This window comes from Phyllobates terribilis, unplaced genomic scaffold (genome assembly GCF_046119375.1).
Source record: "Phyllobates terribilis strain yellow unplaced genomic scaffold, ASM4611937v1 Scaffold_184__1_contigs__length_3730660, whole genome shotgun sequence".
Taxonomy (NCBI): Eukaryota; Metazoa; Chordata; class Amphibia; order Anura; family Dendrobatidae; genus Phyllobates; species Phyllobates terribilis.
This window is the reverse complement of record NW_027362944.1, coordinates 3202040-3274128: the sequence shown is the minus strand read 5'-3', so window position 1 is coordinate 3274128 and position 72089 is coordinate 3202040.

The following is a 72089-nucleotide window of genomic DNA, read 5'->3' as shown; positions in this document are numbered from 1 at the left end:
AACATATTATATAGTGAATAACACAGACACTATTCAATACAGCAGGGTTGAGGTGTATTTTGTGGTACAAAATTACAGTATTTTTGAATGACACCATTCACTTTACTGTGCAAGATATAGAAAAAAGGGTAATGAACTCCAAATAAAGTGAAATGGTGCAGAAGAGAAAAAAACAAAAACATTTCACTGCTTTTAAAAAATTCTAAACTTTGCAAACAAATTGTTTGGCTCATGTTTCAATTTTCTAAGACCGTTTTTAATACTTACCATTTTGGGGTACAACTTTTTGATTGCTCCATCAAATGAATAGTCATAAGTTACTTACCGGTAACGGGATTTTTCAGAGACCATGACAGCACCACGAGAGAGGGGATCCGCCCACCAAGGAGAGGAAATCTACAGGCTTAAAAGGGCGCCGCCTCCCGCCTCAGTTTGGATTACAGAGCACTGAGAGGACCGCCAGGTTAATGAACACAGCAAACAACCACAAAGTTGCCATACCACACGACACCTATTGAGTGTGAGATTATAATTTATAAAAGGGGAGTGCTCCCACAAACGTGAAGGGAGGGAATGTAAGGGTGCTGTCATGGTCTCCGAAAAATCCCAGTACCGGTAAGTAACTTAAGATTTTATCGGTCGACCATGACAGCACCACGAGAGAATTACAGGGATGAAGTAATCTATTGAAGGACCACAGCCTGGAACACTCTTCTCCCAAAGGTGAGGTCAGCCGATACTATATAGGTTAGATATGGGGGTGTCTATGGAATGTAGAGGGACAGGACTAGGTAGCAGCCTTACATATGTCTTCTAATCAAGACACCTGTCTTCTCAGCCCAGGAGGTCACCACAGCCCGGGTGGACTGAGCCTTCAACCCTCCTGGCACTTCCTTGCCGCTAGATGTATATGCTAGAGAAATGGCCTCCCTATTCCATCTAGCTATGGTGGACTTTGTGACATTAGACCGTTTTCTAGCCCCTTGGTAGGATATAAACAACGAGTTATCTTTCCTAAAGCTTCTGGTAACTGAAAGGTACCTAACCACACATCTCCTCACGTCTAACGTATGTAACTCCGCCTCTTTCTGGTTACTAGGATTTGGACAAAAGGAGGGTAGGAGGACTTCCTGAAGTCTGTGGAAACGAGTGGCTACCTTAGGGAGAGAGAGAGTGATTTTTAGACTAGATCCTGCCTATCATCCAGAATTTGAGTAAACGGCGAGGCCATAGACAGGGCCTGGTTGTCACTAATGCTCCTGGCTGAGGTTAAAGCTATTAACAAAGCGGTCTTAAGGGAGAGGGAGTTAAGGGTTGCTGACTATTAGCTCAAACGGCGAGCTAGTCAAGGCCTTTAGAACCAAATTTAAATCCCAGGGAACCAAGCTGCTTTTAATAATAGGTCTAGATCTAAAAGCTGCCTTAATGAACCGAGAAACCCAGTAGTTACCCGCTAGATCACAGCTATATAGGGAACCCAAGGCAGAAACCTGAACTTTAAGGGTGCTGGTGGATAACCCTAGTTCAAGACCTTTTTGTAAAAACGCCAAGATTTTTCCTATTGGCGCCTTCCCCTCCCCCATCAACCCCAGGTTTTCAGCTGTGCATCAGGATGGTTACTAGACCTTGGGAAAAACGTTTCCGATTTAGCAGTGTCTTTTCAAGTTCCACACCGTCAAGTGGAGGCCAGTTGCTTGAGGAAATACGGAATCTCTGGAAGAACCCAAGGATCGGAGATGGACATGCTCCTCAGGCATGAGAACCAGGGCCTCCTGGGCCAAAAGGCTGCGATCAGCAGAACCCTGGCCTTGTCCTCCCTGATCTTTCTTATGACTATGAGAAGAAGAGCCAACCAGGGGGAGGCATACGCCAGGCTGAAATCCCAACGTATCAGGAGAGCATCCACAGCTAGGGGATTTAGGGAACACAAGATCTTTGTCTTCCGATTTAGTTTTGTGGCAAACAGATCTACCTGACCGGAGGGCCCCCCACCCCCCCATCTTCGGCTATTTGGGTAAAAATTCCTTGATTTAGTTCCCATTCCCCTTGCATCAGAGGATAGCAGCTTAGGAAATCTGTTCTGGTGTTTTCTTTTTCCCTTATATGGAGGGCCATCAGGGAAAGGAGGTGACTTTCTGTAATCTGGAAGAGATGATCTGTCACTCATCAGCAATCTTGACCATGTGTCCCCCTGGTGGTTCACATATGCTATCGCAACTAGATTTTCCAAGAGGATCTTTACATTCTGGCCCTGAAGGAAAGGTAAGAAATTATTCACCGCCTTGTCTACCGCCAGAAGTTCTTTTGCATTGGAGGAGAGACCCTTTTCGATATCTGACCAGGTCCCCTGGGCTCCCCACCCTCTGGGACTCGCATCTGTGGTAATTGTGCTAGTGACCCCAAGTACCCAGGGAACCCCTCGAGATTGGTGGCAGGATGAGCCTAACCTCTATAAAGATTTTACTGACCGGGGTGATAAGGACTAGAGATGAGCGGTGTTCGACTAGAACTGTTCGCCAATCTCAAATTCGAGCTGTTTTGGGCGGTGTTCGAGTCGTTCAAAGAACGCGAACGATTTGCAAAAAATTCGGCTGTTCGAGGTTATGTTCGATAACTGTTCATGCACCAAAAGCGTGTCCTGCATGTCTGGTGCTATTTAGAGCACCAATCATGCAGGGATTGTCTGCCACTCACTGTAATGCCACAGCCATGGTGGTTGTGGCATTACAGTGGTTGCCCAAATTGATGGGAACAGTGCCAACAGTGAAACATGAAAAGCCGGCAATTCAGCAGCGGCATACACCGGTACCCGACAATTTAGAACCGAAAGAATAAAGCATCACACATAGATTAGATAGAAACATGTCAGTCACATATATAAGAAGTACAGTGACAGTGTTGGTTACTGTACTTGTCATTTAGTGTTAAAGGATTTATTAAAAAAAATATTGGTGTTTTCATGCACCGTCTCTTTAAAAAAGCCGGCCGGCAATTCAGCAGCGGTACCCGACAATTTATAACAGAAAGAATAGAGCATCACACATAGATTAGATAGATAGAAACATGTCAGTCACATATATATGAAGAACAGTGACAGTGTTGAGTACTGTACTTGTCATTTAGTGTCAAAATAAAGGATTTATTAAAAAAAAAATTGGCGTGGAGTTCCCCATAATTTTAGTCACTAGCGGTGGTTAAGCAGACGGCTGGGGCAGATGTTTGAAGCCTGGGAAGGGGGTAATACCCATGGAGCTTCCCAGGCTACTAATATCAGCCCCCAGCTGAATACCTAGCCTTTACTAGCTATTAAAATGGGGGACCCCCTAAAAAATGACGTGGGGTCCCCCCTATTTTAATAGCTAGCAAAGGCTAGGCAGACAGCTGGGGGCTGATATTAATAGCCCAGGAAGGGTGCCATGAATATTGGCCCCCTCCCAGGCTAGAGACAACAGCCGTCAGCCTCCCCAGAAATGGCGCATCCATAGGATGCGCCAATCCTGGCACTTAGCCTCGCTCTTCCCACTGCCCTGTAGCGGTAGCAGTGGGGTAATAGGGTTGGGGTTGATGTCAGCTTATAATGCCAGCTGACATCAAGCCCAGGTTAGTAATGGAGAGGCGTCTATAAGACACCCCCATTACTAACCCCATAGTCAAAGTTACAAAAAGACACAAACACCCAGAATAAAGTCCTTTAATTGAAATAAACACACAATTCTTTATTGTTCTAAATGAAACCATACTTACCATCATGCCCATTCCAGCTGAAGCCAACGATCTCCTGCAATAAAAGTAAAATAATAAAGCAACATCATCCTTACCTTTCCATGGTTCCCACGACAGCTTCAGCTCTGCTACATTCACATGATAGGCTGGACCGCAGTAGAACGCTGCCATCCAGCTTGCCATGCGGCAGACACTAAGAAGCGCAGGCATGCTTGCGCTCCTCAGTGTCTGGCTGTGACGGCATCCAGATGAGCCCAGTTCATGTCCAATGAACTCAGCTCACCTCATGCACGTCACTGACAGCGTGGGAAAATTCTCCTGCGCATGCGGTGAGTGCAGGAGTATTTTCCCACGCTGTCAGTGACGTGCATGAGGTGAGCTCATGTCCAAAGAACTCAGCTCACCTCATGCACGTCACTGACAGCGTGGGAAAAGTCTCAGCGCTCAGCGCTTGAGCAGGAGAATTCTCCCACGCTGGGATGGCATTGAGGTGACAGGCTGGATCACAGGTGAGTGCTGCCATCCAGCATGCCATCCTTCATAGACACTGCAGAGCGCAGGCATGCTTGCGCTCTGCAGTGTCTCTGAAGTACAGTAACCAACACTATCACTGTACTTATATATGTGACTGACATGTTTCTATCTATCTAATCTATGTGTGATGCTCTATTCTTTCTGTTATAAATTGTCGGGTACCGCTGTTGAATTGTCGGCCGGCTTTTTTAAAGAGACGGTGCATGAAAACACTAATATTTTTTTTTAATAAATCCTTTAACACTAAATGACAAGTACAGTAACCAACACTGTCACTGTACTTCTTATATATGTGACTGACATGTTTCTATCTATCTAATCTATGTGTGATGCTCTATTCCTTCTTGTCTAAATTGTTGGGTACCGGTGTATGCCGCTGCTGAATAGCCGGCCGGCTTTTTTTTTTTTAAAAGAGAGTGTCTTCTGAGCAGTTTGTCAGCTTTTGGACACCTTTGAAGGTGTTTTCTATGTGTTTCTATGTGTTTTTGTTTGCCTGCCATTGGTTTTAACGGTGTTCGACGAACAGTTCCACGAACATCCCGGTGTTCGACGAACCGAACCCAAACACTACGGGGTTGGCTCAACACTAATAAGGACATCTTCCCTTCCAAGCGCCCCTTAAGAGAAACTACATTATGTAGCAGATCCCACTGTAAAACCCTGGAATGGTATTGTGCTCACAGAACCCACGATATCAGGGTACCCAACAGGTACATTGCACCTCCAAGGGACATGACCGAATTTGCTATGGCTTTCTTCACCGGGCCCCTCATTTATCGTATTTTAGCTTCCGGGAGGTAGCATTCTTGAGATTCGCAATCCCCAAAAACTGCTGAACTGTCGAGTAATCTGGATCGTGTGCTCGCGATTCTGGACGAAATCCGTGACACAGTGACGGCAGGGTGAGATATTGCGTGATCACCACGGTGCCGTCTCTGAGGAATCCCTGACGCTGCGCATTAAAAAGAATATTGCACAGTGACAAGATCCTGCTGAGCCACTGAGAGTTAGAATTGACAACCGAAACATGCGCAGAGTAGCAGGGACTAGCCCAGCCCCTGAAACAGGCATCACTGATGACGCTTCATTCAGGGTGGGGAAAGAGGCAGCAGCAGTGACCGCAGCCTCTGCTCCCTGATCACGTCCGTCTTCATATCCCAGGATGCACTGGGGATTTTCAAACTAAATGTTATCAAACAGGAAGTTGGTAAAAAAAAAACAAAATATATACACACATACAAACACACCCCAGTTAGATAAATTTAGATTAACTTCTAATTAAAGTATATTAGAAAAGCAATTACCATATTTTTTGGACTATAAGACGCACCGGACCATAAGACGCACCTAGGTTTTAGAGGAGGAAAATAAAAAAAAAATTAAGCAAAAAATTGTTCATGATGCACTTTTAAGGGGGAGGGGGGTCTTCTGCTGACACTGGTAAAGGAGTAATACCCAATTCTGACAAAATCCCCCATTCCGGTACGCACGGCACCCCTCATCCCCCATCCCGGTAAGTACGGCACCCCTCATCCCCCATCCCGGTACGCACGGCACCCCTCATCCCCCATCCCCGTACGCACGGCACCCCTCATCCCCCATCCCCGGTACGCACGGCACCCCTCATCCCCGATACGCACGGCACCCCTCATCCCCCATCCACGGTACGCACGGCACCCCTCATCCCCCATCCCCGGTACGCACGGCACCCCTCATCCCCCATCCCGGTACGCACGGCACCCCTCATCCCCCATCCTAGTATGCATGGCACTCCTCATCCCCGTCCCGGTATGCATGGCACCCCCCCCTCATCCCCGTCCCGGTATGCATGGCACCCCTCATCCCCGTCCCGGTATGCATGGCACCCCTCATCCCAGTCCTGGTATGCATGGCACCCCTAATCTCCATCCTGGAATGCATGGCACCCCTAATCCCTATCCTAATATGCATGGCACCCCTAATCCCTATCCTAGTATGCATGGCACCCCTAATCCCCATCCTAGTATGCATGGCACCCCTAATCCCTATCCTAGTATGCATGGACCCCCCTAATCCCTATCCTGTTATGTATGGCCCCCTTATCTTTATCCTGTTATGTAAGGACCCCCTCAGCCTTACCCTGGTATGTATGGTCCCCTCATCCTTACCCTGGTATGTATGGCCCCCTCATCCTTACCCTGGTATGCATGGTCCCCCTAATCCCCATCAGGCTGCACATAAAAAAAAATAAACACTCATACTCACCTTTCTTCTCTCTCCTCCAGCGCTGCATCCTGTCTGCCCGCACTGATCTCTCCATGTGAGCCGCGCATGACGTCACTGCCATGCGCGGCTCACATGGAGAGATCAGCTGCTGGAAGTCACTGCTTCCCATGCCGGGTCTGTGTGCGCGGGGAGCAGTGACTTCACTCTCCTTCATAGCCGGCACACAGCTTAGCCGCGCTGCGGCTCCTGCTGCTGCCGGGCTATAGCGTGTGCCCGCTTATTAAAGGGCATGAATATTCACCCCCTCCCCACGCCCATGGGCGTGGAGAGAGGTTGAATATTCATGCCCTTAAACAGCGGGCACAGGCGATTCCGGCAGCAGCAGGAGTCGCAGCGCAGTGAATATTCATTTTATTTAGCAGCGGGGACAGTGTAGGCTGCAGCGGGCGGCCGCTGCCTCCTGTGCCCCGCTACCCACACACACACACACACACATATATATATATATACCCACCCCCCCAACATTCGGACTATAAGACGCACCCCCCATTTTCCTCCAAAATTTTGGAAGAAAAAAGTGCGTCTTATAGTCCGAAAAATACGGTAGATTATTAAATTAAATAGAGATTTAGGATTAAATCAGTGTTGGTTTCGGACAAGCCCTTTAAATTGTTAATTGAAATAAAAACAGTTCCCCGTTGTATTAATAAGGCAGTGATTCCAACTGTATTACCACTGGGAGACCCCCAACTCACACTCCTATTTCCCGAGTGCCTTCCACGCCAAGCTTGGTTATGGAGGCTTTGGATTACCATCCATACTGTTCAGCACAGATCATGCTTCTTATGTCTTCATCGATCCCCCAGAACACAGCCCTGCATTACAGCGTCCTTCAGGCTTTGTCCAATTATTTTCTCCAAATTTGTTTGCCGATCAGTGGCAAGAGGCTGTTGAGCTACTCAATCTCCTTGTTCCTTTGGAAAATTGGCACACTCTTGCATATAACAGTAGAGAATGGCCAAATCTTACGGAGACACTGGTAGATCGCAACGAAACATGGAGAGAGCAGATGTTCAGCAGTGAACTTGGAGTCTCCCTCCTCTATGAAGCTTTGCCGTACACATCTGACTTACTCGGGAGGACTTCTCATAATTCACATGTGCAAAAATAGTTCAATCCACAACTAAAATGCTTGAACCAACTCGTGGAAAACTGGATAAAGATAGATAAAAGGCACATTACCTGTGGGTAGCCCAAGTGTGAAGTAATTGTCAGGTCCAGGATTGAACTGGGCGATGCGATTACTTAGGTATTTTGCTGCCCATTCGCTGGCCAGGGCATAGTCATCAAGAATCACCAGCCGCATGAGGCTAACAAACTGAAGAGAGAAGCGATACACAAGATAAGAGGTGACACAATAATATACATAAGAGGTAACACAATAATACACAGTCGGCAAGTTTGGAGACTGAAACACATTCTGGCTTTCATAAAGTTTGCTGCTTTAGTTTTTATAGTGTCAATTTGCATTAACTGCAGATTGTTATGAAGAATGATCAGATGAATTGTTAAAAAAAAAAAAATGCATATTAATTTTTTCCCAAGGAAATTACTTAACCACAAAACCCCCATTTCGACAGTCATGCTTACTGAATTACAAGAGCAGGCTGGTGCTTCAAATCATTGTCTTCTGATTACCTTCAAGGAAACATGTGCAGTCATCATTGCTTTGCAGGCAAGGCCATTGCTGCTTGTAAGATTGCCCCTAGATCAACCATTTATGGGATCATTAAGAATTTAGTCTGCGGTGCATCATATACGTGTTGTGACGGATCAGCTCTTGGGTAGGTGCAGGTTCACACAGGAATGCAGTCCGCAGGTTCCAAAACAAACTGGTGGTTTATTAAATGTCCATAAACCAACCAGGAAAACAAAACATAACAGCTCTTTCAGCTGCTCGTAAAACTCGGCCTTTTAATCCGGGCCCACTAACTCCCTACACTATGTGTGCTGGAGCCTGCTTCTCCATGTCCTACATCACCAAAGCTTGGCACTTCGGGGACACATACCTCCCGTCCACGACCTGTCCGGCAGCAACCTTACATACCCCCCCCTCTGCCCAAAGCAGGGGGGGCTTGGCACCTTCTGCCACCATACAACAGATACACAAAAGGTATAACGCAGTGTTTCCCAAACCCCATCCTCACAGACCCCACAGGTCATATTTTCAGGATCTCCTTAGTATTACACAGGTGATTGAAGTATCATCAAGGCATCAGGAATTTTCTCACCTGTGCAATACTAAGGAGATTCTGAAAACATGACCTATGGGGTCCCCCGCTTCCCCAATCCCACTAACAGGAGCTCTATGGAACGCTCTCTCCGTCTGCAACAAACTTTCCTACATCCATGACCTTTTCATTATTAACAAACTTTCCTTCCTTGGCATCAATGGTACCTGACTCACCCCCTCTGACATGGCCTCTCCAGCTGCACTTTCATATGTTGGATTCCACCTTTCCCACACCCCTCGCCTCATCGGCAAGCATGGCAAAGGAGTTTGTTTTCTCCTGTCAGATAACTGTACTCTGCTGCCCGACTAATCCACCTGTCCCCCCCGCTATTCCCTGGCCTCTCCCCTCTGTCAATCCCTTCACTGGCTCCCCATTATCTAGAGACTCCAGTTGAAAACCCTAACCATGACATACCAAGCCATCCACAACCTGTCTCCTCCATATAACTGTGACTTAGTGTCCCGGTACTTACCTGCACGCAACCTCCAATCCTCACAAGATCTCCTTCTCTACTCCCCTCTTATCTCCTCTTCCCACAATCGCACGCAAGATTTCTCCCATGCATCCCCCTACTCTAGAACTCTCTACCCCAATATATCAGACTGTTGCCAACCGTGGAAACCTTCAAAAGGAAGCTGAAGATCCACCTCTTCTGACAAGCCTACAATCTGCAGTAACCACCGCTCCATCATACCACTGCACGACCAGCTCTACCCTCACCTACTGCATCCTCACCCATTCATTGTAGACTGTAAGCCCTCGATGGCAAGGTCCTCGCTCCTCCTGTGATTCGTTTTTGTTCAAGATTATTGTACTTGTTTTTTGCTATGTATATCCCTTTTCACATGTAACGCTCCATGTAATAAAAGGCACTATAACAAATAATAACTTCATAGGGGGAGGTTAATTTGTTGTGAAGACTTCAGGACTCCGAAGAAAGTCCAGCAAGTCCCTGTATCACTTCCTACATAGGATTCAGCTATGGAATTGGTTCAACATCAGTGCAGAGCTCGTGTGCTTCAGTTGCACCTGAATGCAGATCTGTGTGCTTATGTGGCACCTAGACAAAGGGCCATGTGCTTCGGTGGAATCCGGACGCGGGGCAGAGTGCTTCGGTGCCACCCAGACACGAGACCTTGTGCTTCAGGGTCACTCGTACATGGAGCCGTGTGCTTCGATGGTACCCAGACGCCGATCTTAGTGCTTCAGTAGCACCGAGAAGCGGGGCCATGTGCTTCAGTGGTACACGGATGCGGGTCTGTGTGCTTCGGTGGCAACCAGACACGGGTCTGTGTGCTTCGGTGGCACTCGCATGTGGGGCCATGTGCTTCGGTTGCACCCGTACAGATAGGCCGTATGCGTCGGTGGCACCCTGATGCGGGTGTGTATGCTTCGGTGGCACCCAGACACGGGTCTGTGTGCTTCGGTGACACCCATACAGGCAGGCCATGTGCTTCAATGGCACCCATACGCAGGCCGTGTGCTTCGGTGACAAACAGGTGCCGGGATATGTGCTTCAATGGCACCTGTAAGCGGGACCGTGTGTTTCGGTGGCAGCCGAACGCGGTATCTTGTGCTTCAATGGCACATGTACGCCGGGCCGTGCGCCTTGGTGGCAACCGGATGCCGGGCCATGTTCTTCGGTGGCACCCGTACACGGGATTGTGAGCTTCGGTGGAACCCGAACGTGGGGCCGTGTGCTTCGGTGGCACCCGGATGCCGAGCCCTGTGCTTCAGTGGGACTCAAACTCGAGGACCTTGTGTTCTGTGACACGTGAACGCTGTTCTTTGTGCTTCGGTGGCCCGCGGACGTCGGACTTTGTGCTTCGATAGCACATGGACTTTGGGCAGTGTGCTTCGTTTGTACCCGGATGTCAGGCCTTGTGCTTTGGTGGGAAAAAAAAACAGAGGCAGACCAATTGCCAATGAGCGTGACCTGGAGGGTAAACTCTCCAGTAATTCATTTTCAGATAACATGCTGTATGTTAGTGGTTGTATTATTATCTACAGTTTGGTTGTAGTTTCATACTTTGATAGCTTGTCATATTCTTATATACGTACATAGATGACCCATAGCATGGCATTATATTCTCTACCTGTGCTGCAAACATTTAGCCATGTGCTTCGGTGTCAGGCAGATGTCGGTCAATGTGCTTCGGTGGCACGTGGATGTTGGTCCGTGTACTTTGGTGGCACATGGACACGGGGCCGTGCGTTTCAGTGACATTTGATTACGTGGCCGTATACTTCAGTGGCATACGGATGCTGGGTCATATGCTTCGGTGACAAGCGGAAACCAGGCTACGTACTTTGTTGGCTCGTGGAAGTTGAGCCGTGTGTTCTGGTGGCACGCAGATGCCAGGCCGTGTGTTTTGGTGGCAAAGAGACGCCGGGCCGCATGTTTCAGCAGCATGTGGACATCAGACCATGTGCTTATGTGGCATCTGTTTGGGCCATGTGCTTCAGTGGCACACAGAAGTTGGGTCATTACACAGTACACAGCAGGGGCACGTTATAAGATTATCTTAGCACAGGGACATTTTATTTAAACACATCCAATTGTGGAAATTATTATTATTCCAAGATGTATTGATTAAAATGAACTTTTGTTCATTGGAAAACCCCTTTAAGTACCAGATGTGGAGCTGTAAGCAGAGTGATGGATAACTAGGACACAGCAAAGAGCTGCATGCAGGATCATGGCACCAGGGACACAGCCGGGATCAGGTTCATGACCACAAGCTATAACTAGAAATAGGCCTTGGACATAACCAGTATATAGCAGGAGCAGATCATGGATTCAGAACTAGGAGATGTAAGGAACAGAGGCCAGGACAAATTTAGGTTGGGAAGCATGGACAGCATCCAGGATTAGGTGAGTAGTCACAGCACAGGCCACGTACAGGGAGTAATTGGCGTGGGCAGGAATTTGTTGCGTCCTCAGTGAAATCACATGTGAACGCATACTCGCACAGTGTCTGTTGTTGCAGAGATCAAAGCAGTGACAAGGTGCAACAAGATGTGGACACTAGACGATAAGAGGTGGCCGGGACATGGAGGTCTCACGCAGCAAACAGTGGCCAAACAAGAGCAAGTCACAGCAAGGACACAATCCAAGCAGCACCGCAGTAGCCAAGTAAGTCTTATTCTAATTCACTGGATGGGGCTGTATTGTCAGATGAAGATGCATGCAGTAAGGAAGGAAATATGTTTAACACGTTAATAAAGTGTTTGAAAGCTGAGAAGTGTTATAAGAAAGAGGTGATCACTACATGGCTGAAAGCTCAGAACAGTGAGATACTAGTCACAGCGCAGGGTGTGTTCATTGTCATCCACTTATACATTTGTAGTAAGAGCATCAGGGAAGGAGAGTACGTGGATGTATTTTGTTTTTTTTTAACCTAAGTCTTGGCTGCGAAGACAGACTTAGACAGGTAGTGAGGAAGAAGAGGAGAAATTATTAATGGAATTCACGAAAAAAATATTTTCCATTTTCAAGACTGTCCTATATGGGAATACAAGTGGACTCGCTAAAAGGGCAGTGTAGGCTGCCGGCTGTCAAGTTGATTACTGGAAGATGGAAAGGTGAATGCGGTGTGATGTGATGGCGATGGTCAGAAATTTTTAGCCATTGTTGGATTCCCTGAAGTTTATATGTAGGGTGATTCTGATGGGGAAGATCTCTTTCAGCCATATGCCATTAAGCTCAATTGGGATGAAGAAAAGGTTTCATAAGATCGGGGTTATGGACTAATTGAACAAAGATTTGGCGGTGTGCAAAAAAATTCTAACAGCTTTTAATGAACCTAGGCGGCACTGAAAACTGGGGTAGAAGGTGATCAGTAAGTATTGTAACACGATAATACTACATAGCATACTGTACATACAGTGAAGGAAGTAATTATTTGATCTCTTGCTGTTTTTGTACGTTTGCCCACTGACAAAGACATGAACAGTCTATAATTTTAAGGGTAGGTTAATTTTAACATTGAGAGATAGAATATCCCCCCAAAAAATCACATTGTATATATTAGATAAATTTATTTGCATTTTGCTGTGAGAAATAAGTATTTGATTCCTCTGGAAAACAACACTTAATACTTGGTGGCAAAACCTTTGTTGGCAAGCACAGCAGTCAGACTATTTTTGTAGTTGATGATGAGGGTTGCGCACATGTCAGGAGGAATTTTGGTCCACTCCTCTTTGCAGATCATCTCTAAATCATTCAGATTTTGAGGCTGTCGATTGGCAACTCGGAGTTTCAACTCCCTCCACTCCTTTGTTGCCTTGGCTGTATGTTTTGGGTCATTGTCTTGCTGGAAGACCCTGCCCCGACCCATTTTTAATGTCCTGGTGGAGGGAAGGAGGTTGTCACTCAGGATTTTACGGTACATGGCTCCATCCATTCTCCCATTGATGCGGTGAAGTAGTCCTGTGCCCTTAGCAAAGAAACACCCCCCAAAACATAATGTTTCCACCTCCATGCTTGACAGTGGGGATGGTGTTCTTTGGGTCATAGGCAGCATTTCTCTTCCTCCAAACACAGCGAGTTGAGTTAATGCCAAAGAGCTCAATTTTTGTCTCATCTGACCACAGCACCTTCTCCCAATAACTCACAGAATCATCCAGGTGTTCATTGGCAAACTTCAGATGGGCCTGCACTTGTGATGAGCGAGTATGTTCAGTTAACCCTTTCAACGAGTATGCTCGGGCGAGTACCAAGTATCTTCAGCGTGCTTGTTTGACAGTTTTAATACATGTGAGGAATGCTTAAGAAACAAGCATTCTTCACATGTATTAAAGCTGTCAAACAGACGCAAATCATGCACATGGGAGTCATTCAAACATATCACCGAGCACGCTAAAGATGCTCTGTACTCGCCCGACCAATGGTTTTCTTGGTGACTGTGGTCCCAGCTACCTTGAGATCATTAACAAGTTCCCCCTCTGTAGTTTTATGCTGATCTCTCACCTTCCTCATGATCAAGGCTACCCCACGAGGTGAGATTTTGCATGGTGCCCCAGATCGAAGTCATTTTGTACTTCTTCCATTTTCTTACTATTGCACCAACAGCTGTCTTCTTCTTACCCAGCGTCTTACTTATGGTTTTTTAGCCCATTCCAGCTTTGTGCAGGTCTATGATCTTGTCCCTGACATCCTTAGAAAGCTCTTTGGTCTTGCCCATGTTGTAGAGGTTAGAGTCTGACGGATTAATTGAGTCTGTGGACAGGAGTCTTTTATACAGGTGACTATGTAAGACAGCTGTCTTTAATGCAGGTAACGAGTTGATTAGGAGCGTCTAACTAGTCTGTAGGAGCCAGAACTCATAATGGTTTGTAGGGGATGAAATACTTATTTCTCACTGGAAAATGCAAATAAATGTATCTAATTTATACAATGTGATTTTCTTGATTTTTTGGGGGGATATTCTATCACTCAATGTTAAAATTAACCTACCCTTAAAATTATAGACTGTTCATGTCTTTGTCAGTGGGCAAACTTACAAAAACAGCAAGAGATCAAATAATTACTTCCTTCCCTGTATCTAGAAAGGTTTACAAGATAATATGTTTGTCGGGAGTTCTTCTTTAAAGAGGATCTGTCACTTGCCATAAATATGGAAATATTTTACCTGGTCTAAATGATTTTGTTTCCCTGAATTTGTTTTGGAAAAAAAAAATCATATTAATGGCAAATGACAGTTTCTCTTTAAAACATGCATTTTGTAAGCTCTTTAATGCTACTGCACTTTGGTCATTGTGGCCCAGTTTTTGTGCAACTTGCAACGTCACATATTATTTCATACATATTGTTTTTTTAGCTCTGTCTTGTCAGTACATCACATTCATCTTATTCCCCTCTTGCTTTCCTAAACTGAAGGCTATATATCTCCATGGCATTCTGACCTCATGACTGGTCAACAAAAGCCTGACCCCGAGGAGCAATCCTGGTCTTCAGAATTTGCACGACGGGGAAGACCAAGAACAAGCAGGGCCTTTGACAGCAGAACAACTTGACCACAAAGGAGTTTCGGAAGAAAAACTGTTGCCCCTGCAGCTTTTTTTTACATTTAAAATAGAGTTTATACTTTAATGATTTAAATTAAAAAGTCAATGCTAAATAAAGTTTTGGAAAATGACATTTATCCGGACTTGTGTTTTATTTACATTATTATTTTAAAATAACTGTTACACGACTTCTTTTACGTGAGGTTTAGCTGAGGCTCTAACAGCCTTTACCTATCCTCCATTTTTATGGTAGGTTGGAGAATGGCTTTCCGGATGCTAAGGTGGCCATAGACATGAGTTGGCTATTGACAAGACACTTGTCCTGCTGTAATGCACGCGCCCGGACTGACTGGCGTGTGCGTGTATATGTAGTGATTCCACTGGACCGTACCGGAGAGTGAATGTCTGGAGGGGAGTAACTAAGTATCCACCCGATCCGACCAAGGTCGCACGACGGCATACGACGCCAGTGCAGGGACAGGGCAGAGGGACCAGGTGCTACTCCAGGTCAGACCCTGGACACGGCTGTTGACCCACACCGAGGAATACAGGAACAGGCAGGTTAGGCTGGCACACAGACTGGTGGGTACAGGCAGACACGGCAGGTATGCAGATGGGTGGATGCTGGCAAGCACGACTGGTATACAAACAGGGAGGTACTGGCAGGTACGGCCGGTATGCAGGCAGGTGGATGTTGGTAAGCACGACTGGTATGCAGGCAGGGAGGTACTGGCAGGTACGACAGGTTGGAGCACAAAGTGGATAGGACCCAGTACAGACTGGAACTCAGGAACAGAACCGCAGATGTGGTGGACAAACACAGCAGAGTGAGGCCGCCCAGAGCGGCGAGCAAGAGCAGAGCAAGACGAGACCGCCTGGAGCGGTGAGCGAGAGTAGAGCAGGACGAGGCCGCCTGGAGCAGTGAGCAAAGGGTCAGAGCAGAGCGAGACTGCCGGAGCAGCGAGCAAAGGGTCAGAGCAGAGCGGGACTGCCGGAGCAGCGAGCAAAGGGTCAGAGCAGAGCGAGACTGCCGGAGCAGCGAGCAAATGGTCAGAGCAGAGCGAGACTGCCGGAGCAGCGAGCAAATGGTCAGAGCAGAACGAGACTGCCGGAGCAGTGAGCAAAGGGTCAGAGCAGAGCAAGACTGCCAGAGCAGTGAGCAAAGGGTCAGAGCAGAGCGAGACTGCCGGAGCAGTGAGAAAAGGGTCAGAGCAGGCAAGAACCGCCGGAGCGGTGAGCAAGGCAGAGCAGGCAAGAACCGCCGGAGCGGTGAACAAGGCAGAGCAGGCAGAAACCGCCGGAGCGGCGAGCTAGGCAGGGCAGAGGGAACAGGGCTCTGTTCACACGGAACAGACAGGAAGGGAAAGGCAGAACCAGATACCCACAGGGTTCTTGCAGTGAAGTAGCGAGTGGACCACAAACTCACAAATGGAAGTACAGTGACAACGAGCAGGAGTTAGGTATGAGTTCAGACTCTGCAGAAAAAGGGACGATATGGGCGTAGAGAAAAACAGGAGACAGGTTAGGAGACAGTTCAGACAGGAACTGTTACTGCAACAAATACAGGAACAAGCCAAGGTAAAGCCAAGTGCTGGTTCAGACAATGCAGGAGAAAGGGAAGGTACGGACATAGAGAAAAACAGGAAGCTGGTTAGGAGACAGTTCAGACAGGAACTGTTACTGAAGAGAGATACAGGAGCGAGTCTGGGTATGCGGCCCCCAGAGGGAGGGACGAACAGGATAAGAGCGTGTTCACACGGGCCTGGAAATACAGCCTCCAGGAAAGGCAGAAAGACAGCTGGCTAGAGTGCACAGACAGGACACAGTTCAGACACGGGAACTGATACCGCAAGGCAGTAAACATAGACAGGACCTGGCACATCAGTGACTAGAAGCCAACTGACAGAACAAGATGCTCAGGCAAGGATTCCAGGGAGGAGCTGGGTTAAATACCAGGTGACAGACAGCAATAGGCTGAGTGCGCATTAGGGGTGTGTCTGCAGCAGCTACAAGAAGCAGGAAGTTCAGCGGGCGTCGCCCTAAGCAGACAGAGTAGAGCAAAGCAGACCATATGGAAAGAAGCCAAAGTGATAGTTTGGACTGGAAATCAAGTGCGCGCTCTTGCACAGTGGGAGATGGACCACTATGCAAGGACGCCGCCAGGTATGTTACACCTGCCTACACTAATCTTTTCCGACTTCCCATTATAATAGAATGATCAGTATGACTGAGGGTTTACGTGTAGTCAATAGGGACAGCCACTGCTAGACACTAGAGATGAGGAGATTGATGTGCGAGATTTCGGTACAGCATCTAGGTCAGTGGTACCTGGCAGTTACACAGAAGGCCCAAAAATCAATGATCTGCCTGTCAACTGAAAATGCTGACAGGCTGACTCTTATAAAAATGAACAAGGGCTGGATTGGGCCAGGCTTCTCAACAACACCAAATGATAGCAGCGTGAGAAACTCAAATCCAGTGTCTTTTCTTGGGAGGTGTATTCCCATGCACCTTTTCACACCCACACATGGGTATACGCTTCCTGATTTTGGCTATTTGCTCTTGTCCTCCTCCTTCTCCTCATCCTCCACCACCATATCACCATGAAGACAGTGGTCCGTGATGCAACACCCACATAATTTTTTTAAAGGGTGTTTATGATGCCCGTTAAAAAATTTTTTTATACAGTATGTTCATGTATACCCCCCAGGGGTAAATGTTTGTCAGCCCATACTCTTAGTGCATGCGCATTACAAGTATAGGAGGCCCGCTCCTTTCTAATGGGAACATTTTTTTTTTTTATGAGGCCCTCCTCCACGTCTCTTCCAAGGGGCATTGAAGTGCCTCCAAATTTTTGGCAGCCCTTGCATTCACTGCATAGGCCAACACTATGGGAGACTCTCTCTTTTCTAATGGGAATTTGTCGTTACTGTGGCCCTGCTCTGTGTATCTTTAAATTCTTAGTGGGGGTTTTCCTAAAATTGGTCAGCCGTTGGACTCACTGTATACCCTATAACTGTATAGCAGACCCTCTCCTTTCTAATGGGAACATGTCGTACCTTGTTACTGTGGCCCTGCTCTGTGTGTCTTTAAATTCTTAGTGGGGTTTTTCCTAAAATTGGTTAGCCGTTGGACTCACTGTCTACCCTATAACTGTATAGCAGACCCTCTCCTTTCTAATGGGAACATGTCGTACCTTGTTACTGTGGCCCTGCTCCGTGTGTCTTTAAATTCTTAGTGGGGTTTTTCCCAAATTTTGGCAGCCCTTGCAGTCACAGCATGGGCATTACCACTATAGGAGACCCACTCCTTTCTAATGGGAACATTTTTTTTACTGAGACCCTCCTCTATGTCTCTTCAAAGGGGTATTGGGTTGCGTCCAAATTTTTGGCAGCCCTTGCAGTCACTGGATACGCAATAACAGTATAGGAGACCCACTTGTTAATAATGGGAACAACAAAGCATAGCTGGCTGATGGCTCTCTAACAATAGCTAGGGCCAACTGCTGGCCTTTTAAGAATAGTAAGGGCCATCTGATGTCCCTATAAAATAGGCTTTATGACTTTCAGAGTCCCTCCATCATAAATAAAAAAGGATGTGTCTGATGATGTGTCACACACCACATTGCCAGATAAGGTTGTAAAATGTTAAAATGACATTTCCCGGTGAATGCATTTGTCTTAAAAAATAACGTAAAAAAACAAAACAATAGGATCTTTCTTTAGTATAAAAAACAGCGTCACCAATTTAACCTCAATATAATCACATTGTTCAGCTCATGCCCCTCCTCCTCCATCTCCAAAATGACCACACCAGTCACAAGCTGACAGCACTGCAGCACTGCCTTGGCCAAGCGGCAACAGGCTGTGCTGAAGATAACATGCTTAATGCTTAATTGACAAACCGCCCAGCACTGCAGAGTTGTTGAAAGCTGTAACACAGCAGCCTGATCTGTGGCTCTCACCGCTGAACATACAGCCAGGCATGGTCGTGTGTGACAATGAGCGGAACCTCGTGACGGAGAAATGATACTCAGAGTAGATACGGTTTCCCTCTTTGCCAGTCCTTTCACCGATCTAAATACAACTCTCAGCATAAAAAAGCTGTGGACTGGCTTCGTACCTTCCCTGGCCACATTCACCTGTCCACGTGTTTGTGGTTAGGCGGTCCTTCCCAGTAAGTGCACTGGGGAGGGCACGGGTAATGTTGTGGGAACCGTGCTTGTGGAAGGAGGAGACGACATCGGGAGAAACAGTGGCGGCTGGGGACAGGAGTATGGACACCCGGCCGCCTCCTGCATGAGGTTATCAAAAGCTTCCACTTCCACGAGCCTAAAAGGCCACATTTTCAAGTGCAAGCAGCTGTCAAAAATTTGGCAGTGTAGTATTAAAGCCTGTGGGTGGGTGGGTGGCTGGCTGCATACTTGCGCTTGCATTCCAAGGAATGGGGTAGGGACAACTGAACGCTGCACTGGGACAAAGACGTGGACAGTGATTGTTGCAAGTCTGCAACGACAGGTGCATGGCGGGAGGCATCTTCGCATGCGCCAAGGATCACTTATGATGGGCACACTTTTAGGCAGTGACCTGGGAGTCAGAAATGCTTCCAGAGGTCTTCCCCATTCTGTTCCCATGTCTTTTCAGCACTGTATGCATGTGTCTGATGATGTGTCACACACCACATGGCCAGATAAGGTTGTAAAATGTTAAAATTACATTTCCCAGTGAATGCATTTGTCTTTGTTGAAAGCAATGCAAAAGTGCAAAAACGCTACGTGTGAACATAGCCCAAGGTGTGGAGGAGTATTTTTGGTTTTGGTTATTTATTTTGCCTTATATACAAGTCATTACCCTGGAAAGGATGTTTCTTAATATATTTCCCAGGAAAATCCATTTTGGTTTTGTTTTTGTATGTTTTATTGTGAGTCCGTAAAAGAGGTGTAATACGCTGACAACGTTGTTGACAGCAGTGACCTGGGAGTCAGAAATGCTTCCAGGGGTCTTCCCCATGCTTTTCCCATGTCATTTGAGCACTGTTCCCATCGATTTGGGCAATTTTTAGGCCCTCTGCAGACCGCCGGGGGGAGCCGCCTGAAAAATGCTCGAGTTTCCCATAGACTTACATTGGGCTCGTTGCTCGGGTCGAGCACCTGAGTATTCCAATTTGCTCGACCCGAGCATTTTTGTGCTCGCTCATCACTAATCCTAACCCATATCACTAAAGGAGTTACATGTGCTGTCAGGGTTAGGCCTCAGCTAGCCCAGTACTCAGTCCTGTAGGCAAGCAGCAAAGTCACAGCAGGAATTTCAGTAAGCAACAAGGTTGTTTTTTTTTTAAAATGGCCTAAAAAGAGTGAAGAAGCCAAGTTCTAGTTTCAGCAATAAGACAAAAAAAAGAAAATTGGAAAATCATACAATGACATGCCTCCACATAAACCATGAAGAACCCAGCAATGCAAATCTCATAAAACAGCAGCACAATGTAAAAGTGGAATTTACCTATAACCAGACAACATGCAAGTAACTTAACCCTTGCACCCGCCAGAGCCCTTCCACTTACCCTGGTCATCACAGCTGCCATCTTTACACCCTCTCATAAAGGCCCTCATCACAGCACACAATCTGCTGACTGCTTCCTCTCTGTGGTTTTCCTGGAAGCTGGCAGGAGATTGGCCAGGAGACCATCAGTAAGCAGCTGCTGCAATTCATGTCTGATTTCTAGCCAGGATTGGGGCTCATTCACATGATCGTATTTTTGGTCCGGGTGCTGTCTGTTGAAATAACGGACCACACTCGGACCATTGTTATTCAGTGGCACAGTGCAGATGAGACATTTTTTTTCACTGAATTTGTGTGAGAAAAATAGTGCAGCGTGCTCTGGTTTCTTCTATAAATCAGATGAGACTCGCACATTCAAGTCTGGGTGCGTAAAAAAAATCAGATGCCATACAGAGCCATAGTATAGCTTTCGATTTTTACAGATACATTGCAAAGGCATTACACATTAATCTAACTCTCTACCTAAACAGCGCATAACAAATACTGCTTGACACATTGACTTGGTGGATAAAAGATTGGCCACAGCCTTTATTAAAATATTAAAACATATCATATAAATATAACCATATTAACATAATTTCTTAAAAGGTTCAAACCATTTTTCCAACACCGCAGCTCGGCCATGAGGCTTAAGCCCGTTAATCAACTACCTGTCCATCCAGATACCTGGACGACTAACGCTAGGCCGTGCCAAAAATTCAGGGAGGGAGGGCAGGGCAGCACTTCAGGTACGACAGTGCCGGAGGACAGACATGAACCTCCGGCACTGCTCCCTTATATCCCCCAGCTGATACCCGCTCCAATCACAGTCCATCTCCAGGGCAAAAAACATATCTCCCCTGTTACGGTGCCCTGAATGGCCGGGCCTTAGATCCAATCAATTCCCTAACTTCTCCTAGCTACATGACCATCTGAAAGCGGCGGGAAAGCCATTCTCCCGCCATTTAACCCTTAACTAAGCAGAACACATAGCATTCCTGGTAATGCCATGTGTTCCCCTCCTCAGGGTCCAGGATCACCAATATATAATATACCATGGCTACAGACAGCAGATGGTATATAACAATATGTACACTGGATGTGTTATACTGTCCACAGATATATAAAGTTATATGCACTGACTGAATTGGCTCCTGGCTACAGGATCTCTCATCCTATATTATATGGTTATATATATACATACATATATATATATATATATATATATATATATACACTGCTCAAAAAAATAAAGGGAACACTTAAACAACAGAATATAACTCCAAGTAAATCAAACTTCTGTGAAATCAAACTGTCCACTTAGGAAGAAACACGGATTGACAATCAATGTCACATGCTGTTGTGCAAATGGAATAGACAATAGATGGAAATTATTGGCAATTATCAAGACACCCTCAATAAAGGAGTGGTTCTGAAGGTGGGGACCACAGACCACATCTCAGTACCAGTGCTTTCTGACTGATGTTTTGGTCACTTTTGAATGTTGGTTGTGCTTTCACACTCATGGTAGCATGAGACGGACTCTACAACCCACAGAAGTTGCTCAGGTAGTGCAGCTCATCCAGGATGGCACATCAATGCGAGCTGTGGAAGGAAGGTTTGATTTGTCTGTCAGCGTAGTGTCCAGAGGCTGGAGGCACTACCAGGAGACAGGCTAGTACACCAGGAGACGTGGAGGGGGCCGTAGGAGGGCAACAACCCAGCAGCAAGACCGCTACCTCCGCTTTTGTGCAAGGAGGAACAGGAGAAGCACTGCCAGAGCCCTGCAAAATGACCTCCAGCAGGCCACAAATGTGCATGTGTCTGCACAAACGGTTAGAAACCGACTCCATGAGGGTGGTATGAGGGCCCGACGTCCACAGATAGGGGTTGTGCTCACAGCCCAAGACCGTGCAGGACGCTTGGCATTTGCTACAGAACACCAGGATTGGCAAAGTCGCCACTGGCGCCCTGTGCTCTTCACAGTTGAAAGCAGGTTCACACTGAGCACATGTGACAGACGTGACAGAGTCTGGAGACGACGTGGAGAGCGATCTGCAGCCTGCAACATCCTTCAGCAAGATCGGTTTGGCACTGGGTCAGTAATGGTGTGGGGTGGCATTTCTTTGGAGGGCCGTACAGCCCTCCATGTGCTCGCCAGAGGTAGCCTGACTGCCATTAGGTACCGAGATGAGATCCTCAGACCCCTTGTGAGACCATATGCTGGGGCGGTTGGCCCTGGGTTCCTCCTAATGCAGGACAATGCCAGACCTCATGTGGCTGGAGTGTGTCAGCAGTTCTTGCAAGATAAAGGCACTGAAGCTGTGGACTGGCCCGCCCGTTCCCCAGACCTGAATCCGATTGAGCACATCTGGGACATCATGTCTCGCACCATCCACCGTCACGTTGCACCACAGACTGTCCAGGAGTTGGCAGATGCTTTAGTCCAGGTCTGGGAGGAGATCCCACAGGAGACCATCCGCAACCTCATCAGGAGCATGCCCAGGCGGTGTAGGGAGGTCATACAGGCACGTGGAGGCCACACACAACACTGAGCCTCATTTTGACTTGTTTTAAGGACATTACATCAAAGTTGGATCAGCCTGTAGTGTGTTTTTCCACTTTAATTTTGGGGGTGACTCCAAATCCAGGCCTCCATTGGTTAATAAATTTGATTTCCATTGATGATTTTTGTGTGATTTTGTTGTCAGCACATTCAACTTTCTACAGAACAAAGTATTCAATGAGAATATTTCATTCATTCAGATCTAGGATGTGTTATTTGAGTGTTCCCTTTATTTTTTTGAGCAGTATATATATATATATATGTATGTATATACACAGGGTGGTCCAAAAGTAGGTGGACAGAAAGTGTAATAAGGTTATGAAGGGGGAGATTTATCAAACACTAAATTGCAGCCGCCTGTCTGGATCATCCTCCAATAAACCATGAATTAGACGTGGACGATAAGCTTTCCACCCAATAGATTTCAGGATTCGCATGATAGAAGCTCGTGAAATTCCCAATTCCAAAGAGGCTCTTCTGGTGGACTTTTTTGGACTCTGAACAAATGTTTCAGCAACAAGTTGTTTATTATCTTCTGTACAGACTGTTTTGGGTCGACCAGTTTTTGGAGCATTAAGGATTGAGCCAGTGGCATTGAATTTGTCACGAATGCGGTAAATGGTTTGTCTCTTTGGGGCTTGAGTACCAAATGTTTAAACCCAATTTGCTGTAACGGTTTCAGCATTTTGAGATTTCCAATACTCTGTTAAAATCTTTGATCTGTATTTAAATTATTTGCCATTATGTGTTATCTGAAAAGAAAACAGATTTGGGGGGAGATCTATCTTTGAAAACTAGATCTGTGAAACTGGCTCAGTTGCCCTTAGCAACCAATCAGATTCCACCTTTCATTTTCCAAAGAGTCTGTGAGGAATGAAAAGTGGAATCTGACTGGTTGCTAAGGGCAAATGAGCCAGTTTCACTTTACACCATGTTTGTTAAATCTGTCCCTTCATAACCTTATTACACTTTCTGTCCACCTACTTTTGGACCACCCTGTATACAGTATAGACCAAAAGTTTGGACACACCTTCTCATTTAAAGATTTTTCTGTATTTTCATGACTATGAAAATTGTACATTCACACTGAAGGCATCAAAACTATGAATTAACACATGTGGAATTATATACTTTACAAAAAGTGTGAAGCAACTGAAAATATGTCTTATATTCTAGGTTCTTCAAAGTAGCCACCTTTTGCTTTGATGACTGCTTTGCACACTCTTGGCATTCTCTTGATGAGCTTCAAGAAAATACAGAAAAATCTTTAAATGAGAAGGTGTGTCCAAACTTTTGGTCTGTACTGTATGTGGTATTATTCGGTCACTATGTGGTGGTAATATGTGGTCTGGTCATGGTGTGGCGATATTTGTCCCTTGTATGTGGTATTATTCGGTCACTATGTAGTGGTAATATGTGATATAGTCATAGTGTGGTGGTATTTATCCCTTGTATGTGGTATTATTGGTCATTTTAAAAAATGTGTGTGACACATTCCCATGAATAAAATATACCTAAAAGAGTATTGAGTATTATAAGAAATGTTTAATATGTTAGAGAAGAGTTTCCTTGTCGTGGTGGTGGCTTAAAAAATCTTCTGGCCAAAACAAAGGCTGCTGGCTATACAGTACAGACCAAAAGTTTGGACACACCTTCTCATTTAAAGATTTTTCTGTATTTTCATGACTATGAAAATTGTACATTCACACTGAAGGCATCAAAACTATGAATTAACACATGTGGAATTATATAGTTAACAAAAAAGTGTGAAACAACTGAAAATATGTCTTATATTCTAGGTTCTTCAAAGTAGCCATCTTTTGCTTTGATGACTGCTTTGCACACTCTTAGCATCCTCTTGATGAGCTTCAAGAGGTAGTCACCGGAAATGGTTTTCACTTCACAGGTGTGCCCTGTCAGGTTTAGTAAGTGGGATTTCTTGCCTTATAAATGGGGTTGGGACCATTAGTTGTGTTGTGCAGAAGTCAGGTGGATACACAGCTGATAGTCCTACTGAATAGACTGTTAGAATTTGTATTATGGCAAGAAAAAAGCAGCTAAGTAAAGAAAAAAGAGTGGCCATCATTACTTTAAGAAATGAAAGTCAGTCAGTGCGAAAAATTGGGAAAACTTTGAAAATGTCCCTAAGTGCAGTTGCAAAAACCATCAAGCGCTACAAAGAAACTGGCTCACATGAGGACCGCCCCAGGAAAGGAAGACCAAGAGTCACCTCTGCTTCTGAGGATAAGTTTATCCGAGTCACCAGCCTCAGAAATCGCAGGTTAACAGCAGCTCAGATTAGAGACCAGGTCAATGCCACACAGAGTTCTAGCAGCAGACACATCTCTACAACAACTGTTAAGAGGAGACTTTGTGCAGCAGGCCTTCATGGTAAAATAGCTGCTAGGAAAACACTGCTAAGGACAGGCAACACGCAGAAGAGACTTGTTTGGGCTAAAGAACACAAGGAATGGACATTAGACCAGTGGAAATCTGTGCTTTGGTCCGATGAGTCCAAATTTGAGATCTTTGGTTCCAACCACCGTGTCTTTGTGCGACGCAGAAAAGGTGAACGGATGGACTCTACATGTCTGGTTCCCACCGTGAAGCATGAAGGAGGAGGTGTGATGGTGTGGGGGTGCTTTGCTGGTGACACTGTTGGGGATTTATTCAAAATTGAAGGCATACTGAACCAGCATGGCTACCACAGCATCTTGCAGCGGCATGCTATTCCATCCGGTTTGCTTTTAGTTGGACCATCATTTATTTTTCAACAGGACAATGACCCCAAACACACCTCCAGGCTGTGTAAGGGCTATTTGACCAAGGAGGAGAGTGATGGGGTGCTACGCCAGATGACCTGGCCTCCACAGTCACCAGACCTGAACCCAATCGAGATGGTTTGGGGAGAGCTGGAACGCAAAGTGAAGGCAAAAGGGCCAACAAGTGCTAAGCATCTCTGGGAACTCCTTCAAGATTGTTGGAAGACCATTTCCGGTGACTACCTCTTGAAGCTCATCAAGAGAATGCCAAGAGTGTGCAAAGCAGTCATCAAAGCAAAAGGTGGCTACTTGGAAGAACCTAGAATATAAGACATATTTCCAGTTGCTTCACACTTTTTTGTTAAGTATATAATTCCAGATGTGTTAATTCATAGTTTTGATGCCTTCAGTGTGAATGTACAATTTTCATAGTTATGAAAATACAGAAAAATCTTTAAATGAGGTGTGTCCAAACTTTTGGTCTGTACTGTATATGTGAGCCGGTGTTCAATGGGTACTGTTAATGTGTGATTGGTGAAGACGTGGTGCAGAAAGTAGAGTTTTTCCAAGAGTGGGCGGTGGGACTGTGGAACATTCGAGGGGTTGAGGCGGAGCTGGGGTGGAGACTGGGCAGAGTCTCAAGGGGGCCCAAAAATTTAGCCAGTATGGGGCCCTGTAATTCCTAGTGGCAGCCCTGTGTGGGTACCATCATGCTGTGTGGAGGGCTAGTGCGGGCCATTATACAGTGTGGAGAGGTGTGTGGCCATCATACTGTATGTAGGTCCATTATACTGCATGAAGGGCTGTATGGGGGGTCACAGCTGGGGGATCATACTGTGTTGGGGTCACCATACATTGCCTTGGGAGTTGAGGTGGGGTACAATAGAGTAATTATACTGTGCATGTGGAGGTTAATGTAGAGGAATTCACCATGGGGGTATCATTCTGTGTTTGGGGGGGTACTTTTGTTTTGTTGGCATCATACTTTATGGGGGTAATGCAAAAGGAATCTAGGACTTTAGCATGAGGAAATTACTATGTAAAGGCTGGAAAGTTATGAGATATGCTCCCCTGTGACCCCAACAATTATTTTTTTTGGGGAGGGGGGGAGCCCAATTAGAACTTCTGTAATGGGGCCCCATGATTTCTATGTACACCCCTTGATAGCATATGAGGTTTACTGCCTCCTGGTGGGTTTTCCGTGCCCTGACAAACAGAGGCTGTGCAGGGGCTTGTACCTTGGGTAATGCAAAACTGAGGGGCAGGAGCTGTGTGAAGGGGGCTTATACCAGTGGATAATGCAGACCTGGAGGCAGGGGTGTGTACCTAGGGTAATGCAGAACTGGGGTGCAGGAGCTGTGTGCAAGGGTGCTGTACCTTGGGTAATGCAGAACTAGGGGGCAGGGAATGTGTGCAGGGGACTTGTATCTTAGGTAATGCAGTCCTAAGGGGGGGAAGGGGCTTTTCGCACGGAGCTTGTACCCATGGGTAATGCAGAATTGGGGGGCAGGGGCTGTGTGCAGAGGGCTTGTATCTTAGGTAATTCAGACCTAGGGGCAGGGGCTGTGTGCAGGGGCCTTGTACCTGTGGGTAATGCAGAACTGAGGGGAGGCAGGGGCTGTGTGCAGGGGGCTTGTATCTTAGGTAATGCAGATCTGGGGGGCAGGAGCTGTGTGCAGAGGTCTTGTATCTTGGGTAATGCAGAACTGGGGGGCAGGGAATGTGTTCAGGGGCCTTGTATCTTAGGTAATGCAGACCTGGGGGCAGGGGCTGTGTGCAGTGGGTTGTACCTGTGGGTAATGCAGAACTGGGGGCAGTGGCTGTGTGCAGGGGGCTTGTACTTTGGGTAATGCAGAACTGGGGGGGGGGGGGCATTGGCTGTGTGCAGGAGACTTACACTAGTGGATAATGCAGAACTGAGGGGTAGGGGCTGTGTGCAGGGGGCTTGTACCTTCGGTAATACAGAACTGGCAAGCAGGGACTGTGTGTAGGGGGCTTGCTTGTACCTTGGGTAATGGAGAAATGGGGGCAGAAGCTGTGTGCAGGGGTCTTGCACCTTGGGTAATGCAGAAATGAGGGGCAGGGTCTGTGTGCAGGGGGCTTGTACTTTGGGTAATGCAGAACTGGGGGCAGGAGCTGTGTGCAGGGGGATTGTACCTAGGATAATTTAGAGCTGGGGGGCAGGGGCGGCGAACAGTGGGTTTGTACTTCTGGGTCCAGGGCTCACTGTCACTTATCAGACAGACCCCCATAAACAACATCATGATGCAACAGTGCAGACTTTATATTCATCACAGCACATGCCGTACACTCCGCCATTAATCTATATGATGGGCACCTGACCGCTCTTCTCAGTCACTCCTCTTATCTTGTGATCCCGATTGTCTATCATTTAACACAAACTGCTTCCAACGGTCCCCATCAGAGACCGCTCACCATGGTTTCCCTCATTCCGCACTGGCCAAATTAACTGACGGCTCCCTGTGGTACCCCTACTTTTACAGAGTGTCCCCCAAGTCTTTGATCTCTTACAGACCCTCATCTTCCACTTCTCTATAGGCCTCGTCTCATAGACCATGTCCTATGGTTTCCCCATAGTACCGTCTCTCACAAACCCCTCCACATGGTCCCTCTACTTTCCCCATAGTTCGCTCTATCAGACCACTCCTCATAGTTCCCCCCACTTTCTCCATAATCCCGTCTCTCACAGAACACCAGCTATGGTCCCTCAATTTACCCAAAGCTTTTTACTCACAGACCACTCCCTAATGTTCCCCACATGCTCCATAGTCCCTCTTCCCCATATACCCTCCATTTTTCATTTTGTCTTTCCTCTCAGAGAACTCCCAATGGAGCCTCACACATCCCTCTCATATATCCTGCTCCTCATAGTCCCCTCACCTTCCCCTTAGTCCCCTCTTATACAGCCTGCTCCTCAGTCCCCCCACTTTCCCCATAGTCCCATCTCATACATCCTGCTCCTCATAGTCCTCCCACTTTCCCCATAGTCCCCTCTCATACAGCATGCTCCCCATAGTCCCCCCACAGTTCCCTCATACAGACTGCTCCTCATAGTCCCCCCACTTTCCCCATAGTCCCCTCTCATACAGCCTGTTCCTCATAGTCCCCAACTTTCTCCATAATTCCCTCATACAGCCTGCTTTTCATAGTCCCCCCACTTTCCCCATAGTCCCCTCTCATACAGCCTGCTCCCCATAGTCCCCCCACTTTCCCCATATCTCCCTCTCATACAGCCTGTTCCCCATAGTCCCCCCACTTTCCCCATACTCCCCTCTCATACAGCCTGTTCCCCATAGTCCCCCCACTTTCCCCATACTCCCCTCTCATACAGCCAGCTCCTCATGGCCCCCCACTTTCCCCATAGCTCCCTCTCATACAGCCTGCTCCTCATAGCCCCCTACTTTCCCCATACTCCTCTCTCATACAGCCTGTTCCCCATAGTCCCCTCTCATACAGCCTGATGCTCATCGTCCCCCCACTTTCCTCTCGTACAGCCTGCTCCTCATAGTCCCCCCACTTTCTCCATAGTCCCCTCATACAGCCTGCTCCTCGTAGTCTCCCCACAGTCCCCTCTCATACAGCCAGCTCCTCATAGCCCCCCACTTTCCCCATACTCCCCTCTCATACAGCAGGCTCCTCATAGTCCCTCCACTTTCCCCATAGCTCCCTCTCATACAGTCAGCTCCTCATAGCCCCCCACTTTCCCCATACTCCCCTCTCATACAGCAGGCTCCTCATAGTCCCTCCACTTTCCCCATAGTCCCCTCTCATACAGCCAGCTCCTCATAGCCCCCCACTATTACAGACTGCCCCCATAGCTCCCTCTCATACAGCCTGCTCCCCACAGTCCCCTCTCATACAGCCAGCTCCTCATAGCCCCCCACTTTCCCCATAGCTCCCTCTCATACAGCCTGTTCCCCATAGTCCCCTCTCATACAGCAGGCTCCTCATAGTCCCCCCACTATTACAGACTGCCCCCATGATCTCCCCTCTCACACAGATTCTCATCTCTCTCTCCTCTCACAGATCTGTCCTTTTGCTCTCTGTCCCTCTCCATCTTCCCCGAGCAGCAGCAGCAGGACGGATCTTACACTGTATAGACCAGCATGCACTGCTGCTACTTCCTATTACGTGCGGAACGCTATAAACCGGAGGCCCCGCCCATTCCCAGGAGACCCCGCCCATTATAGATACCACGCCCCTGAGTTCTCCATGACAACACGTCAGTGTCTGTTACAGTGAGAAGCCACGCCCTGCGCGCAGTGTTCCCATCACCGCGGATGTCACCAAATTGCTGAGGACGGAGGAGCAGAGCCAGCAGCGATATGACCGCTCACCCCGGGGGTCTGAGGTGGTGAGCGGGGTCTGTGCTGCCGGGTGGTGGAGCCCCCGGCTGAGGCTGTGCGATGTACGAGCTGTGGGCATTGTGGATGTATGTGTGTCTATAGATAGCAGTGTACATACATACATGGAGGATGGGGGTCTCTGCACTGCTGGGTTATTCTGGGGGATTCAGCTGACACCAAATCTATAGATACCATATTCCTACTAATGGAATAAATGCCCTTTAACCCCTTCCTGACAGCTCTGATTTCCGCCCTGTTATGTCTCCTCCATCACTTTTCCTTCTTCTGTCGGTGGATCCGTACGGCGGCTCGTTATCTGCTGAGTGATCTCCTCTTATTAATGGCTCCAGTCACTTGTCCATATAATCTGCATCCAGGGGCCGAGGAATAAAGGAATAATAACAGATCGTTGTGTTTGGGGGTTTATTGGCCGGTAATAATGTCCGGTGCTGGTTCTCCGGTGGCATGATGGCGGCTGTTACCAAACTGATTAGTAGAATTTCCTGCTTCCCCTTCACTTCCCGGCGATTATCAGTTCTTGCCTTTTCGCTGTTCTCCTCCCTTCTTCCCGTCACTTTCTGATGTTTCCGCTGATATCGCCGTATGACGACTTGTTTATTGGGGACGAGTTCTGCTATTGAATGTCACCATTTTATCTTCTGATAGATTCCAACTGCAGTGAAAAAAGCGCAATCCCCCAACTCAGTATTTATTATATACAGCGTTCATTATATGGTCACAATGTCCTGACAATATGATTCCCGGGGCAGTACCATTTCACCAATACCAAACATACATCGTTTTTACTTTAAGTGTAGAAAACAAATCAGAAATTTGTAAAAAAAAAAAATCCCTTGTGTTGTCATTTTTTGAGACCCGATAGGTTTCCAAGTGTTGGTGGATGGGGCTGTGCGAGGGATTCGCTTTTTGCGCCCTGAGCTGATGTTTTTATTGATACAATTTTGGGGTACATATGATGTTTCCATCGCCTCATGTTGCATTTTTTTGTCATTACGCCGTTACTGATCAGATTAATTCATTATATTTTGATACAGAAATCACGATACCACACTATGTGTAAATTTAGATTTTTTAAATTTATTTTTAATGGGGGAAAAGGAGGGTGATTGGAACTTTTATTTTTTTTATTTCATTTTTTTAAAATATTTTTTTCTTTTCATTGTAATTGTTAGTCTGATCTTCTGATCGCTTGTACTTTATACAGCAATGCCGCTATATTGCTGTATATAGAAAAAAATCACTGTCTCCGATCTCCTATGACCGCCAACTAGAATCTGGCGTTCACCGGAGTACTGTCAGTACTGGCGAGCAACTGGGGTCTTCAGCAGACCCCCAGCTGTCATGGCAACCTGGCGCCTCACGATCACGTCACGGTGATGCCAGTGCGCAGTAAGAAGAGCTCTTCCCCAGACCGTGCTGTTAATGGCGCTGTCACAGATTGACAGCAGCATTTAGATGGTTAATAGCTATGGGCGGTGCTCTGCTCCATTCGCAGCTGTTAGAGGCAAGTGATGGCTGAATAACACAGCCATCACCTGCTGTCAAAAATATAGGCTCAGCTTGCCTGCATCAAAGACAGGGAGACGGGGGTTAAGAAAGCCGGAATCTTGTAAAAATAAATTGCCTTGTGTCGCCATTTTCAGAGACCAATTCATTTTTTTGAGCTGTATGAGGACTTGTTTTTTTCCAGCGTAAGCTATTGGTTTTAGTAATACCAAGGGGGGCTGCTTACGGCTTGTTGATTGCTTTCTATTCCAATTTTTGGGGCTTTTAAATTTTTTTTTTATTTACAGCGTTTATCATATGTGTTACAAATGCAACATTACCAAATGTGCTGTTATGTATATACATATATATATATATGTATATATATATATATATATATATATATATATATAAAATATAATAAGGCAGCACTACAGATAAATTCAAGGCTTGAGAAAGGTTCTATGAACCGAAACGTCGCCATTTGGGCTCAATAAAGTCAATTTTTTCTAAAAATGTAATTTATCTGGAGTGCTGTCTTCTTCCATTTTTCTATTCAGATGCAATTTGGACAGGTTGCTTGGAGGCCTGGCACCCACCGTGAGTGAATGTGAAATGGTGCTGTTCCAGTATATGTTTCCTATATATATATACATATATTTATTTATTTATTTTACATTTCTTTGCTGAAAACGAGGAGACGAGGTTATGATTTGAGTTTTTAATTTTTTTATTCTTTCAATATCTCTTTATTTTTTTAACTTATATATTTTTCCTTTAGGGGATTTCAGCATGCAAATGTTTTGTAATTTGTTTGGTGATATTGAACAATGTCAAATCCAGTAGCATCCACTATTCTATTGTGCGTGGTGGGGGCTGGTAGCAATAGTCGCCCATAGTTTTTCTCCACATGGTGAAAAACTATTTAAATGCCGCTATCATAAATTGACAGTAACAATCGGTGCTATTTTCAGCAGCTGCTGTTCAGAGGCCGGTGCCATCTGTATAACACAGCCAGCACCCACCCTGTAACGAGTGGGCCACGTACACAATCACCCCACGTACGTCGTACAAGTGCATCAGAAATCTGGAAAGGGAAAAAGAAGTGGTACTATTTTAGGGTACAGACAACATTTTGATCACTTTTTAATTGCATTTATTTGTAGGTAAGATGAACAAAAAAAGCTGCATTTTGTGAAAAAAAAAATGTTATTTATTTTATTTTTAGCACTTTACCTAATTTAGAAGGTTTTGAAGCTTTCAAGCTTTGCTCAATAAAATCACTTTGTAAAAATAAAAATATTTTTTCTGTCTACATTTTCTGAGAGCTACCATTATTTTACTTTTAAATGAGTTATCCAATATTTTTTCTTTGGCGTTGATCTTTTAAAAATAACAAACAAATGTGCGTCCCCCTGCTATACTCACTCTAGATAGAAACGATGACTAAGCCGCCCAGATGTGACCGATGCTGAAGCGTGAGACTGGCCGGACAGGCGTCTGAACCAGTGTGTCATTAGATCTTTCCTGACCTGTGCAGTGAATCAGAGATCAAGTAACATCCGGATGGCGAAATCATCACTTCCGGATCTGATGCAGACCACCAGAGCGTTCTCCGCTTCATCTATGGGGAGTGATAACTGGTATGAACTTTTCCATTTGGTTATTTATATAACTGTACAGAGTTTATAATGCAGTATAGGTAATATATTCTGGTGGATTTTTTTTAGGGTGAGGCCAAAATGATCAATAATAGCAATTGTGGTGTTATTATTATTATGCCATTTTTCAGTCAAGATAAATGATGTGATGGCTTTATAGTTTGGGTAGTTACAGATGCTGCAATATAAATTACCGTAGGTTTATATTTTTTTGCTTGTGATTTTTTTGTCAAAACACGTTTTAATGTAAAAAAAGTTATTTTTGTGGTTTTCACTTTATTTTTTTTGTACTTCTGAATACTCCATTATTGCGCATTTTAGAGATACTGAGAGAAAAGGAGATCCTCCCTATGTCTATCAACTTAGATACCATGCTTGTTTTTCACCACGGCATTTAAGGAGTTAAGCAACTGTTATCCAACATTTAATGTATGGTGTGAAGTTCCGGGGTCTTCAGTGGGCGTAATGTTACTCAGACAACACAGGGGTGAGGGTAAAACAGCGTGGCAATACTTTATTGAACCACAAAATAGGACAATAAACACATAGAACAGTCCCAGCAAATACCCAAGATGGTACAACATTACACAGTCTCACCCTTCCGCTCCGCCTGCCTGGGATAGAACAGCTGCGACTTTGAGACTTCCAGGGTCAACTACCTCAATCAGTTGGCCCCGGCTACTGGCGGACCCCCACATAGAGAAGGTAGCGGCAAGCTTAGGAAGTTAGCAGTCCATCAACGTACAAGGTCAAGAGACCTGAGGGTCCCACCCTGGCCTCTCCGAGAGTTTCCATGGGGCCAGATGACTGGTGAGTCCCAATCTGGCTTTTATGAATGTCTCCATGAGTTCCAGGCGACCAATGGGTCCCTCCTGGCAACCCCAAGCAACATATCCATGGGGCCAGGTGACTTCATCGTCCCAACCTGGTCTCCACAAATGTATCCATGGGCTCTCTGATGGTTAATGGAGCAGATCCGTATCTTTCCAGCCAGGGCTATGTACCCTTAGGCTAGAATCATGTAGAATCCAAATCTGGGTCTCTTTAGGTAAAGCCATACTACCAAGCTGATGTTCCAAGTCTCTTTCAATCTCTGTCCCATGTCTCTCCTACAAAAGCACATGTCCCTTAAAATAGTCACAGTACTCCATGCAAGTACACATTCACAGGTTTGGGGGAAAGGGCAGCGCTCAGGTCTCAATGTTTGAGCATTTAATGAATTTGCATAGTTTGTCCTCCTGTCTTGGGAGTCAACAAGCCACAGTGTCCACACAAAGCGTAATCAACATTAATTGTTCCACAGACTAATAAAAGACAACAATCAGGGTTATACAAATACTGGTCTGCCCTTGACCAGTAACAGAAATGCTCATACATAACAAGTCAACAGAAACACAATAGTGTATTTCCCTTGGATTAACAAATCTAATCGTTAGTCTGTGTGGCATCTGTCAGGAATCCAGTATAAATGCTAACATGCCCATCTGTTCTCCATTGCCATTATTACATTACTAATCAAATTGTTGATGCATTTTTTCTGTCCAACAAAAGCATTGTAAACAGGGTATAGGAGGAATATATATATATTCTTATATACGTAGATGACCTATATCATGATAATATATTCTGTACCAGTAGATGCTTTGGTGTCACACGGACATCGGTCCATGTGCGTCGGTGGCATGTGGATGTCGGGCCTGGTGCTTCACTGGAATGCGGAAGCTGATGCATGTGCTTTGATGGCAAATAAATGCCGGGCCGTGTGCTTCAGCGACATCCAGACATCGGGCCTTGTGCTTCAGTGGCACGTGGACGCCGGGTCTTGTGCTTCAGTGGCACCTGGACACAGGACCGTATGCTTTGGGGCACTCAGATATGGAGCCCTGTGCTTCGGTGGCACCGGTACACGGGGCTTGTTCTTTGTAGGCACCCGGACACAGGGCCGTGTGCTTCGGTGGCACGTGGATGCACGGCCATGTGTTTCGTGGCACGCGTATGTGGGGCCATGTGCTTCGGTGGCACCCGGATGCCAGGCCGTGTGTTTCGGTGGCACCCGTATGTGGAGCCATGTGCTTCGGTGGCACAGTGGCACCCGCCGGTCCATGTGCTTCGGTGGCGCTGAGAAGCTGGACTGTGTGCTTCGGTGACACCCGTACGCGGGGCTATGTGCTTTGGTGGCATCCGTATGCGGGACTGTGTGCTTCAGTGGCACCCAGACGCAGGGCCATGTGCTTCGGTGGCACCTGTACTTGGGGACAAATGCTTCGGTGGCATCCGTATGCAGGACCGTGTGCTTCAGTGGCATCAGTAACCGGGGACGTGTGCTTAAGTGGCACCCAAACACGGGACCGTGTGCTTCGGTGGCACCCGGACGCCGGTCTTTGTGCTTCGGTAGCACCGAGAAGCGGGGCCTTGTGCTTCGGTGGCACCCGGACGCGAGTCTGTGTGCTTCGGTGGCACCCAGACACGGGTCTGTATGCTTCGGTGGCACTCGTACGTGGGGCCGTGTGCTTCGGTGGCAGCTGTACAGGGAGGTCATGTGCTTCGGTGGCACCCGGACACAGGTTTGTGTGCTTCGATGACACCCATTCAACGGGGCCATGTGCTTCATGGGCACTCGTACGTAGAGCCGCGTGCTTCGGAGGTACCCGGACGCCGGTCTTTGTGCTTCGGTAGCACCGAGAAGCGGTAGCCATGTGCTTCAGTGGAACCCGTACGCAGGGCTCTGTGCTTATTTGGCACACAGACGTGGGTCTGTGTGCTTCGGTGGCACCCAGACACGGGGGCGTGTGCTTCATTGGCATTCATGTGGGGCTGTGTGCTTCGGTGACACACATTCAGGGGGTAGTGTGCTTCGGTGGCACCCGGACGAGGGGCTTTGTGCTTCGGTGGCACAAGGACGCGGGTTTGTGTGCTTAGGTGGCACCTAGATACGCGGCCTTGTGATTCAGGGGCACTCGTATGTGGAGCCGTGTTCTTCGGTGGTACCTGGATGCCAAGCTTTGTGCTTCGGTAGCACCGAGAAGCGGGGCCATGTGATTCGGTGGCACCCGAACGCGGGTCTGTGTGCTTCGGTAGCACCTAGGCACGGGGCCATGTGCTTCAGTGGCACCCGGACGCGGGTCTGTATTTCGGTTGCACCCAGACACAAGGCCGTTTGCTTCAGGGGCACTCGCACGTGAAGCCGTGTACTTCGGAGGTACCCGGACGCCGATCTTTGTGCTTCGGTAGCACCGAGAAGCGGGGCCATGTGCTTCGGTGGCACACGGACATGGGTCTGTGTGCTTCGGTGGCACCTAGACACGAGGCCGTGTGCTTCAGGGGCACTCGTACGTGCAGCCGTGTACTGCAGAGGTACCCGGACGCCGGCTTTGTGCTTCGGGAGCACCGAGGAGGGCCATGTGCTTCAGTGGATACCGGACGTCGGACCGTGTGCTTCGGTGGTACCTATACGCAGGGTCGTGTGCTTCGGTGGCACTCGAACACGGGTCTGTGTTCTTCAGTTGCATCCAGACATGGGGTCGTGTGCTTCGTTGGCCCACGTATGTGGGCCATGTGCTTCAGTGGCACCTGGACGTGAAGCAGTGTGCTTCGGTGGCACCTAGAGACGGAGCCATGTGCTTCGTTGGCACCCGGACGCGGGGCAGAGTGCTTCGGTGGCACATGAACAGCGGTCTGTATGCTTCGGTGGCACCCACACACGAGGCCGTGTGTTTCAGGGACACTTGTACGCGGACCCGTGTGCTTCGTTGGTACCCGGACGCCGGCCTTTGTGCTTCGGTAGCACCGAGAAGCGGGGCCATGTGCTTCGGTGGCACTTGGATTCGGGTTTGTGTGCTTTGGTGGCACCCAGACACGGGGTCATGTGCTTCGGTGGCACCCCAACGCTTGGCCATGTGCTTTGGTGGCACCCAGACATGTGGCCATGTGCTTCGGTGGTACTCGTATGTGAAGCCGTGTGCTTCGGTGGCACCCGGATGCGGGGCAGAGTGCTTCGGTGGCACACGGACGCAGGTCTGTGTGCTTCGGTAGCACCCACACACGAGGCTGTGTGCTTCAGGGGCACTCGTACGTGCAGCCGTGTACTGCAGAGGTACCCGGACGCCGGCTTTGTGCTTCGGGAGCACCGAGAAGGAGGGCCATGTGCTTCAGTGGATACCGGACGTCGGACCGTGTGCTTCGGTGGTACCTATACGCAGGGCCGTGGGCTTTGGTGGCACTCGAACACGGGTCTGTGTTCTTCAGTTGCATCCAGACATGGGGTCGTGTGCTTCGTTGGCCCACGTATGTGGGCCATGTGCTTCAGTGGCACCTGGACGTGAAGCAGTGTGCTTCGGTGGCACCTAGAGACGGAGCCATGTGCTTCGGTGGCACCCGGACGCGGGGCAGAGTGCTTCGGTGGCACATGAACAGCGGTCTGTATGCTTCGGTGGCACCCACACACGAGGCCGTGTGTTTCAGGGGCATTTGTACGCGGACCCGTGTGCTTCGTTGGTACCCGGACGCCGGCCTTTGTGCTTCGGTAGCACCGAGAAGCGGGGCCATGTGCTTCGGTGGCACTCGAATTCGGGTTTGTGTGCTTTGGTGGCACCCAGACACGGAGTCATGTGCTTCGGTGGCACCCCAACGCGGGGCCATGTGCTTTGGTGGCACCCAGACATGTGGCCATGTGCTTCGGTGGTACTCGTATGTGAAGCCGTGTGCTTCGGTGGCACCCGGATGCGGGGCAGAGTGCTTCGGTGGCACACGGACGCAGGTCTGTGTGCTTCGGTAGCACCCACACACGAGGCTGTGTGCTTCAGGGGCACTCGTACGTGCAGCCGTGTACTGCAGAGGTACCCGGACGCCGGCTTTGTGCTTCGGGAGCACCGAGAAGGAGGGCCATGTGCTTCAGTGGATACCGGACGTCGGACCGTGTGCTTCGGTGGTACCTATACGCAGGGCCGTGTGCTTTGGTGGCACTCGAACACGGGTCTGTGTTCTTCAGTTGCATCCAGACATGGGGTCGTGTGCTTCGTTGGCCCACGTATGTGGGCCATGTGCTTCAGTGGCACCTGGACGTGAAGCAGTGTGCTTCGGTGGCACCTAGAGACGGAGCCATGTGCTTCGGTGGCACCCGGACGCGGGGCAGAGTGCTTCGGTGGCACATGAACAGCGGTCTGTATGCTTCGGTGGCACCCACACACGAGGCCGTGTGTTTCAGGGGCACTTGTACGTGGACCCGTGTGCTTCGTTGGTACCCGGACGCCGGCCTTTGTGCTTCGGTAGCACCGAGAAGCGGGGCCATGTGCTTCGGTGGCACTCGGATTCGGGTTTGTGTGCTTTGGTGGCACCCAGACACGGGGTCATGTGCTTCGGTGGCACCCCAACGCGGGGCCATGTGCTTTGGTGGCACCCAGACATGTGGCCATGTGCTTCGGTGGTACTCGTATGTGAAGCCGTGTGCTTCGGTGGCACCCGGATGCGGGGCAGAGTGCTTCGGTGGCACACGGACGCAGGTCTGTGTGCTTCAGTAGCACCCACACACGAGGCTGTGTGCTTCAGGGGCACTCGTACGTGCAGCCGTGTACTGCAGAGGTACCCGGACGCCGGCTTTGTGCTTCGGGATCACCGAGGAGGGCCATGTGCTTCAGTGGATACCGGACGTCGGACCGTGTGCTTCGGTGGTACCTATACGCAGGGCCGTGTGCTTTGGTGGCACTCGAACACGGGTCTGTGTTCTTCAGTTGCATCCAGACATGGGGTCGTGTGCTTCGTTGGCCCACGTATGTGGGCCATGTGCTTCAGTGGCACCTGGACGTGAAGCAGTGTGCTTCGGTGGCACCTAGAGACGGAGCCATGTGCTTCGGTGGCACCCGGACGCGGGGCAGAGTGCTTCGGTGGCACATGAACAGCGGTCTGTATGCTTCGGTGGCACCCACACACGAGGCCGTGTGTTTCAGGGGCACTTGTACGCGGACCCGTGTGCTTCGTTGGTACCCGGACGCCGGCCTTTGTGCTTCGGTAGCACCGAGAAGCGGGGCCATGTGCTTCGGTGGCACTCGGATTCGGGTTTGTGTGCTTTGGTGGCACCCAGACACGGGGTCATGTGCTTCGGTGGCACCCCAACGCGGGGCCATGTGCTTTGGTGGCACCCAGACACGTGGCCATGTGCTTCGGTGGTACTCGTATGTGAAGCCGTGTGCTTCGGTGGCACCCGGACGCGGGGCAGAGTGCTTCGGTGGCACACGGACGCTGGTCTGTGTGCTTCGGTAGCACCCAGACACGAGGCTGTGTGCTTCAAGGGCACTCGTACGTAGAGTTGTGTTCTTCGGTGGTTCCCGGACGCCGATGTTTGTGCTTCAGTAGCACCGAGAAGCGGGGCCACGTGCTTCGGTGGCACCCGGACGCAGGGTTGTGTGCTTCTGTAGCACATGCGCACGGGTCTGTGTGCTTCGGTGGCACCCAGACACGGGTCTGTGTGCTTCAATGGCACCTGTACAGGGAGGCCATGTGCTTCGGTGGCACCCAGATGGCACTCGTATGTGGACCCTGTACTTTGGCAGCACCCGGACATGGGGCCGTTTGCTTCAGTGGCAACGGATGCGGGTCTGTGTGCTTTGGAGGCACCTAGACACGGGCCATGTGCTTCAGTGGCGCCAAGACGCGGGTCAGAGTGCTTCGGTGGCACACGGACGCGGGTCTGTGTGTTTTGGTGGCACGCAGATACAAGGCCTTGTGCTTCAGGAGCACTCATACGCGGAGCCGTGTGCTTCGGTGGTACCCGGACGCCGACTTTGTGCTTCGGGAGCACCGAGAAGGAGGGCCATGTGCTTCAGTGGATACCGGACGTCGGACCGTGTGCTTCGGTGGTACCTAAACGCAGGGCCGTGTGCTTCGGTGGCACTCGAACACGGGTCTGTGTTCTTCAGTTGCATCCAGACATGGGGTCGTGTGCTTCGTTGGCCCACGTATGTGGGCCATGTGCTTCAGTGGCACCTGGACGTGAAGCAGTGTGCTTCGGTGGCACCTAGAGACGGAGCCATGTGCTTCGGTGGCACCCGGACGCGGGGCAGAGTGCTTCGGTGGCACATGAACAGCGGTCTGTATGCTTCGGTGGCACCCACACACGAGGCCGTGTGTTTCAGGGGCATTTGTACGCGGACCCGTGTGCTTCGTTGGTACCCGGACGCCGGCCTTTGTGCTTCGGTAGCACCGAGAAGCGGGGCCATGTGCTTCAGTGGCACTCGAATTCGGGTTTGTGTGCTTTGGTGGCACCCAGACACGGAGTCATGTGCTTCGGTGGCACCCCAACGCGGGGCCATGTGCTTTGGTGGCACCCAGACATGTGGCCATGTGCTTCGGTGGTACTCGTATGTGAAGCCGTGTGCTTCGGTGGCACCCGGATGCGGGGCAGAGTGCTTCGGTGGCACACGGACGCAGGTCTGTGTGCTTCGGTAGCACCCACACACGAGGCTGTGTGCTTCAGGGGCACTCGTACGTGCAGCCGTGTACTGCAGAGGTACCCGGACGCCGGCTTTGTGCTTCGGGAGCACCGAGAAGGAGGGCCATGTGCTTCAGTGGATACCGGACGTCGGACCGTGTGCTTCGGTGGTACCTATACGCAGGGCCGTGTGCTTTGGTGGCACTCGAACACGGGTCTGTGTTCTTCAGTTGCATCCAGACATGGGGTCGTGTGCTTCGTTGGCCCACGTATGTGGGCCATGTGCTTCAGTGGCACCTGGACGTGAAGCAGTGTGCTTCGGTGGCACCTAGAGACGGAGCCATGTGCTTCGGTGGCACCCGGACGCGGGGCAGAGTGCTTCGGTGGCACATGAACAGCGGTCTGTATGCTTCGGTGGCACCCACACACGAGGCCGTGTGTTTCAGGGGCACTTGTACGTGGACCCGTGTGCTTCGTTGGTACCCGGACGCCGGCCTTTGTGCTTCGGTAGCACCGAGAAGCGGGGCCATGTGCTTCGGTGGCACTCGGATTCGGGTTTGTGTGCTTTGGTGGCACCCAGACACGGGGTCATGTGCTTCGGTGGCACCCCAACGCGGGGCCATGTGCTTTGGTGGCACCCAGACATGTGGCCATGTGCTTCGGTGGTACTCGTATGTGAAGCCGTGTGCTTCGGTGGCACCCGGATGCGGGGCAGAGTGCTTCGGTGGCACACGGACGCAGGTCTGTGTGCTTCAGTAGCACCCACACACGAGGCTGTGTGCTTCAGGGGCACTCGTACGTGCAGCCGTGTACTGCAGAGGTACCCGGACGCCGGCTTTGTGCTTCGGGATCACCGAGGAGGGCCATGTGCTTCAGTGGATACCGGACGTCGGACCGTGTGCTTCGGTGGTACCTATACGCAGGGCCGTGTGCTTTGGTGGCACTCGAACACGGGTCTGTGTTCTTCAGTTGCATCCAGACATGGGGTCGTGTGCTTCGTTGGCCCACGTATGTGGGCCATGTGCTTCAGTGGCACCTGGACGTGAAGCAGTGTGCTTCGGTGGCACCTAGAGACGGAGCCATGTGCTTCGGTGGCACCCGGACGCGGGGCAGAGTGCTTCGGTGGCACATGAACAGCGGTCTGTATGCTTCGGTGGCACCCACACACGAGGCCGTGTGTTTCAGGGGCACTTGTACGCGGACCCGTGTGCTTCGTTGGTACCCGGACGCCGGCCTTTGTGCTTCGGTAGCACCGAGAAGCGGGGCCATGTGCTTCGGTGGCACTCGGATTCGGGTTTGTGTGCTTTGGTGGCACCCAGACACGGGGTCATGTGCTTCGGTGGCACCCCAACGTGGGGCCATGTGCTTTGGTGGCACCCAGACACGTGGCCATGTGCTTCGGTGGTACTCGTATGTGAAGCCGTGTGCTTCGGTGGCACCCGGACGCGGGGCAGAGTGCTTCGGTGGCACACGGACGCTGGTCTGTGTGCTTCGGTAGCACCCAGACACGAGGCTGTGTGCTTCAAGGGCACTCGTACGTAGAGTTGTGTTCTTCGGTGGTTCCCGGACGCCGATGTTTGTGCTTCAGTAGCACCGAGAAGCGGGGCCACGTGCTTCGGTGGCACCCGGACGCAGGGTTGTGTGCTTCTGTAGCACATGCGCACGGGTCTGTGTGCTTCGGTGGCACCCAGACACGGGTCTGTGTGCTTCAATGGCACCTGTACAGGGAGGCCATGTGCTTCGGTGGCACCCAGATGGCACTCGTATGTGGACCCTGTACTTTGGCAGCACCCGGACATGGGGCCGTTTGCTTCAGTGGCAACGGATGCGGGTCTGTGTGCTTTGGAGGCACCTAGACACGGGCCATGTGCTTCAGTGGCGCCAAGACGCGGGTCAGAGTGCTTCGGTGGCACACGGACGCGGGTCTGTGTGTTTTGGTGGCACGCAGATACAAGGCCTTGTGCTTCAGGAGCACTCATACGCGGAGCCGTGTGCTTCGGTGGTACCCGGACGCCGACTTTGTGCTTCGGGAGCACCGAGAAGGAGGGCCATGTGCTTCAGTGGATACCGGACGTCGGACCGTGTGCTTCGGTGGTACCTAAACGCAGGGCCGTGTGCTTCGGTGGCACTCGAACACGGGTCTGTGTTCTTCAGTTGCATCCAGACATGGGGTCGTGTGCTTCGTTGGCCCACGTATGTGGGCCATGTGCTTCAGTGGCACCTGGACGTGAAGCAGTGTGCTTCGGTGGCACCTAGAGACGGAGCCATGTGCTTCGTTGGCACCCGGACGCGGGGCAGAGTGCTTCGGTGGCACATGAACAGCGGTCTGTATGCTTCGGTGGCACCCACACACGAGGCCGTGTGTTTCAGGGACACTTGTACGCGGACCCGTGTGCTTCGTTGGTACCCGGACGCTGGCCTTTGTGCTTCGGTAGCACCGAGAAGCGGGGCCATGTGCTTCGGTGGCACTTGGATTCGGGTTTGTGTGCTTTGGTGGCACCCAGACATGGGGTCATGTGCTTCGGTGGCACCCCAACGCGGGGCCATGTGCTTTGGTGGCACCCAGACACGTGGCCGTGTGCTTCGGTGGTACTCGTATGTGAAGCCGTGTGCTTCGTTGGCACCTGGACGCGGGGCAGAGTGCTTCGGTGGCACACGGACGCTGGTCTGTGTGCTTCGGTAGCACCCAGACACGAGGCTGTGTGCTTCAGGGGCACTCGTACGTAGAGTTGTGTTCTTCGGTGGTTCCCGGACGCCGATGTTTGTGCTTCAGTAGCACCGAGAAGCGGGGCCACGTGCTTCGGTGGCACCCGGACGCAGGGTTGTGTGCTTCTGTAGCACATGGGCACGGGTCTGTGTGCTTCGGTGGCACCCAGACACGGGTCTGTGTGCTTCAATGGCACCTGTACAGGGAGGCCATGTGCTTCGGTGGCACCCAGATGGCACTCGTATGTGGGCCGTGTGCTTTGGCGGCACCCGGACATGGGGCCGTTTGCTTCAGTGGCACCCGGATGCGGGTCTGTGTGCTTTGGAGGCACCTAGACACGGGCCATGTGCTTCAGTGGCGCCAAGACGCGGGTCAGAGTGGTTCGGTGGCACACGAGTGCGGGTCTGTGTGTTTTGGTGGCACGCAGATACAAGGCCTTGTGCTTCAGGAGCACTCATACGCGGAGCCGTGTGCTTCGGTGGTACCCGGACGCCGGTCTTTGTGCTTCGGTAGCACCGAGAAGCGGGGCCTTGTGCTTCGGTGGCACCCGGACACGAGTCTGTGTGCTTCGGTGCCACCCAGACACGAGTCTGTGTGCTTCGTTGGCACTCGTATGTGGGGCCGTATGCTTCAGTGGCTCCTGTACAGGGAGGTCGTGTGCTTCGGTGGCACTCGGACGCAGGTTTGTGTGCTTCGGTGGCACCCATTCAACGGGGCCGTGTGCTTCATGGGCACTCGTACGTAGAGCCGTGTGCTTCGGAGGTACCCGGATGCCTGTCTTTGTGCTTCGGTAGCACCGAGAAGCGGTAGCCATGTGCTTCGGTGGAACCCATACGCAGGGCCCTGTGCTTATTTGGCACACAGACGTGGGTCTGTGTGCTTCAGTGGCACCTAGACACGGAGCCATGTGCTTCGGTGGCACCTGGATGCGGGGCAGAGTTCTTCGTTGGCACATTAACGAGGGTCTGTATGCTTCAGTGGCACCCAAACACGGGGGCGTGTGCTTCAATGGCACTCATGTGGCACTGTGTGCTTCGGTGACACCCATTCAGGGGGTCGTGTGCTTCGGTGGCACCCGGACGAGGGGCTATGTGCTTCGGTGGCACAAGGACGCGGGTCTGTGTGCTTAGGTGGCACCTAGATGCGCGGCCTTGTGCTTCAGGGGCACTCGTACGTGGAGCCGTGTTCTTCGGTGGTACCTGAACGCCAAGCTTTGTGCTTCGGTAGCACCGAGAAGCGGGGCGATGTGATTCGGTGGCACCCGGACGCGTGTCTGTGTGCTTCGGTAGCACCTAGACACGGGGGCCATGTGCTTCGGTGGCACCCGGACGCGGGGCAGAGTGCTTCGATGGCACACGGACACGGGTCTGTGTGTTTCGGTTGCACCCAGACACAAGGCCGTGTGCTTCAGGGGCACTCGTACGTGAAGCCGTGTACTTCGGTAATATCCGGATGCCGATCTTTGTGCTTCGGGGCCATGTGCTTCGGTGGCACACGGACACGGATCTGTGTGCTTCGGTGGCTGCTAGACACGAGGCCGTGTGCTTCAGGGGCCGTGTACTGCGGAGGTACCCGGACGCCGGCTCTGTGCTTCGGTAGCACCGAGAAGCAGGGCCATGTGCTTCAATGGAAACCGGACGCGAGGCCATGTTCTTTGGTGGCACATGGATGTTAGTCTGTGTGCTTCGGTGGCACCCAGACATGGGTCTAAGCGCTACGGTGGCACCTAGACACGGGGCCCTGTGCTTCGGTGGCACCCGGGCTGGGGTCTGTGTGCTTCGGTGGTACACGGACGTGGGTCTGTGTGCTTTGGTTGGACCCAGACATGAGGCCGTGTGCTTCAGGGGCACTCGTGCATGGAACTGTATTATTTGGCGGCACCCGGATGCGGGTCTGTGTGCTTCGGTGGCACCTAGACATGGGGCCATGTGCTTCGGTGGCACCCCGACGCAAGGTCATGTGCTTCGATGGCACACGGATGCGGGTCTGTGTGCTTCGGTGTCACCCAGACACGGGGCCGTGTGATTCGGTGGCACCCGGAGGCAGGGCAGAGTGCTACAGTGGCACACGGACGTGGGTCTGTGTGCTTCGGTGGCACCCAGACACGGGACCGTGTGCTTCGGTGGAACTCGCATGTGAAGCCGTGTGCTTCGTTGGCATCCAGACACGGGGCCTTGTGCTTCGGTGGCACCCTGGCGCGAGTCTGTGCGCTTTGGTGGCACCTAGACATGGGGCCATGTGCTTCGATGGCACATGGATGTGGGACTGTGTGCTTCGGTGTCACCCAGACACGAGGCCGTGTGCTTCAGGGGCATTGATACTTGGAGCCGTGTGCTTCGGTGGTACCCGGACACTGGTGTTTGTGCTTCGGTAGCACCGAATAGCGGGGCCATGTGCTTCGGTGGCACACGGACGCAGGGCCATGTGCTTCTGTGGCACCCGTACAGGTAGGCCGTGTGCTTTGATGGCACTCTAACGCGGGTGTGTGTGCTTCGGTGGCACCTAGACACGGGACCATGTGCTTCGGGGGCACCCGGACGCTGGGTCACGTGCTTAGGTGGCACACGGAAGCGAGTCTGTGTGCTTTGGTGGCACCCAGACACGGGGGCATGTGCTTCGGTGGCACTCGTATGCTGGGCTGTGTCCTTCGATGGCACCTGTTCAGTGGGTCTTTGTGCTTCGGTAGCACTGAGAAGTGGGGCCATGTGCTTCGGTGGAAGCCGGACTAGGGGCCATGTGCTTCGATGGCACACGGACATGGGTCTGAGTGCTTCGGTGGCACCCACACACGAAGCCGTGTGCTTCAGGGGCACTCGTACGTGGAGCCATGTGTTGCGGAGGTACCCGGACGCCGGCCTTTGTGCTCCGGTAGCACCGAGAAGCGTGGCCATGTGCTTTGGTGGAAACCGGACGAGGGGCCATGTGCTTCGGTGGCACATGGACGTTGGTCTGTGTGCTGCGGTGGCACCCAGACACGGGTCTGTGTGTTACGGTGGCACCTAGACACCAGGCCATGTGCTTTGGTGGCACCCAGACACAAGGCCGTGCGCTTCGGTGGCACTCATATGTGGGGCCGTGTGCTTCGGTGGCACCCGGACGCGGGGCAGAGTGCTATGGTGGCACACGGACACGGGTCTGTGTGCTTCGGTGGCACCTAGACACAGGGCCATGTGCTTCGGTGGCACCCGGATGCAAGGCCATGTGCTTCGGTGGCAAATGGATGCGGGTCTGTGTGCTTCGTCAGCACTCAGACACGGGGCCGTGTGCTTCGGTGTCACTCCTATGTGGCGCTGTGTGCTTTGGTGGCACCCGGAGGCGGGGCAGAGTGCTACGGTGGCACACGGACGCAAGTCTGTGTGCTTCGGTGGCACCCAAACACGGGGCCGTGTGCTTCGGTGATACTCGTATGTGAAGCCGTGTGCTTCAGTGGCACCCGGATGCGGGGCCGTGTGCTTAGGTGGCACCCGGACGCGGGTCTGTGTGCTTCAGTGGCACCTAGACATGGGGTCATTTGCTTCGGTGGCACACGGATGTGGGTCTGTGTGCTTCGGTGGCACCAAGACACGAGGCCATGTGATTCAGGGGCACTCATACTTGGAGCCGAGTACTTCGGTGGTACCCGGAAGGCGGTCTTTGTGCTTCGGTAGCACCGATAAGCGGGGCCATGTGCTTCGGTGGCACACGGACGCAGGGCCATGTGTTTCTGTGGCACATGGACGTGGCTCTGTGTGCTTTGGTGGCAACGACACACGGGTCTGTGTGCTTCGATGGCACTCGCATTTGGGGCCATGTGCTTCGGTGGCACCCGTACAGGTAGGCTTCTAACGCGAGTGATGGCACTCTAACGCGGGTGTGTGTGCTTCGGTGGCACCTAGACACGGGACCATGTGTTTCGGGGGCACCCGGACGCTGGGTCACGTGCTTAGGTGGCACACGGAAGCGAGTCTGTGTGCTTCGGTGGCACCTAGACACGGGGGCATGTGCTTCGGTGGCACTCGTATGCTGGGCTGTGTCCTTCGATGGCACCTGTTCAGTGGGTCTTTGTGCTTCGGTAGCACCGAGAAACGGGGTCATGTGCTTCGCTGGAAACCGGGCGAGGAGCCATGTGCTTCGGTGGCACATGAACGTTGGTCTGTGTGCTTCAGTGGCACCTAGACACGGGTCTGTGTTTTACGGTGGCACCTAGACACCAGGCCATGTGCTTTGGTGGCACCCAGACACGAGGCCGTGTGCTTCGGTGGCACTCATATGTGGGGCCGTGTGCTTCCGTGGCACCCGGACGCGGGGCAGAGTGCTATGGTGGCACATGGACGCGGGTCTGTGTGCTTCGGTGGCACCCAGACACGAGGCCGTGTGCTTCAGGGGCCCTCGTACGTGGAGCCGTGTACTTCGGAGGTACGCGGACGCCGTTCTTTGTGCTTCGGTAGCACTAAGAAGCGGTGTCATGTGCTTCGGTGGCACCTAGACGTGGGGCCGTGTGCTTTTGTGGCACTTGTATGTGGGGCCATGTGCTTCGGAAGTACCCGGACGCCGGTCTTTGTGCTTCGGTAGCACCAAGAAGCGGGGCCATGTACTTCGGTGGAAACCGGACGTGGGGCCATGTGCTTCGGTGGCACATGTACCTTAGTCTGTGTGCTTCGGTGGCACCCAGACACGGGTCTGTCTGCTATGGAGGCACCTAGAGACGGGGCCATGTGCTTCGTTGGCACCCGGACGCGGGGCTGAGTGCTTTGGTGGCACCCAGACACGAGGCCATGTGCTTCAGGGGCACTCGTTTGTGGAGCCGTGTACTTCGGAGGTACCCGGACGCCGGTCTTTGTGCTTCGGTAACACCGAGAAGCAGGGCCGTGTGCTTCGGTGGAAACCGGATGCGGGGCCATATGCTTTGGTGGCACATAGACGTTGGTCTGTGTGCTTCGCTGGCACCCAGACATGGGTGTGTGCGCTACGGTGGCACCTAGACACGGGGCCATGTGCTTCGGTGGCACCCAGACTGGGGTCTGTGTGCTTCGGTGGCACCTAGACACAGGGCCATGTGCTTCCGTGGCACCCGGACGCGGGGCAGAGTGCTATGGTGGCACACGGACGCGGGTCTGTGTGCTTCAGTGGCACCCAGACATGAGCTCGTGTGCTTCAGGGGCCCTCATACATGGAGCCGTGTACTTCAAAGGTACCCGGATGCAGTTCTTTGTGCTTCGGTAGCACTGAGAAGCGGGGTCATGTGCTTCGGTGCAACCCGGACGTGGGGCCATGTGCTTCGGTGGCACATGGACGTTAGTCTGTGTGCTTCGGTGGCACCCAGACATGGCTATGTGTGCTTTGGTGGCACCTAGAGATGGTGCCATGTGCTTCGGTGGCACCCGGACGCGGGGCAGAGTGCATCGGTGGCACATGGACGCGGGTTTGTGTGATTTGGTGGCACCCAGATGTGGGGCCATGTGCTTCGGTGGCACCCAGACACGGGGCTTGTGTTTCGTTGGCACTCGTATGTGGGGCTGTGTTCTTCGATGGCACCCGGAAGCGGGGCCGTGTTCTTCGGTGGCACCCGATTGCAGGTCTGTGTGCTTTGGTGGCACCTAGACAAGGGGCAGAGTGCTTCGGTGGCACATGGACACGGGTCTGTGTGCTTCGGTGGCACCCGATTGCAGGTCTGTGTGCTTCGGTGGCACCCGGACGCATGGGCAGAGTGCTTCGGTGGCACATGGACACGGGTCTGTGTGCTTCGGTGGCACCTAGATGCAGGGCCGTGTGCTTTGGCAGCACCCGGACGTGGAGCCGTGTGCTTCGGTTGCACCCGGACTCAGGTCTGTGTGCTTCGGTGGCACCCGTATGTGGGCTGTGTGCTTTGGCGGCATCCGGACGTGGGGCCGTGTGCTTTGGTGGCACCCGGACGCGGGTCTGTGTGCTTCGTTGGCACCTAGACATGGGCCATTTGCTTCGGTGGCACATGGATGTGGGTCTGTGTGTTTCGGTGGCAAGCAGACTCAAGGCCTTATGCTTCAGGTGCACTCGTATTTGGAGCCCTGTGCTTCGGTTGTATCCAGACGCCGGTCTGTGTGCTTCGGTAGCACCGAGAAGCGGGGACTTGTGCTACGGTGGCACCTGGACGCTGATCTGTGTGCTTCGGTGGCACCTGTACAGGGAGGTTGTGTGCTTCGGGGGCACCCGGATGCAGGTTTGTGTGCTTCGGTGGCACCCATTCAACGGGGCCCTGTACTTCGGTGGCACCCAGACACGAGGCCATGTTCTTCATGGGCACTGGTACGTGGAGTCTTGTGCGCTGGAGGTACCCGGACGCCGGTCTTTGTGCTTCGGTAGCACCGAGAAACGTGGTCATGTGCTTCGCTGGAAACCGGGCGAGGAGCCGTGTGCTTCGGTGGCACATGAACGTTGGTCTGTGTGCTTCAGTGGCACCTAGACACGGGTCTGTGTGCTACGGTGGCACCTAGACACCGGGGCCATGTGCTTCGGTGGCACCCGGACGCGGGTCTGTATGCTACGGTGGCACCCAGACATTAGGCCATGTGCTTCAGGGGCACTCGTATGTGAAGTTGTGTGCTTCGGTGGTACACGGACGCCAGTCTTTGTGCTGCGATAGCACCGAGAAGCAGGGCCATGTGCTTTGGTGGCACCCGGACGCTGGTCTGTGTGATTCGGTGGCACCCAGACACGGGTCTGTGTGCTTCGGTGGCACTCGCATGTGGAGCCGTGTGCTTCGGTGGCACCTGTACAGGGAGGTCGTGTGCTTCGGTGGCACCCGGATGCAGGTTTGTGTGCTTCGGTGGCACTCATTCAACGGGGCCGTGTGCTTCGGTGGTACCCAAACACGAAACCGTGTTCTTCATGAGCAATGGTACGTGGAGCTGTGTTCTTCGGAGGTACCCGGACTCTGGTCTTTGTGCTGCAGTAGCACCGAGAAGCAGGAGCCATGTTCTTCCGTGGCACCAGTACGCAGGGCCCTGTGCTTATTTCATAGAATCATAGAATGGTAGAGTTGGAAGGGACCTCCTGGGTCATCTGGTCCAACCCCCTGCTCAAAGCAGGATTCACTAGATCATCTCAGACAGATGTCTGTCCAGCCTCTGTTTGAAGACGTCCATTGAAGGGGAACTCACCACCTCTCGTGGCAGCCTGTTCCACTCATTAATCACCCTAACTGTCAAAAAGTTTTTTCTAATATCTAATCTGTGTCTCCTCCCATTTAGTTTCATCCCATTGCTTCTAGTCTTTCCTTGTGCAAATGAGAATAAAGATGATCCTTCTACAATGTGACAGCCCTTGACATATTTGTAGACAGCTATTAAGTCTCCTCTCAGTCTTCTTTTTTGCAAGCTAAACATTCCCAAATCCTGCAACCGTTTCTCATAGGACATGGTTTGCAGACCAGTCACCATTCTGGTCGCTCTTCTCTGAACTTGCTCCAGTTTGTATATGTCTTTTTTAAAATGTGGTGCCCAAAACTGTACACAGTATTCCAGATGAGGTCTGACCAAAGAGGAGTAAAGACCGATAATGACTTCACGTGATCTAGACTGTATGCTTCTGTTAATACATCCCAGAATTGTATTTGCCTTTTTTGCTGCTGCATCACACTGTTGACTCATGTTCAGTCTATGATCTATTAGTATACCTAAGTCTTTTTCACATGTACTGTTGCTTAGCTCTATTCCTCCCATTCTGTATATGCTTTTTTCATTTTTATTGCCCAGATGTAGTACTTTGCATTTTTCCCTGTTAAAAACCATTCTGTTGGTTGCTGCCCACTGCTCCAGTTTATTTAGGTCTTTTTGAATCCTCTCTCTCTCTTCTCTAGTATTAGCTATCCCTCCTAGCTTTGTGTCATCAGCAAATTTAATCAGTTTACCCTCAATTCCTTCATCTAAATCATTGATAAAGATGTTGAACAATACAGGTCCCAGGACGGAGCCCTGTGGTACCCCACTTGAGACAATCATCCAGCTGGATGTGAAGCCATTTACAACCACCCTTTGAGTCCGATCACTAAGCCAGTTATGAATCCACCTAACAGTTGCCTGGTCCATTGCATACTTGGTCATTTTTTCAATAAGGATGGTGTGAGATACTTTGTCAAATGCTTTGCTGAAGTCAAGATATACTATATCTACAGAATTTCCCTGATCCACCCAGTCAGTGATTCTGTCATAGAAGGAAATTAAGTTAGTCTGACATGACTTGTTAGTTACAAACCCATGCTGACTCTGGTTAATCACTTCATTCTTATCCATGTACTTACATACATGTTGTTTAATAATTTGTTCAAAGATCTTTCCTGGTATAGAAGTCAGACTCACCGGCCTATAGTTCCCTGGGTCCACCTTCTTCCCCTTTTTGAAGATAGGAACAACATTTGCTCTTCTCCAGTCTTCTGGGACTTCTCCTGTTCTCCAAGAATTTTCAAAGATTATGGAGAGTGGTTCTAAAATTTCTTCTACGATCTCCTTCAGTACTCTGGGGTGTAATTCATCTGGACCTGGAGACTTGAACTCATTTATGTTAGCTAAATATTCCCTCACAATCTTTCTGTTTACAGATAACTTGGATTCCTCTATTCCTTTAAAAGGACAGTGAAGATCAGTTGATGTTACATTTTCTTTCTGAGAGAAAACAGATGCAAAATAGGAATTAAAAAGTTCGGCCTTCTCAACATCCTCTCTTACCATTTCTCCATTTTCATCCTGTAAAAATCCTATAGCATCTTTGACTTTTCTTTTACTTTTGACATACCCCCAAAATCCTTTTTTATTGCTTTTGACATCTCTTGCAAGCCTTAATTCATTGTCAGCTTTAGCTAACCTGATACGTGCCCTTCAGGATCTGCAGACTGCATTATAATCTTCTTTAGATATGCCTCCCTCTTTCCATTTAATAAACATTTCTTTCTTTCTTTTTAGCATGTGTTTAAGTTCTGTGTTCATCCATCCTGGTTTCCTTAAATGCTTCCCATTCTTCCTACTTTTCGGGATTGTTAACGATTGTGCTTTGAGAATTTCATTTTTAAAAATTTCCCATCCTTCCTGGACATTTTTGTCCTTAAGGACATCCAGCCATTGGATCCCTCCTATTCTCTGTCTGAGTCTCTTAAAATCTGCCTTTCTAAAATCTAACCTTGAAGTTTGAGTCTTCACATGTCTTCCTCCTCTAGTTATCCAAAATTCTATAATAGCATGATCGCTGCCTCCTAGGGTCCCAGCCACCTTTACCTCCTCAACCATTTCCTCCCTGTTTATAAGGATTAGATCCAAAGTAGCAGATCCCCTTGTTTTCTCCCCTACCTTTTGGAAGATAAAGTTGTCAGCAAGAGAAGATAAGAATTTGCTTGACCTGTTAGTTTTACTTGAGAGAGATTCCCAACAAATGTCTGGATAGTTGAAATCTCCCATGACCACTACGTCATATTTTTTGGAGAACTTGGTCATTTGATACATAAAGAGTTCATCCATATCTTCAGCTTGCCCAGGTGGCCTGTAGTAAATGCCTACAATGGTGTCCTTTCCGTTGTTCTCTCCTTGTATTCTTACCCAAACAGTTTCCACAGAACTCCCAGTCTCTGAAGCTTCAATCTCTGTGCAGATATACACTTTTCTAACATACAATGCAACACCTCCTCCTCGTTTATCAAGTCTGTTTCTTGCAAATAAGTTGTATCCTTTTAGCCTTTTATTCCAATCATGTGTATCGTCCCACCAAGTTTCAGTGATTCCAATGACATCATATTCCTTTTCCTGCATTAGTAGTTCCAATTCTCCTTGTTTGTTGCCCATGCTTTGTGCATTTGTATAAAAACATTTTAGTTTGTGATTGGTTTCTCTTCCTCCCATATTTTTATTATTTAAATTGTTTTGTCTTTGTTCTTCCTTTCCACTTCCAGTAGCAGAGATCTCAATAGTATTTGTCAGCTGTATGGCTTTTTCTGGCCTTTTGCTTCCCTTCCCACATTGTTCTAGTTTAAAGCTTTTCTGATGAGTGTAGCAAGGCGACTTCCAAATACATGTTGTCCAGTCTACGTAAGGTGCACCCCATCTCTAGCAAGTAGTCCATCGTATAGGTAATTCATTCCGTGATCCAGAAATCCAAATCCTTGTTGACGGCACCATCGACGTAGCCAGTTGTTCACCTGTAGAATCTTATTCCACCTCATTGTTCCATGGCCATCCACTGGGAGGATGGATGAGAAGACCACCTGCGCTCCCAATTCTTTCACTTTCTTGCCTAAGTCTTCAAAGTCACTGCAGATGGTTTCCAGGTCCTTTCTTGCGGTGTCATTTGTCCCCACATGTATTAGCAGGAATGGGTAGTGATCTGTAAGTCTGAAGAGTCTTGATATCCTGTCAGACACATCTTTAATTTTTGCTCCTGGAAGACAGCACATTTCTCTTGAGGTTATGTCTGGTCTGCAGATAGCGGCCTCTGTTCCTCTTAACAGGGAATCCCCCATGACCACCACTCTCCGTTTTTTCTTCACAACATTCTTCTTTCTCCATCCAGGAGGATTCTGAGGGCTTACAAGGTTATTCATTGCTGGCAAAGTCTTATTTTGCTGTATTTCTTCATGGTTCTCCTGCGTGAGAGCCTGGTACTGGTTCCTGAGCAGTATGGGTGCTGACTGCCTCTCGATCCTCCTGCTTCTGTGGGTCACATGCTTCCATTCCTCTGTTTCGTCAGGTGCAGTTCGAATTTCTTCTCTTTCTGAATCATGAAGAGATAATTCTGCTCTGTCTAAGAACTCTTCACTTTCCTTAATGATTTTCAAGGTAGTTAACCTCTCTTCTAGATTTCGAAACTTTTCCTCCAACAGGGACACAAGCTTGCATTTCTGGCATGTGAAGTTTGGCTTTTCCACTGGCAAGTCTGTGAACATGTAGCAGGATATGCAGCTCACCAAATGGCTCCTGGACTCTTCCATGTTCTTATTGTTAATGTTCTGAAAACAGTGAAAAAAGCTTAAAAAAAAAGCTTTTTTTTTTTTTATTTGGCACATGGACGTGGGTCTGTGTGCTTTGGTGGTACCCAGACACAGGGGCATGTGCTTCAATGGCACTCTTATGTGGGGCTGTGTGCTTCAGTGGCACCCATTCAGGGGGTCGTATGCTTCGGTGGCACTCAGACGCGGGGCAGAGAGCTAAAGTGGCAGTCGTACATTGAGCAGTGTGCCTGGGAGGTACCCGGATGCCGGTCTTTGTGCTTCAGTGGCGCCGAGAAGCGGGGCCATGTGCTTCGGTGGCACACGGACGTGGGTCTGTGTGCTTTGGTGGCACCTAGACACGGGCCATGTGCTTCTGTGGCACCCGGACGAGGAGCCATGTGCTTCGGTGGCACATGGACGTGGGTCTGTGTTCTTAGGTGGCACCTAGAAGCAGGGCCATGTGCTTCAGGGGCACTCGTACGTGGAGCCGTGTTCTTCGGTGGTACCTGGACGCCAAGCTTTGTGCTTCGGTAGCACCGAGAAGCGGGGCCGTGTGATTCGGTGGCACCCGGATGCGGGTCTGTGTGTTCGGTAGCACCTAGACACGGGGCCATGTGCTTCGATGGCACCCGGAGGCGGGGCAGAGTGCTTCGGTGGCACACAGACGCGGGTCTGTGTGCTTCAGTAGCACCCAGACACGAGGCCGTGTGCTTTAGGGGCACTCGTACGTGGAGCCGTGTACTTCAGAGGTACCCGGACGCCGGTCTTTGTGCTTCGGTAGCACCAAGAAGCTGGGCCATGTGCTTCGGTGGAAACCGGACGCAGGGGTCATGTGCTTCGATGGCACATGGACGTTGGTCTCTGTGCTTCGGTGGCACCCAGACACGGGTGTGTGTGATACGGTGGCACCTAGACACGGGGCCACGTGCTTCGGTTGCACCCGGACTGGGGTCTTTGTGCTTTGGTGGTATATGGACGCCGGTCTGTCTACTTTGGTGGCACCCAGACGTGAGGCCGTGTGCTTCTTGGTCACTGGTACATGGAGAAGTATTCTTTGGTGGCACCCGGATGCGGGTCTGTACTTTGGTGGGACCTAGACAGGGGGCATGTGCTTCGGTGCAACCCGGACTCAAGGCCATAGGCTTCGTTGGCAAACGGATGCGGGTCTGTGTGCTTCTGTGGCACCCAGGCACGGGGCCGTGTGCTTTGGTGGCACTCGTATGTGGGGCCGTGTGCTTCGTTGGCACCCGGATGCGGGGCAGAGTGCTACGGTGGCACACGGACGTGGGTCTGTGTGCTTCGGTGGCACCCAGACACAAGGCCGTGTGCTTCAGGGGCACTCGTATTTAGAGTCGTGTACTTCGGAAGTACCCGGACGCCGGTCTTTGTGCTTCGGTAGCACCAAGAAGCGGGGCCATGTGCTTCGGTGGAAACCAGACGTGGGGCCATGTACTTTGGTGGCACATGGATGTTAGTCTGTGTGCTTCGGTGGCACCCAGACATGGGTCTGTGTGCTATGATGGCACCTAGAGATGGGGCCATGTGCTTCGTTGGCACCTGGACGCGGGGAAGAGTGCTTCAGTGGCACATGGACACGGGTCTGTGTGCTTCGGTGGCACCCAGACACGGGTCTGTTCACTATAGTGGCACCTAGACACGGGGCCATATGCATCGGTGGCACCCGGACTGGGGTCTGTGTGCTTCGGTGGTACACGGATACGGGTCTGTGTGCTTCGGTGGCACCTAGACATGAGGCCGTGTGCTTCATGGTCACTTGTACATGAAGCTGTATTCTTTGGTGACACCCGGATGCGGGTCTGTGTGCTTCGGTGGCACTTAGACAGGGGGCATGTGCTTCGGTGGCACCCGGACACAAGGCCATGTGCTTCGTTGGCACACGGATGCGGGTCTGTGAGCTTCGGTGGCACCCAGACTCGGGGCCATGTGCTTTTGTGGCACTTGTATGTAGGGCCGTGTGCTTCGCAAGTACCCGGACGCCGGTTTTTGTGCTTCGGTAGCACCAAGAAGCGGGGCCATATGCTTCGGTGGCACATAGACGTTGGTCTGTGTGCTTCGCTGGCACCCAGACACAGGTCAGTGCGCTACGGTGGCACCTAGACACGGGGCCATGTGCTTCGGTGGCACCCAGACTGGGGTCTGTGTGCTTCGGTGGTATACACGGACGTGGGTCTGTGTTCTTCGGTGGCACCCAGACATGAGGCAGTGTGCTTCAGGGGCACTCGTACATGGAGCTGTATTCTTTGGTGGCACCCGGATTCGGGTCTGTGTGCTTCGGTGGCACCTAGACACAGGGCCATGTGCTTCGGTGGCACCCGGATGCAAGGCCATGTGCTTCGGTGGCAAATGGATGCGGGTCTGTGTTCTTCGCCGGCACCCAGACGCGGTGGCACTCGTATGTGCGCCATGTGCTTCGGTGGCACTCGGAGGCGGGGCAGAGTGCTACGGTGGCACACGGACGCAAGTCTGTGTGCTTCGGTGACACCCAGACACGGGGCCGTGTGCTTGGGTGATACTCGTATGTGAAGCCGTGTGCTTCAGTGGCACCTGGACGCGGGTCTGTGTGCTTCGGTGGCACCTAGACATGGGGCCATTTGCTTCGGTGGCACACGGTTGTGGGTCTGTGTGCTTCGGTGGCACCAAGACACGAGGCCGCGTGCTTCAGGGGCACTCATACGTGAAGCTGTGTACTTCGGTGGTACCTGGAAGCTGGTCTTTGTGCTTCGGTAGCACCGATAAGCGGGGCCATGTGCTACGGTGGCACACGGACGCAGGGCCATGTGCTTCTGTGGCACATGAACGTGGGTCTGTGAGCTTCGGTGGCAACCAGACATGGGTCTGTGTGCTTTGATGGCACTCGCATGTGGGGCCATGTGCTTCGGTGGCACCCGTACAGGTAGGCTGTGTGCTTTGATGGCACTCTAACGCGGGTTTGTGTGCTTTGGTGGCACCTAGACACGAGACCATGTGCTTCGGAGGCACCCGGACGTGGGGTCACGTGCTTCGGTGGCACACGGAAGGGAGTCTGTGTGCTTCGATGGCACCCAGACACGGGGGCATGTGCTTCGGTGGCACTCGTATGCTGGGCTGTGTGCTTCAATGGCACCCGTACAGTGGGTCGTGTGCTTCAATGCCACCTGGACGCAGGTCTGTGTGCTTTGGTGGCACCCAGACACGAGGCCGTGTGCTTCAGGGGCACTCGTACGTGGAGCTGTGTGACTTGCAGGTACCCGGACGCCTGTCTTTGTGCGTCGGTAGCACCGAGAAGCGGAGGATGTGCTTCGGTGGAAACCGGACGTGAAGCCATGTGCTTCGGTGGCACATGGACTTTGGTCTGTTCGCTTCGGTGGCACCCAGACACAGGTATTTGTGCTACAGTGACACCTAGACACCGGACCATGTACATCGGTGGCACCCGGACGTGGGGCAGAGTGCTTCGGTGGCACACGGACATGGGTCTGAGTGCTTCGGTGGCACCCACACACGAAGCCGTGTGCATCAAGGGCACTCGTACGTGGAGCCATGTGTTGCGAAAGTACCCGGATGCCGGCCTTTGTGCTCGGGTAGCACCGAGAAGCGTGGCCATGTGCTTCGGTGGAAACCGGACGAGGGGCCATGTGCTTCGGTAGAACCCAGACACGGGTCTGTGTGCTACGGTGGCACCTAGACACCAGGCTATGTGCTTCGGTGGCACCCGTATGTGGAGCCGTGTGCTTTGGTGGCACCCGAACGCGGGGCAGAGTGCTATGGTGGCACACGGACGCGGGTCTATGTGCTTCGGTGGCACCCAGACACGAGGCCGTGTGTTTCAGGGACCCTCATACGTGGAGCCGTGTACTTCGGAGGTACCCGGACGCCGTTCTTTGTGCTTCGTTAGCACTGAGAAGCGGGGTCATGGGCTTCGGTGGCACCCGGACGTGGGGCCATGTGCTTCGGTGGCACATGGACTGTGTGCTTCGGTGGCACCCAGACACGGGTATGTGTGCTATGGTGGCACCTAGAGATGGTGCCATGTGCTTCGGTGGCACCCGGACGCGGTGCAGAGTGCATCGGTGGCACATGGACGCGGGTCTGTGTGATTTGGTGGCACCCAGATGCCGGGCCATGTGCATCGGTGGCACCCAGACACGGGGCATGTGTTTCGGTGGCACTCGTATGTGGGGCTGTGTGCTTCGATGGCACCCGGAAGCGGGGCCGTTGCTTCAGTGGCACCCGAATGCGGGTCTGTGTGCTTCGGTGGCACCCGGACGCGGGGCAGAGTGCTTCAGTGGCACATGGACGCGGGTCTGTGTGCTTCGGTGGCACCTAGATGCGGGGCCGTGTGCTTTGGTGGCACCCGGACTTGGGGCCGTCTGCTTTGGTTGCACCCGGACTCGGGTCTGTGTGCTTCGGTGGCACCCGTATGTGGGCTGTGTGCTTTGGCGGCATCCGGACGTGGGGCCATGAGCTTCGGTCGCACCTAGACATGGGCCATGTGCTTTGGTTGTACCCAGATGCGGGGCAGAGTGCGTTGGTGGCACACGGAAGCTTGTCTGTGTGTTTCGGTGGCATGCCGGCATGCAAACACAAGGCCTTGTGCTTCAGGGGCACTCGTATGCGGAGCCTTGTGCTTCGGTTGTACCCAGACGCCGGTCTGTGTGCTTCAGTAGCACCGAGAACTGGGGCCTTGTACTACAGTGTCACCTGGACGCTGATCTGTGTGCTTCGGTGGCACCTGTACAGGGAGGTTGTGTGCTTCGGGGGCACCCGGATGCAGGTTTGTGTGCTTCGGTGGCACCCATTCAACGAGGCACTGTACTTTGGTGGCACCCAGACACGAGGCCGTGTTCTTCATGGGCACTCGTATGTGGAGTCTTGTGCTCTGGAGGTACCCGGACGCCGGTCTTTGTGCTTCGGTAGCACCGAGAAGCGGGGCTAAGTGCTTCGGTGGAAAGTGGGCGAGGAGCCATGTGCTTCGGTGGCACATGAATGTTGGTCTGTGTGCTTCGGTGGCACCTAGACACAGGTCTGTGTGCTACGGTGGCACCTAGACACCAGGCCATGTGCTTCGGTGGCACCCGGACGCGGGGCAAAGTTCTTCAATGGCACACGGACATGGGTCTGTGTGCTTCGGTGGCACCCAGACACTAGGCTGTGTGCTTCAGGGGCACTCGTACGTGGAGCCGTGTGCTTCGGTGGTACTCGGACACTGATCTTTGTGCTTCGGTATCACCGTGAAGCGGGACCGCGTGCTTTGGTGGCACCCGGATGCAGGGCCGTGTGCTTCTGTAGCACATGGACGCTGGTCTGTGTGCTTCGGTGGCACCCAGACACTTGTACTTGGGGCCGTGTGCTTCGGTGGTACCTGTACAGGCAGGTTGTGTGCTTCAGTGGCACCTGGATTCAGCTTTGTGTGCTTCATAGGCACCCATTCAACGGGTCAGTGTGCTTCGGTGGCACCCAGACACGAAGCCGTGTTCTTCATGTGCACTCGTACGTGGAGCCGTGAGCTTCGGAGGTACCCGGACGCCGGTCTTTGTGCTTCAGTAGCACCGAAAAGCGGGAGCCATGTGCTTCGGTGGCACCCGTGCGCAGGGCCCTGTGCTTATTTGGCACATGGACGTGGGTCTGTGTGCTTCGGTGGCACCCAGACACAGGGGTGTGTGCTTCAATGATACTCGTATGTGGGGCTATGTGCTTCAGTGGCACCCGTTCAGGAAGCTGGGCCATGTGCTTCAGAGGCATCCGAATGCGGGTCTGTGTGCTTTTGTGGCACCTAGACAAGGGGCCATGTGCTTCGGTGGCACCCGGACGTGGGGCAGAGTGCTTCGGTGGCACATGGACGCGGGTCTGTGTGCTTCGTTTGCAACTACACGCGGGTCTGTGTGCTTTGTCGGCACCCGGACGTGGGGCCGTGTGCTTCGGGGGCACCTGGACGCCGGTCTGTGTGCTTCGGTGGCACCCGTATGTGAGCTGTGTGCTTCGATGGCACCCGGAAGCGGGGCCGTGTGCTTCAGAGGCACCCAAATGCGGGTCTGTGTGCTTTGGTGGCACCTAGACAAGGGGCCATGTGCTTCGGTGCCACATGGACGCGTGGCAGAGTGCTTCGGTGGCAACTAGACGCGGGGCCGTGTGCTTTGGCGGCACCCGGACGTGGGGCCTTGTGCTTCAGTGGCACCCGGACGCGGGTCTGTGTGCTTCGGTTGCACCCGTATGTGGGCTGTGTGCTTTGGTGGCACCCGGATGTGGGGCTGTGTGCTTCGGTGGCACCCGGACGCGGGTCTGTGTGCTTCGGTGGCACCTAGACATTGGCCATGTACTTCGGTGGCACCCTGACACGGGGCAGAGTGCTTCGGTGGCACACGGACATGGGTCTGTGTGCTTCGGTGGCACCCAGACACGAGGCCGTGTGCTTCGGTGGCACTCGTATGTGGGGCCGTGTGCTTCGATGGCACCCAGACACGAGGCCGTGTGCTTCAGGGGCGCTTGTACGTGGAGCCGTGTACTTCGGAGGTACCCGGACACCGGTCTTTGTGCTTCGGTAGCTCTGAGAAGCGGGGCCATCTGCTTCGGTGGAAACCGGACGTGGGGCCATGTGCTTCGGTAGCACATGGACGTTAGTCTGTGTGCTTCAGTGGCACCCAGACATGGGTATGTGTGCTATGATGGCACCTAGAGATGGGCCCATGTGCTTCGGTGGCACCTGGACGCATGGCAGAGTGCTTCGGTGGCACATGGTCATGGGTCTGTGTGCTTCGGTGGCACCCAGACACGAGGCCGTGTGCTTCAGGGGCACTCATAATTGGAGCCATGTGCTTCGGTGGTACCCGGACGCCAGTGTTTGTGCTTCGGTAGCACCGAGAGGTAGGGCCATGTGCTCCGGTGGCACCCGGACGCGGGTCTGTGTGCTTCGGTGGCACCTAGACACGGGTCCATGTGCTTCGGTGGCACCCGGACGAGGGGCCATGTGCTTCGGTGGTTCTCATACGTGGAGTCGTGTTCTTCAATGGTACAGAGACGCCGGTCTTTGTGCTTCGGTAACACCGAGAAGCGGGGCCGTGTGCTTTGGTGGCATCCAGATGCGGGTCTGTGTGCTTTGGTGGCACCCAGACACGGGGCCGTGTGCTTAGGTGACACTCGTATGTGGAGCTTTGTGCATCAGTGGCACCTGTTCAGGGGGTCGTTTGCTTCGGTGGCACGCGGACGCGGGGCAGAGTGCTATTGTGGCACACGGACACGGATCTGTGTGCTTCGGTGGCACCCAGACACGAGGCTGCATGCTTCAGGGGCACTCATACGTGGAGCCGTGTGCTTCAGTGGTACCCAGACGCTGGTCTTTGTGCTTCGGTAGCACCGAGAGGCAGGGCCATGTGCTCCGGTGGCACCCAGACGCGGGTCTGTGTGCTTCGGTGGCACCTAGACACGGGTCCATGTGCTTCGGTGGAAACCGGACGTGGGGCCATGTGCTTCGGTGGCACATGTACCTTAGTCTGTGTGCTTCGGTGGCACCCAGACACGGGTCTGTCTGCTATGGAGGCACCTAGAGACGGGGCCATGTGCTTCGTTGGCACCCGGACGCGGGGCTGAGTGCTTTGGTGGCACCCAGACACGAGGCCATGTGCTTCAGGGGCACTCGTTTGTGGAGCCGTGTACTTCGGAGGTACCCGGACGCCGGTCTTTGTGCTTCGGTAACACCGAGAAGCAGGGCCGTGTGCTTCGGTGGAAACCGGATGCGGGGCCATATGCTTTGGTGGCACATAGACGTTGGTCTGTGTGCTTCGCTGGCACCCAGACATGGGTGTGTGCGCTACGGTGGCACCTAGACACGGGGCCATGTGCTTCGGTGGCACCCAGACTGGGGTCTGTGTGCTTCGGTGGCACCTAGACACAGGGCCATGTGCTTCCGTGGCACCCGGACGCGGGGCAGAGTGCTATGGTGGCACACGGACGCGGGTCTGTGTGCTTCAGTGGCACCCAGAGATGAGCTCGTGTGCTTCAGGGGCCCTCATACATGGAGCCGTGTACTTCAAAGGTACCCGGACGCAGTTCTTTGTGCTTCGGTAGCACTGAGAAGCGGGGTCATGTGCTTCGGTGCAACCCGGACGTGGGGCCATGTGCTTCGGTGGCACATGGACGTTAGTCTGCGTGCTTCGGTGGCACCCAGACATGGCTATGTGTGCTTTGGTGGCACCTAGAGATGGTGCCATGTGCTTCGGTGGCACCCGGACGCGGGGCAGAGTGCATCGGTGGCACATGGACGCGGGTTTGTGTGATTTGGTGGCACCCAGATGTGGGGCCATGTGCTTCGGTGGCACCCAGACACGGGGCTTGTGTTTCGTTGGCACTCGTATGTGGGGCTGTGTTCTTCGATGGCACCCAGAAGCGGGGCCGTGTTCTTCGGTGGCACCCGATTGCAGGTCTGTGTGCTTTGGTGGCACCTAGACAAGGGGCAGAGTGCTTCGGTGGCACATGGACACGGGTCTGTGTGCTTCGGTGGCACCCGATTGCAGGTCTGTGTGCTTCGGTGGCACCCGGACGCATGGGCAGAATGCTTCGGTGGCACATGGACACGGGTCTGTGTGCTTCGGTGGCACCTAGATGCAGGGCCGTGTGCTTTGGCAGCACCCGGACGTGGAGCCGTGTGCTTCGGTTGCACCCGGACTCAGGTCTGTGTGCTTCGGTGGCACCCGTATGTGGGCTGTGTGCTTTGGCGGCATCCGGACGTGGGGCCGTGTGCTTTGGTGGCACCCGGATGTGGGTCTGTGTGCTTCGTTGGCACCTAGACATGGGCCATTTGCTTCGGTGGCACATGGATGTGGGTCTGTGTGTTTCGGTGGCAAGCAGACTCAAGGCCTTATGCTTCAGGTGCACTCGTATTCGGAGCCCTGTGCTTCGGTTGTATCCAGACGCCGGTCTGTGTGCTTCGGTAGCACCGAGAAGCGGGGACTTGTGCTACGGTGGCACCTGGACGCTGATCTGTGTGCTTCGGTGGCACCTGTACAGGGAGGTTGTGTGCTTCGGGGGCACCCGGATGCAGGTTTGTGTGCTTCGGTGGCACCCATTCAACGGGGCCCTGTACTTCGGTGGCACCCAGACACGAGGCCATGTTCTTCATGGGCACTGGTACGTGGAGTCTTGTGCGCTGGAGGTACCCGGACGCCGGTCTTTGTGCTTCGGTAGCACCGAGAAACGTGGTCATGTGCTTCGCTGGAAACCGGGCGAGGAGCCGTGTGCTTCGGTGGCACATGAACGTTGGTCTGTGTGCTTCAGTGGCACCTAGACACGGGTCTGTGTGCTACGGTGGCACCTAGACACCGGGGCCATGTGCTTCGGTGGCACCCGGACGCGGTGCAGAGTGCATCGGTGGCACATGGACGCGGGTCTGTGTGATTTGGTGGCACCCAGATGCCGGGCCATGTGCATCGGTGGCACCCAGACACGGGGCATGTGTTTCGGTGGCACTCGTATGTGGGGCTGTGTGCTTCGATGGCACCCGGAAGCGGGGCCGTTGCTTCAGTGGCACCCGAATGCGGGTCTGTGTGCTTCGGTGGCACCCGGACGCGGGGCAGAGTGCTTCAGTGGCACATGGACGCGGGTCTGTGTGCTTCGGTGGCACCTAGATGCGGGGCCGTGTGCTTTGGTGGCACCCGGACTTGGGGCCGTCTGCTTTGGTTGCACCCGGACTCGGGTCTGTGTGCTTCGGTGGCACCCGTATGTGGGCTGTGTGCTTTGGCGGCATCCGGACGTGGGGCCATGAGCTTCGGTCGCACCTAGACATGGGCCATGTGCTTTGGTTGTACCCAGATGCGGGGCAGAGTGCGTTGGTGGCACACGGAAGCTTGTCTGTGTGTTTCGGTGGCATGCCGGCATGCAAACACAAGGCCTTGTGCTTCAGGGGCACTCGTATGCGGAGCCTTGTGCTTCGGTTGTACCCAGACGCCGGTCTGTGTGCTTCAGTAGCACCGAGAACTGGGGCCTTGTACTACAGTGTCACCTGGACGCTGATCTGTGTGCTTCGGTGGCACCTGTACAGGGAGGTTGTGTGCTTCGGGGGCACCCGGATGCAGGTTTGTGTGCTTCGGTGGCACCCATTCAACGAGGCACTGTACTTTGGTGGCACCCAGACACGAGGCCGTGTTCTTCATGGGCACTCGTATGTGGAGTCTTGTGCTCTGGAGGTACCCGGACGCCGGTCTTTGTGCTTCGGTAGCACCGAGAAGCGGGGCTAAGTGCTTCGGTGGAAAGTGGGCGAGGAGCCATGTGCTTCGGTGGCACATGAATGTTGGTCTGTGTGCTTCGGTGGCACCTAGACACAGGTCTGTGTGCTACGGTGGCACCTAGACACCAGGCCATGTGCTTCGGTGGCACCCGGACGCGGGGCAAAGTTCTTCAATGGCACACGGACATGGGTCTGTGTGCTTCGGTGGCACCCAGACACTAGGCTGTGTGCTTCAGGGGCACTCGTACGTGGAGCCGTGTGCTTCGGTGGTACTCGGACACTGATCTTTGTGCTTCGGTATCACCGTGAAGCGGGACCGCGTGCTTTGGTGGCACCCGGATGCAGGGCCGTGTGCTTCTGTAGCACATGGACGCTGGTCTGTGTGCTTCGGTGGCACCCAGACACTTGTACTTGGGGCCGTGTGCTTCGGTGGTACCTGTACAGGCAGGTTGTGTGCTTCAGTGGCACCTGGATTCAGCTTTGTGTGCTTCATAGGCACCCATTCAACGGGTCAGTGTGCTTCGGTGGCACCCAGACACGAAGCCGTGTTCTTCATGTGCACTCGTACGTGGAGCCGTGAGCTTCGGAGGTACCCGGACGCCGGTCTTTGTGCTTCAGTAGCACCGAAAAGCGGGAGCCATGTGCTTCGGTGGCACCCGTGCGCAGGGCCCTGTGCTTATTTGGCACATGGACGTGGGTCTGTGTGCTTCGGTGGCACCCAGACACAGGGGTGTGTGCTTCAATGATACTCGTATGTGGGGCTATGTGCTTCAGTGGCACCCGTTCAGGAAGCTGGGCCATGTGCTTCAGAGGCATCCGAATGCGGGTCTGTGTGCTTTTGTGGCACCTAGACAAGGGGCCATGTGCTTCGGTGGCACCCGGACGTGGGGCAGAGTGCTTCGGTGGCACATGGACGCGGGTCTGTGTGCTTCGTTTGCAACTACACGCGGGTCTGTGTGCTTTGTCGGCACCCGGACGTGGGGCCGTGTGCTTCGGGGGCACCTGGACGCCGGTCTGTGTGCTTCGGTGGCACCCGTATGTGAGCTGTGTGCTTCGATGGCACCCGGAAGCGGGGCCGTGTGCTTCAGAGGCACCCAAATGCGGGTCTGTGTGCTTTGGTGGCACCTAGACAAGGGGCCATGTGCTTCGGTGCCACATGGACGCGTGGCAGAGTGCTTCGGTGGCAACTAGACGCGGGGCCGTGTGCTTTGGCGGCACCCGGACGTGGGGCCTTGTGCTTCAGTGGCACCCGGACGCGGGTCTGTGTGCTTCGGTTGCACCCGTATGTGGGCTGTGTGCTTTGGTGGCACCCGGATGTGGGGCTGTGTGCTTCGGTGGCACCCGGACGCGGGTCTGTGTGCTTCGGTGGCACCTAGACATTGGCCATGTACTTCGGTGGCACCCTGACACGGGGCAGAGTGCTTCGGTGGCACACGGACATGGGTCTGTGTGCTTCGGTGGCACCCAGACACGAGGCCGTGTGCTTCGGTGGCACTCGTATGTGGGGCCGTGTGCTTCGATGGCACCCAGACACGAGGCCGTGTGCTTCAGGGGCGCTTGTACGTGGAGCCGTGTACTTCGGAGGTACCCGGACACCGGTCTTTGTGCTTCGGTAGCTCTGAGAAGCGGGGCCATCTGCTTCGGTGGAAACCGGACGTGGGGCCATGTGCTTCGGTAGCACATGGACGTTAGTCTGTGTGCTTCAGTGGCACCCAGACATGGGTATGTGTGCTATGATGGCACCTAGAGATGGGCCCATGTGCTTCGGTGGCACCTGGACGCATGGCAGAGTGCTTCGGTGGCACATGGTCATGGGTCTGTGTGCTTCGGTGGCACCCAGACACGAGGCCGTGTGCTTCAGGGGCACTCATAATTGGAGCCATGTGCTTCGGTGGTACCCGGACGCCAGTGTTTGTGCTTCGGTAGCACCGAGAGGTAGGGCCATGTGCTCCGGTGGCACCCGGACGCGGGTCTGTGTGCTTCGGTGGCACCTAGACACGGGTCCATGTGCTTCGGTGGCACCCGGACGAGGGGCCATGTGCTTCGGTGGTTCTCATACGTGGAGTCGTGTTCTTCAATGGTACAGAGACGCCGGTCTTTGTGCTTCGGTAACACCGAGAAGCGGGGCCGTGTGCTTTGGTGGCATCCAGATGCGGGTCTGTGTGCTTTGGTGGCACCCAGACACGGGGCCGTGTGCTTAGGTGACACTCGTATGTGGAGCTTTGTGCATCAGTGGCACCTGTTCAGGGGGTCGTTTGCTTCGGTGGCACGCGGACGCGGGGCAGAGTGCTATTGTGGCACACGGACACGGATCTGTGTGCTTCGGTGGCACCCAGACACGAGGCTGCATGCTTCAGGGGCACTCATACGTGGAGCCGTGTGCTTCAGTGGTACCCAGACGCTGGTCTTTGTGCTTCGGTAGCACCGAGAGGCAGGGCCATGTGCTCCGGTGGCACCCAGACGCGGGTCTGTGTGCTTCGGTGGCACCTAGACACGGGTCCATGTGCTTCGGTGGAAACCGGACGTGGGGCCATGTGCTTCGGTGGCACATGTACCTTAGTCTGTGTGCTTCGGTGGCACCCAGACACGGGTCTGTCTGCTATGGAGGCACCTAGAGACGGGGCCATGTGCTTCGTTGGCACCCGGACGCGGGGCTGAGTGCTTTGGTGGCACCCAGACACGAGGCCATGTGCTTCAGGGGCACTCGTTTGTGGAGCCGTGTACTTCGGAGGTACCCGGACGCCGGTCTTTGTGCTTCGGTAACACCGAGAAGCAGGGCCGTGTGCTTCGGTGGAAACCGGATGCGGGGCCATATGCTTTGGTGGCACATAGACGTTGGTCTGTGTGCTTCGCTGGCACCCAGACATGGGTGTGTGCGCTACGGTGGCACCTAGACACGGGGCCATGTGCTTCGGTGGCACCCAGACTGGGGTCTGTGTGCTTCGGTGGCACCTAGACACAGGGCCATGTGCTTCCGTGGCACCCGGACGCGGGGCAGAGTGCTATGGTGGCACACGGACGCGGGTCTGTGTGCTTCAGTGGCACCCAGAGATGAGCTCGTGTGCTTCAGGGGCCCTCATACATGGAGCCGTGTACTTCAAAGGTACCCGGACGCAGTTCTTTGTGCTTCGGTAGCACTGAGAAGCGGGGTCATGTGCTTCGGTGCAACCCGGACGTGGGGCCATGTGCTTCGGTGGCACATGGACGTTAGTCTGCGTGCTTCGGTGGCACCCAGACATGGCTATGTGTGCTTTGGTGGCACCTAGAGATGGTGCCATGTGCTTCGGTGGCACCCGGACGCGGGGCAGAGTGCATCGGTGGCACATGGACGCGGGTTTGTGTGATTTGGTGGCACCCAGATGTGGGGCCATGTGCTTCGGTGGCACCCAGACACGGGGCTTGTGTTTCGTTGGCACTCGTATGTGGGGCTGTGTTCTTCGATGGCACCCAGAAGCGGGGCCGTGTTCTTCGGTGGCACCCGATTGCAGGTCTGTGTGCTTTGGTGGCACCTAGACAAGGGGCAGAGTGCTTCGGTGGCACATGGACACGGGTCTGTGTGCTTCGGTGGCACCCGATTGCAGGTCTGTGTGCTTCGGTGGCACCCGGACGCATGGGCAGAATGCTTCGGTGGCACATGGACACGGGTCTGTGTGCTTCGGTGGCACCTAGATGCAGGGCCGTGTGCTTTGGCAGCACCCGGACGTGGAGCCGTGTGCTTCGGTTGCACCCGGACTCAGGTCTGTGTGCTTCGGTGGCACCCGTATGTGGGCTGTGTGCTTTGGCGGCATCCGGACGTGGGGCCGTGTGCTTTGGTGGCACCCGGATGTGGGTCTGTGTGCTTCGTTGGCACCTAGACATGGGCCATTTGCTTCGGTGGCACATGGATGTGGGTCTGTGTGTTTCGGTGGCAAGCAGACTCAAGGCCTTATGCTTCAGGTGCACTCGTATTCGGAGCCCTGTGCTTCGGTTGTATCCAGACGCCGGTCTGTGTGCTTCGGTAGCACCGAGAAGCGGGGACTTGTGCTACGGTGGCACCTGGACGCTGATCTGTGTGCTTCGGTGGCACCTGTACAGGGAGGTTGTGTGCTTCGGGGGCACCCGGATGCAGGTTTGTGTGCTTCGGTGGCACCCATTCAACGGGGCCCTGTACTTCGGTGGCACCCAGACACGAGGCCATGTTCTTCATGGGCACTGGTACGTGGAGTCTTGTGCGCTGGAGGTACCCGGACGCCGGTCTTTGTGCTTCGGTAGCACCGAGAAACGTGGTCATGTGCTTCGCTGGAAACCGGGCGAGGAGCCGTGTGCTTCGGTGGCACATGAACGTTGGTCTGTGTGCTTCAGTGGCACCTAGACACGGGTCTGTGTGCTACGGTGGCACCTAGACACCGGGGCCATGTGCTTCGGTGGCACCCGGACGCGGGTCTGTATGCTACGGTGGCACCCAGACATTAGGCCATGTGCTTCAGGGGCACTCGTATGTGAAGTTGTGTGCTTCGGTGGTACACGGACGCCAGTCTTTGTGCTGCGATAGCACCGAGAAGCAGGGCCATGTGCTTTGGTGGCACCCGGACGCTGGTCTGTGTGATTCGGTGGCACCCAGACACGGGTCTGTGTGCTTCGGTGGCACTCGCATGTGGGGCCGTGTGCTTCGGTGGCACCTGTACAGGGAGGTCGTGTGCTTCGGTGGCACCCGGATGCAGGTTTGTGTGCTTCGGTGGCACTCATTCAACGGGGCCGTGTGCTTCGGTGGTACCCAAACACGAAACCGTGTTCTTCATGAGCAATGGTACGTGGAGCTGTGTTCTTCGGAGGTACCCGGACTCTGGTCTTTGTGCTGCAGTAGCACCGAGAAGCAGGAGCCATGTTCTTCCGTGGCACCAGTACGCAGGGCCCTGTGCTTATTTGGCACATGGACGTGGGTCTGTGTGCTTTGGTGGTACCCAGACACAGGGGCATGTGCTTCAATGGCACTCTTATGTGGGGCTGTGTGCTTCAGTGGCACCCATTCAGGGGGTCGTATGCTTCGGTGGCACTCAGACGCGGGGCAGAGAGCTAAAGTGGCAGTCGTACATTGAGCAGTGTGCCTGGGAGGTACCCGGATGCCGGTCTTTGTGCTTCAGTGGCGCCGAGAAGCGGGGCCATGTGCTTCGGTGGCACACGGACGTGGGTCTGTGTGCTTTGGTGGCACCTAGACACGGGCCATGTGCTTCTGTGGCACCCGGACGAGGAGCCATGTGCTTCGGTGGCACACGGACGTGGGTCTGTGTTCTTAGGTGGCACCTAGAAGCAGGGCCATGTGCTTCAGGGGCACTCGTACGTGGAGCCGTGTTCTTCGGTGGTACCTGGACGCCAAGCTTTGTGCTTCGGTAGCACCGAGAAGCGGGGCCGTGTGATTCGGTGGCACCCGGACGCGGGTCTGTGTGTTCGATAGCACCTAGACACGGGGCCATGTGCTTCGATGGCACCCGGAGGCGGGGCAGAGTGCTTCGGTGGCACACAGACGCGGGTCTGTGTGCTTCAGTAGCACCCAGACACGAGGCCGTGTGCTTTAGGGGCACTCGTACGTGGAGCCGTGTACTTCAGAGGTACCCGGACGCCGGTCTTTGTGCTTCGGTAGCACCAAGAAGCTGGGCCATGTGCTTCGGTGGAAACCGGACGCAGGGGTCATGTGCTTCGATGGCACATGGACGTTGGTCTCTGTGCTTCGGTGGCACCCAGACACGGGTGTGTGTGATACGGTGGCACCTAGACACGGGGCCACGTGCTTCGGTTGCACCCAGACTGGGGTCTTTGTGCTTTGGTGGTATATGGACGCCGGTCTGTCTACTGTGGTGGCACCCAGACGTGAGGCCGTGTGCTTCTTGGTCACTGGTACATGGAGAAGTATTCTTTGGTGGCACCCGGATGCGGGTCTGTACTTTGGTGGGACCTAGACAGGGGGCATGTGCTTCGGTGCAACCCGGACTCAAGGCCATAGGCTTCGTTGGCAAACGGATGCGGGTCTGTGTGCTTCTGTGGCACCCAGGCACGGGGCCGTGTGCTTTGGTGGCACTCGTATGTGGGGCCGTGTGCTTCGTTGGCACCCGGATGCGGGGCAGAGTGCTACGGTGGCACACGGACGTGGGTCTGTGTGCTTCGGTGGCACCCAGACACAAGGCCGTGTGCTTCAGGGGCACTCGTATTTAGAGTCGTGTACTTCGGAAGTACCCGGACGCCGGTCTTTGTGCTTCGGTAGCACCAAGAAGCGGGGCCATGTGCTTCGGTGGAAACCAGACGTGGGGCCATGTACTTTGGTGGCACATGGATGTTAGTCTGTGTGCTTCGGTGGCACCCAGACATGGGTCTGTGTGCTATGATGGCACCTAGAGATGGGGCCATGTGCTTCGTTGGCACCTGGACGCGGGGAAGAGTGCTTCAGTGGCACATGGACACGGGTCTGTGTGCTTCGGTGGCACCCAGACACGGGTCTGTTCACTATAGTGGCACCTAGACACGGGGCCATATGCATCGGTGGCACCCGGACTGGGGTCTGTGTGCTTCGGTGGTACACGGATACGGGTCTGGTCTGTGTGCTTCGGTGGCACCTAGACATGAGGCCGTGTGCTTCATGGTCACTTGTACATGAAGCTGTATTCTTTGGTGACACCCGGATGCGGGTCTGTGTGCTTCGGTGGCACCTAGACAGGGGGCATGTGCTTCGGTGGCACCCGGACACAAGGCCATGTGCTTCGTTGGCACACGGATGCGGGTCTGTGAGCTTCGGTGGCACCCAGACTCGGGGCCATGTGCTTTTGTGGCACTTGTATGTAGGGCCGTGTGCTTCGCAAGTACCCGGACGCCGGTTTTTGTGCTTCGGTAGCACCAAGAAGCGGGGCCATATGCTTCGGTGGCACATAGACGTTGGTCTGTGTGCTTCGCTGGCACCCAGACACAGGTCAGTGCGCTACGGTGGCACCTAGACACGGGGCCATGTGCTTCGGTGGCACCCAGACTGGGGTCTGTGTGCTTCGGTGGTATACACGGACGTGGGTCTGTGTTCTTCGGTGGCACCCAGACATGAGGCAGTGTGCTTCAGGGGCACTCGTACATGGAGCTGTATTCTTTGGTGGCACCCGGATTCGGGTCTGTGTGCTTCGGTGGCACCTAGACACAGGGCCATGTGCTTCGGTGGCACCCGGATGCAAGGCCATGTGCTTCGGTGGCAAATGGATGCGGGTCTGTGTTCTTCGCCGGCACCCAGACGCGGGGCCGCGTGCTTCGGTGGCACTCGTATGTGCGCCATGTGCTTCGGTGGCACTCGGAGGCGGGGCAGAGTGCTACGGTGGCACACGGACGCAAGTCTGTGTGCTTCGGTGACACCCAGACACGGGGCCGTGTGCTTGGGTGATACTCGTATGTGAAGCCGTGTGCTTCAGTGGCACCTGGACGCGGGTCTGTGTGCTTCGGTGGCACCTAGACATGGGGCCATTTGCTTCGGTGGCACACGGTTGTGGGTCTGTGTGCTTCGGTGGCACCAAGACACGAGGCCGCGTGCTTCAGGGGCACTCATACGTGAAGCCGTGTACTTCGGTGGTACCTGGAAGCTGGTCTTTGTGCTTCGGTAGCACCGATAAGCGGGGCCATGTGCTACGGTGGCACACGGACGCAGGGCCATG